Here is a 69,137-nt window from a genome sequence, read left to right as displayed (position 1 = left end):
CAGGCACATGTCAGAGCTGCTGGGAAGCCTACCCTTTCGCAAAGGGGAATATGCAGAATAGGCCAGCTCCTGGAGGACTCTCTTAGGAAGCGCAGTGACCCAACATGCGTGCCTGCAGGGCCACAAGCTTCCTCCTCACACTGCTCCAGGGCTTCCCCCTCCCTCTGGTGAGAAAGCTCCTTCTCAGCTTTCCAAGCCAAATCCTCCAGCTGGCCATTGGAGCCTGTCCGCCAGCCCCTGTCCATGCTCCTGTCCAGGCAGAAGAGACTAGGCTCCTTTCCTCCAGCTTTCCACCACCACTGGAAATTCCAGGCTGGCCCTCCACAGCCCTTGCAGGCCCTCCCACACTCAGGACAGTGCATCTGCAAAGAACAGCCTCCATCCCCGAGCCATTAAAGGAACATAGCCCTTAGCAGGGCGGGAGACAGCACAGAGCTTGGCAGAACCCCCCCCACAGAGCCCAAGCAAAGCCAGAGCAAGCCTCGGAAGCAAGCGTTGCACAAGACTTGCTCCCAAAGCACTTGCTGAGCAGCCTTCACAAGCCCTTGCAACGCACTCCTATCAAACCTGTGGTGAGCAGCTGCTCCCTTGGTGAGCCAGGGGCTAAGAAGCAAAGAAGCAAAGCACTCACGTTGGAAAGACGATGACAGAGCCAGAACGGATCTGGGAAGCAGCTGTTTTGCTGCTTGAGAGGACTGAATCCCTCATCTCTGGCATCTGCAAAGGGTAGAAACAGAGGTGAGATGCTACCAAGAAAAGGATCTCGCTGCTCTCAAGGGCAGCCAACGTTCGCACTGTTCAGAGAAGAAGCTGCCTCTCAGAAACTCGGAAACAACCCTCGCTCTTCCTCACAGCACCCCCTCAAGTCTACAGAAGAGCAGCTGCAGGGGAATACAGGCAAATGGCTCAAAGCACTGGCAAGCTTTTGGCAAGGGCAAGAGCCAAGAGGCTCAGCCAGGAGACCAGTTCTTGCTGAATGCAGAAGTCAAGCGAGGCAAGCACAGGCAAAGGCCTTTCACTGCCTGCTCCTCAGCTGAGAACAATGCCTTCAGATGTGGCCTTAACCCCAAAGTCTCTCCTGACATTCCAATGACTGCATCTGCAGCAGGCAGGACTAGAGATGTACAGCTTGTCCTGTTCCCCTGTACAGTGGGGAACCATGGAGAGTGCCAAACTTTCGGGGGGTGGGTGGGGAGGTGTTCCAAGAAGCGTTGACGCTCCTGGTCTTGCACCCACTGGAACGAAGGCTGCAGAAGAGGCCCTGGCCCCGCAAATGGGCTGAAAGGACACCAGGGACTAGCACAGAAGGGAAAGACTCCCGCACCGGAAAGCCCAGGCTGAAGGACAGGGCTGCACTAGAGACCTGGGGAAGGGCACTGGCTTGCAGTGACTGTGCCTGTGACACACAGAAACAGTCTTGCACAACTTGAGGTGCAACTGCTGAATGCACTGCCCCACAATCCCAAACACGGCCAGAGGAGGCCTGGAGTCAAAGGGGATGCTAACACAAAGATCCAAGCTAAACCCTGGCTTTCTGGAAGACTTCTGGAGGAAGCCTAGTGGGAAAACCACACAAGACCTGCCCTTTCCTTGGACTTTTTCCCTGAGCATTTGGGGACAGCATGCTGGGTTGCATGGCTCTCGGGCTGCACCCAGGACACCTATTGCCAGGGTCCGCTATGTCGCCAAGTGCTCTGAATGCTGCAGAAGAACTGTGCAGGGAGCTGGCATTGCTCGAGACTAGCACTGTCCTCGTGTCCGTTCCCTTGGACTTGGCTAGGGTTTCAAACAAGCAAGCAGGAGCGCTGCCGAAAGGGAAAACTTACGGCAAGAAGAGCTGCTAGCAGCTGTTGAGAGCCATTCAGCCTGCGCAGGAGGCCTTTGTAAAATCGCATTTTCACCTCCTTGCCTTCGATGACAAGCATGCCAATGTCCTTCAGAACAAGGGCAACATTCTTCCCATTCGCCAGGCAGCAAGAGAGAAGGTACATGGTCTCCTCTACGCAAGCCGCCACTGTTTTCCAAGGAACGGAGATGTCCACGTCTACGTGAGGATACTTCAGGGTCTCAGCTTTCTTGTACCCTAGGCAGCAACGAAAGAGCAGCACAGTCACTGACGGAGCACTTCAGCAGGCTCAAACACAGTGCTGCGAGCTTGAAGGTCTTCCAGCAGCACGGTGCTACAGAGCTGTCTTCTTCAAGGCCCTGCAAAAGCCCACAAAGGAGGCTCATGGCCTCCCTCCCTGGCAGAAAAGCAGAAATTCAAAGCCCTCTGCAACCTGCTGGGCCAAGGCTGCAGCAGTGCTTCCTTCCCTGCAGAAACACAAAGAGCGAGCCCTAGCCATCTCCTCTGAGCGTGAGGCAGGAGGGCAGGACAAGGAGAGCAGCAAGGGGGCCAGTTCCCAGCAGAAGGCAGTGCTCATGGGAATCGTGCCCGCACTCAGGGCCTGCCAGCTTTGACGAGACATAGCTGTGCCATGTCACGCTGGCTGCAAAGAAGGAGGAAAACACAGGGGCTGCACAACAGCCCTTCATCTTACAGGCTGGATCCTGACCATCTTCATTAGGAAGCCATATGAATGACTTGTCCTCTTGACCTTAGTCCTTCTGGCCACCCCCAGGTCGCACAATTGCTCAGCATACATCCCCGCTTTTGGGGCCGGAGGCCTGTGCCCGAGGATGCCACACTGCTGTTCGCAGCACCCAGAAGAGGGAGTCATTGCAAAGCAAAGGCCCACTCCAAACACATCTCCGACCTCCTGCTGCCCCACGGCCATCCCCAGCCGCACACTACAGCTGCACTGCTCCCACCACTCACCAGCAATCACAGCACAGCTGGCCTCTGACGCCTTTGCCTACACGCTAGGCTTCCCACCTCTGCTGCAAGGCTCTCTACAGATGCCTTTGCCCCACTTTGAAGCACAAGCAGCTTGCAAGAGCCAGCAGCAATGCTGCTCTTTGCCTGTACAAGGGCTGCTGTGGCATAAACAGGGCACAACAGCTGGAACTACATTAGTTCGTTAGAAGCAGCAGCAGCCCAAAACACCTGCGATGGAGCCAGCTGATCAAGCAAGTCCCAGAGAGAGAGGGAGAGTCTCATTTGATTCTGCATTATGATGTTGGGATAATCCCCAAACCCTGAAGCTGTTCTCAGGACCCGGGGGAGCAATTCGAGATTTCTAACAGCCACTGCGAAACAGCAGAGCGCCACACACCCCACCAATGTCACCAGGGGAAGCAAAGGGTTCACTCTCGCTTCTTACCACCAACAGAGGCCTTATCTTGGATGAGGCCGTGAAGATCCACCAGGTTGCTGGAGAGGCAAAATGTGGGTCTACGAACAGTCAGAAGACCATTCTTGCCAGCAACGACTTGTTTTGCAACAACACTGAAGGTGCCAAGTGGAGAAATTCTCACGTCCTGCAAGCAGAAGAGAAGAGGAGAGAAGCATTAGAAGCATGGGAGATGGAGAAACAAAGCCAGAACTTCTCAGAGCATGGCCATGGTGCTATGTGCCCTGCCCATGTCGGGCATACAAAAGGGGCAAGATAGAGCCTTCTGCAAAGCTTGGGAGAAGCCTTGGAGAAGTCCTTGGGAAGAACGTTCCGGGTAGTTTCCTCCCCCTCCTCCTCCCCCTCTCCACCTCACAAGGCAATCATGCCTCACCTCACAGCAGATCCATGAAAGGGTTTGCAGGAAGGCAGATAACCCTGGAGAAATGTGCCAGGCTCTTTCTTTGGCCTTGTCCTCTGCCAGGGGGCACCAGAGAAGGCCCAGAGAGCCTCCCACCCTTCCTGCACCTGCAAGTGCACTGGCATTTGCCATCTCCCTGTAGGGAGAAGTTGGTGAGGGGCACAGCTGTCATTTGCAGCATCCTTCTCCAGGCGGGTTCCTTTGGCTTTCAAAGGAGGGGCAGGACTATTGCACCCAAGGGCACAGAGGGGTGAGGGCTGCTGAAACCGCGAGGGCCGGAGGGGAGGAACAGGAGGGCACACGCACCTTGTTCAGCACCAGCTTCTCTATAATGTAGTCCGACACACCACCCCAGATGGGCACGGCCACTGCAAAGCAAGGCAAAGACACGTCACGCTCTGGCTGGCCCAGCTCACAGCCGTTCAGCACACGCCTAAGCAAGGAGATGAGCAGAGCAGGCGTAATCAAAGAGCACCCCCTGCCCAAACTAAGCCCCTGCCTGACAGGGGCTGCAGAGCGCAGGTGGCGGCTGCCTTCAGCCTGCACCCTGTCATCTGACGCAAGCAGAGCTCTGGACGTGAAGCAGCGGCAGGAGGCCGTGGAGCTCCCGCCGCCTGACATGCACAATGCCTCTGCCAGCTCAAGGCCTGCTCTGCCGGGCTGCAGGCACCAGGAGATCCAGTGGCCAGGACCAGAGGCAGTGGCTGGGCTCCCGCACCAAGAGCCAAGCTGAGCTGAGGAAAAGGCCGAGGAGTCATCTGGAGCACATGTGTTTCCCGCTGTCTCGCCAGCGCCCAGCAGAGCTGCAGGACAACTCAGCCTTCTTCAGACGACTCTCGGTTCCTTCCTGATGCTGATCTCAGCGGGCGACCCCCTCCCCAGGGATAGCGGCCATGGATTTCCACCCCACAGAGGCTGGTGCTGTGCCCGTGGGAGCCTGGGGGCTCAGGGTATCCCCAGGGGCTCCCCTGCGGGGCCAGTTTCCCCATATGGCATCCCCGCGTGCACAGGCTCTGCACGGCCAGTGGGCAGCTGCAGCTCCTTGCCCAGCCGGCGGCAGGGGCAGAGGCAGGGCCAGGCGCCAGCAGTGCTGGCAGCCACATGGCCCCCTGCACCACAAGGCACCATCAGTCGGGGCTCCTGGGGCACCACCAGCGCGTGCAGCCACCCCCAACAGCCCCAGGGTGTGCGCAGCCAAGCTGGGAGTTCAGGCTCTCGACAGCGACCCTGGGGAAGGAGCTCCCGAAGGCCTTACCCCGCGGGGGGATGATGGGCACCTCCTGCCCACGCTGCGTGCCATGGCCAGCATCCCCAAGCTCCATCGTTGTCCTCAGCGCTCTGGCTTCCCCCCGCAGCGGGACGGTGCCTGGCAAACACCTCCTCACCACTTTCCTCCTGCTCCTGCGCCCTCCTCTGCAGCCCCGCGCTGCCCCGGCCTCCCCTCGCTGGCTCCCGCTCGCGGCTCGGCGGCTCCTGGCAGCAGAGCAGTGCCGAGAGCAGCCCCAGCGTCTGGGCTGGCGCAGCCTCGCCGGGACGTGTGGGGAGGGTCTGGGGCCGCGCGGGAGAGGGCAGCTGTGGCTGTGACACGGGATGTCCCCTGTGACGCCAGCCCATGTCACAGAGGGGCACAGCCCCCCGCGGACACCAGGGTCCCCGCCCAGGGCTGGTCCTGCAGCGGCCAGGGGCTGCATGGGGCACTTGTGGGGCTGCCCCAGCCCCCGCGCAGGCCCTGGGGCAGGGATAACCCCACCGGGGCCCAGCCCAGCTGGGCACTGCGGCTGTGCTCAGCCCAGCCATAGCCCCCACGTGGGAAACCTGGCTGCCAGCGTGGGCAGGGGGGCACTGCGCCTCCCTTGCCCCACAGCGACACAGCACAGGCTGCTGCTGCTGCTGCTGCCACTGCTGCTGCTGCCGGCGGGGCAAGGAAGCGCTGACAACTGACCACATGAAAACCTGTAGCAATGCCTTGGCAGGGAGCAAAGCGTTGTTCCTGGGGCTCAGACAAATGCTTCCTTCCCTTGCCAGGTAGCTCATGCCAAAAACTTCCAGGGAACCCCTGGCAAGCACCGTGAACCTGGAGACGTCTTTTGCACACACTGCCTGCAGCAGCTTACGGCCTGGGATGGAGGGGAAGTGCTCTGCGAGGGGGACAAACTGCCACCCAGAAAGTCCCTGGGGGAGGACAGCCTGCGCCCCCCAGGCACACGGGGAACACTCTTAGCACGTTCCCTGTCCACAGCATTAGGCAGGAGAGCCAAGGCTGCTGGAAAGGAGAATTGCCAGGCTTGGAGAGCGTAGGCCCCTGCGTGGAAACGCAGCTGCCTTGCGCATCCCACTCCTGCAGCCCCCCCTGAATGTAGCCAGCATGGGTCTTTCCTCAGTGCAGTGGTGGCACTCAGGTGGTGGCACCAGGCACAAAATCCATGGGAGATGCCCTGGGGTGTCTCTCCAGCATCCATCTGCAGCTCCCCTGCTGTCCCTGCCAGTCATATGTGCTTCTGCTGGACACCCAGGCATCTCAGGGGGCCCTGGAGCAGTCTGCTTAGGTCATTAAAATGAGTTTCTGCCCTGAATCACCTTACCTGAGTACAATGCTGGCATGTACATGTGTCTAAGCTTCCTAAGGAAGGGCGATCTCGTAAATCCAGTGGATGGAGCCTAGAGAGACACATAGCTCTCTGTATCATTCATGTCTCTTGGGTTCAGCTGAGTAGCTCTGCAGGCTGCACTGAACTCAGTGCCTGAGGAGAAATTTCTTTCTCCCAGGCGTGGGCAGCTGGTGCGTTTCATACGGCCAGGGAATCCCCCCCAGAGCCCCCAGCTGATGCCACACAAGGGTGTGTGTCTCTCAGCATTGCACAGGGAGGGCTTGCAGTCATTTGTGCATGCTTTGCATCACCTCTGGCACCGCAGATGTCACCTGGTGTTCCCGCAGGAGCAACTGACTCCCACCCTCCATCGCCTTGGACTAGAATGGGAGTGGAGACAGGCCAGCGTAAATCAGGGGAGTTGCCTCCTTGCAGTTCATGGAGCTGTGTCAGATTTGAGCACTGAGGAGATGACCTTGATTTCTTAAGAGCTTGCAAAACAGGAGATGGCATTAAAAATGTGCATGAAGGCTAAAAGGAGAAAAAAAATCTGTGTTTCCCCTGTGCTGGGACATTCAGTGATGGCTGAATGGCAGGCTTGTTTCCCAGCTGTTCCCAGAGCGAGGAGGCCGAAGAGATCCTGTGTCGCTATTTCTTTCCTCCTTGCTGCCTGCAGACCTGAGAGCCTGTAATTCATGCTAGTTTCCTCTCATGCACTGCCGACTCATCAGCTCCAAAACTGTGGCCACAGGTCTTGAATGAAAAAGGAAATGCTGAGCGTCCAAAGCAGGAATGCTGCGGAAATCCTGTCAAAAGAGGCAAAATCTAGCACCTGTGAGGAGGCGCTGTGGCAGAGAAGGGGGAAAAGTCATTTGTCACTGTGCTGTTAATCTCAGAATGAATTTTCAAGAGCAGCCGGTGGTGGCACTGGGGATTGCGTCGGCTGAAACTGTATCTGCAGCAGTGTTGTGTCATCGTATTCCTGCACAGTGCAGAGCTACGCGGCGGTTCAGGAGATTGAAGCTTTCAGGAAAGACATGAAGTAAAGTTCCTGTTGTCTGCGCTTTGTCAAGGCTCCTCAGACGGTGCCTCAGGAAGGTGGAGAGGAACCCCACACTCCCTCTGGGGAGTCCACCTCCATGGGCTGTGGGGCATCTGCAGCCATCCCAGATGGTTCTGCCCACCTTCCTCTTGTTCCACAGCGCCACCTTCCTCCTCTCGCTCAGCCGCTCTGCCTGGCTCATGGCTGGAGCCCCCATTACGGGCAGGAGCAGGGAGCTCGATCGCGGGCCCTGTCCCACCGCTGTCCATGTTAACAGCTCTGGCACAGCGGCGCTGAGGTCACTGCTGACATGGGGAGGCCATGGTGACAGCATACCTGGCTCAGTCCCCACCTGAAGGGGCCCTGCCGGGCTCTGCCCCATGGAGGGATCCTGGGGGCTAAAGGGTGCCCCCGTGGGGAGGGAGCTGCGGCGCTGAGGGCTGCTCTCCTTGGCACACAGGGAGGCAATAGCCCAGGGGCCTCCAAAATTCACCTGCTCTCATGCAGATGCTCTTCTGCAACTCAGGACAGCTCCCAAGGCACAAAGCAAGGGACCCGCCAGCCACATCCTTGCTCACAGACACCTGAAACAAGGCAAGGCGCATGCTTGGTGTTCTTACCTAGTCAGGAGACACATGCTGTCATGGTGGGCCTGGGCATCTTCAAGGGAAGCCCACACACTCTGCTTCCCGAGCAGCCGTAGCCATCTCTTATCAGTTCACTTGCCCAGGACAACCTCTAAGGCCTCAATGCAAGGCCTGGTGAATAAAAAGGAATAGGAAAGGAAAAGGAATAAATTAAATTAAATTACATTAAATTAAATTAAATTGAAATGAAATAAATCTCAAGCAAGAAAAGTTTAGAGGAAGATGTGTCTTGAGCAGTCCTAAGAAAGTTTTTTGAGAAAAATGCAACGTGCACAGAAATGAAACGTGATAGACCTGCAGTCTGCAAAGCTGAAAGAGCGCTGGCCTCTTCATCCTTTCTGATGCCCCAAAGCAACTGATAGCATGAGAAAATCCCAAGGCCCTAACATACTCAGTGCTAAAAATCCCAGGGAAGACCTAATGGCTCTTCTAAAAGGCAATTGATAAAGCCTAACTTGCAGACAGCAAATAGCACTTTTTGTTTTTCCTCTACTCTTTATGAGCTGGAAGGTCAGCAGAGCACTACAGCGCTACAAGGAAGGCCCCTGGGGAGGGCCCCCAGATTGAGGGTAGAGATTTTAAGGGGTGTCTAATTTCAAAAGATCAAAACCATTCTCTTTTTGTTCTCAGAGTGTACTCTCAATGCTGCTGCAGCCTGACTGGTGCTTTGCTATTTCTCCGTTTGTCCCTGTGGTGTGTTTCAAGCTCATCTTTGGTGACTGTAAAGGGCCAAATTATGGTGCTTCATCATATGAAGATGTTGAATCTTACCTCCCGATTGGCATTTGTTGTCATTTGGCAAAGAAACTTCCGTGACAAGAGGAGAGGAGAGGAGAGGAGAGGAGAGGAGAGGAGAGGAGAGGAGAGGAGAGGAGAGGAGAGGAGAGGAGAAAGAAGAAACTGCTCCAGATGGCCGCAGGATGCCCAGGATTTTGTGATGCAGTTTAACTGAATGGTACTAGTTAAATGTTGATAACCTTAATGAAGTCACTAAGAATGAGCTTGGTCTGAGTCGTGCTTTAGTCTGCACTTTTTTGGCTTAAGCTGAAGTACAAGACTTCCAAACTAGAAGGGACTAAAAGCGGAACTCTCAGGCTTTTCTAACCATGCGAAGGTGTGGTTTTGCTATGTTTTCTTGAAAAAGGAACGTGACGGGCTTTGCAAGTTGCAACTTGGCTCTCCTGCTGAGCCTTCCTGTTCCTTAAAGAGTACTTTCCCGTAGGCAGATTCCCTTGCAAGTTGCTCTGTTTTTTTCCTTCCTAGTTTTCTTTTTCTACAGGATTTATAGGCTACCTTCACTGTGGAAGCAGTGTGCAAGTAGAGTCTTTTTCTAAAGAAAATTTGCCTTCTTATGCTTTTTTACACACAATTCTTACTGTAATATGTTCCTCCAGAATATTAGCAACAGGTGTTTGGGGCCCTTCATAAACCGCTATGCTTCCAATTAAATGTTCCCCTGGAAGTTTCTCCAGGTCCCTTCTGAGTTCTTCTCTGTGTGAGGAAGACAGCAGAGAGGACACTGACACTGTGATGACCGCGAGTTGCTTGCCAAATGCGTTTGCTACAGGGTTGCCTTCATGCCTGCCTGGCATCTCTCCAGGCATGTCGTGATCCTGTCCATGATCACAAGCGAGCAAGGAAGTGTGTATTTCTCCTGCTCAGCAGTGCAGTTAACAACAGAACAAAAAAAGTGGGAGATGAATGTCTCTGCTGTGCAGTGTTGAAACCAGCTCTGCTGCATGGATAAAGCTCTGCTCATTCCCCTGGAAGATGTGTCTGGGGCTGAGCAGGGGCTGGTTTGGCAGCTGCGTCAGTGCCCCATCCGTGTGTCTGAGGGCAAGTGGCTGTTTGCTGCACTTGTGCTGAGCTTGGTGCGGTGGTCTGAACTCCACGGAGTTACCTGCAGGGTGATTTTTGCAACTGTAGCTTTGAAGCGAAAGGGCTGCAGGGAGCCTAAATCCTGAAGCAGGCCCCCAGGGGCCTCTTCTGCTCGGGCAGTTGTGCTGACTCCGCAGCCTTTTGCACGCTGAGTGCCTGTGAAGGAGGGAGCTGTGCTGTTCCCCTGAGAATCACTGTGTGCAGGGCACACAAGTGCTTTTCTTGCATGTGAGTTTGTGTTTGGGGTGATGGCCTCCTGCTTGCACAGTCTTCAGCCTCCTGCAGAAAAATGTTTCAAGGAGGGCGCTGAGTCTCCCTCTCCTGCTGGGCGGCTTTGTGGCCACAGGGCCGCAGGGCTAGTGCCAGAGCTTCTCTTCAGTTCAGAGAAAGCTTGCTTGGTCCTGCCTAGGAAGGGGAGGGATGCCTACCTGGACACACGTGAGCTTACACGGCCTCTACTTGTCTCTGAGTTTTGTGGGAGCTCAATTAAAGTAGCCCTGTGGCTGGTACAGAGCCCTACTTTCACCAGCATGTGCTGGACAAATCCTCTTAAATTTCTTCCTGCATTTCTTCCCGCCCTGCTGATGTCAGCCCCTTCCTTTTGTTGGTCTGAGCGTTACTGTGATCACAGGCTCGCCATCAGTCCCAAGGCAAGGCAAGGCGGCTTTACAACTGAATGCATGCCCTAGTCCGTAGAGAATAGGGATGCCTCCAGCAGCTGCTCTTAGGCACTCGGTCTCTGCAGGAGCTGGTCCCTGGAGCCCGGGTGCTCCCAGCTGGTGCCCTCTGGACGGAGCAGCCCCCAAAGCCCGCAGCTGTCTTCTGTCTAAAGGAACGGGTGCACTTACGTGTGACGCCTGGCAGGCTGGATTCTTGAGTTTATTTGAGAAAGAGAAACCAGGAAAAAAAGAACAGAAAACAAGCAACTTGTAGCAGCCAGCTGTACTTCGCCTGGCTAGAGGCCAGCATGCAGCTGTGCGTGCCGTGTTCAGCCCCTGCGGGACTGCGCCCCGTGGGCGAGGGCACTGCCTGCGCGGGGGTCACCCTCAGCTCCCGGCTCACCTTCCCATAGGGAGCAACGAGCTGTGGGCTGCGTGTGAGCTGGGGTGCCCAGTGTGGGTGCATGTCCCTGCAGCATGAAAGCTTTACACAGCTCTCAGCCCCGGAGCAGGGAACTGGAGCTGCCTCCTGCCGAGTCTTTCAGCTTTTTCTTCCCCTCTCTGATGCGCCTGTCTGCCATGGTCCTGGTGCAGCCCTGTCCGTCTCCTTCTGGCCTCCCCCAGGAGGCCTGTGGGTGGAGGTTTGCTCTGTCGCCCACCTTCTGGAAAACACCCACTTGTTTGACGACAAGAGAACCCAGGACATGCCCGGCTGTGTGCTGCAGTTGCCAGGGAAGCGATGGCATGCAGAGGCTGTCGCTGTTAGCTGACTCTGTAGCCTGATGACAGCATAGAGGCAACGGATGACGTGCAGCTGATGTCACTGCCAGCCGATTGTGACCCGCCCCTTGGTGGCAGAGGGCCAGCCACCCCTCCCAAGGCCCAGGCTTATTGCGCAGCCCTGCGTGGTGCCGTGCTATCCTGTCCTGCTCCCTGCTGGGCACGGTCGTCTTGTCCCGAGGTACCCCGTGTACGCCAAGGGTGCTGACAATGTCTTGTGCCTGGGAGAGAAGGTCCAAGCACTGCTCAGGACTGGGGGAAGTAGCTGCTTACGTCCCCGATCTCGTTTTGTCTGAGGACTTGAGGCACGAAACCGGTTGCGTTCAGAATTTTCATGGAGTACTGCTCTTTGCAGATGTGTCAGGTGGGTCAAAGGCTTGTGAAGGGTGAGCGTTGAGAAGAAGTGAGAGACACGAGGCATTGGGACTCCTCGGGCCTTTTGGAGCCCTGGTGCCACCTCTGGTGGCGAATGGATCAGAGGAGTTCTCTTTGCTGCTGACGTCTTCCGCTTTGGCGGAAGTAGAGCTCGGAGGTAGCTGACGTCCCAAGGAGCAAGGGGCTCCAGAAGATGAGAGGACTGGAAGAGGCCAGGAGTCGGCTAGCTGAGCTCGGCGGAGGCACCCAGTGCCAGGCAGTCCTCCATGGGCTGCAAGAGAGCGTGGGCCAGGGGCACCTGCTCCAGGCTGTGCGGTGTGGGGGAACACACGCTGCCAGGAGCAGCGGCCAGTGCAAGAGTGTTGGTTTCTCTTGGGCGGTCAAGGCTTGTTGTAACCGGCCAGGTCAGGGCGAGATGTAATGTGCAGGCTCTCTGAGGTGGGAGCATGAAGCTGGCTGCCAGGTCCTCGGGCCATGTAGGCACTTCCTGACTTCTGTGTGCCTGTGTGTCCCTGTTCTAGGTTTCACTGCTCTGACAGAGAAGTTTAGCCAGAGCATCAGCATAGAGCGGGGTGCAGATGAGCTAACGCAAACCCTCAATGACTACATGGGTGACATTCTGGAGGGTAAGTGCCGTTCTGCAGGACTGTCTGCGATGGGGCCATGAGCCTGCTCTTTGGGAGAGGAGAGAGGTGTGCTGGGCAGCCTGCTGCTGCCTCCTTGTGCAGGCTGGGCGTTTCTGTGGGCCCTGAGGACCACCGAGAGCAGCTGGACTCTTGCGACGGAGGAAGCTTTTGCTGGTGTTGGGGCCCAGGGGAGTGGGGGGGCATGCAGCCAGTATCAGTGTGCAAGTGACGTGGGGACGCTGGTGCTGACAAACGAGCGTGTTACCTTCCCTAGCTCCCTTTTGCAGGGCCCGGTACTGCAGGCACCAGTGCTGTGGTCCCTGTGACCAAAGCAGAGAGGCTGCAGCTGTGCTTTCCTGAATTGTGCCCCACAATGCACTGCTGCCCTTGTGCTCCTCTGGCAGCAGAGTGCCTTCTTCTGCGGCTTCCTTGAAGAAGGCATAGAGGCAACTCTTCTCTTTCTTTTGCCTGCAGAGCTGCTGGGCTTTGGAGGAGACATCCTGAAGTTTGCAGGTATATCTTTCTAAACGAACCTTAGCTTTGTCTGCTGCCACTGAAGAGGCATGCTAGGGAAGAGGACAGAGTGAGCGGCGAGCTGGCAAAGCCCAGAGAGGTGGCTCTGTTGGCACGCAGGTGCTCAGGGGGAGCTGCCATCGTGGGCCCCAAGCTGGAAGCTGCAGCGGGATGGCGCTGATGTGCAGGTGTTTGGGGGGGGGGGGTACCCTGGGAGCTCAGGTTTGAGGCAGCATGTGAGGAACGAGGGGTCAAGAGAGCCCTTGCATCTCTGTGCTGAGCGGGAGTGGCTGTGGGGATGCCAGTGTTGCTGCAGACCCGCTGCGCGCCCTGGTCCTCTGCCAGCGTGTCTGCTGTTGTAGCTGGCCTGGAAGAGGGGAAGGCGTCCCTGTGCGCAGGGTGCTGTAGTTGAGGAGGATGCCTTCCCCCAAGTGCATGTCCCTCAGCACGCCTGCTGGTTTCTGCTGTCTGTGCACGTGGGTGCAGGTGAGGGAGTGTCAGGTCTCACCAGAGCCTTCCCCCGTTGCCTTGGTTTCCGCAGGGGATGCTGTGCTGGTGCTGTGGAGAGCGAGAGAAACGCAGCTGAGAGACACCATCAGCCTGGTGTTGCAGTGTTGCTGGCAAATCCAGGAGAAGTACAGCATCCGTGACACAGCCGTGGGTCTGAAGCTCCGAATGAAGCTAGGTACGGGGAGTACTGGGTTAGCTGCGCCGTGCGAGGCTCCATGGCCCTGTGCAGGGCTGCAGGGTGCTTTACCCCCTGAGGCAGAGTTGTGATCCCTCCTGGGGCCAGTGGAAGCCTTTTGCCTGGAAGGCTCTTGTGCGTTCTCAGGCAGCCGGTTACAAGCTGCCTGCATGCACCCTGAGCAGATGGCCAGCAAAGCTGCTGGTGTGCTGGGCCTCTGCGGTAGGCAAGCGCAAGAGGTGCCCTGGCCCGTGAAGACTTTGTCAGTGTCAGCTTCATTTGCCTCTTTCTAGACGCCCATTTCAGGCCCTCTGTCAGGAGGCCCCCGCTTAGGACCCCCTCCCTGTCGATACTCAAGCTTGACTCCATAAAGAGGGATGGGCACCTCCAGCTGAAGCAGTTGAGAGAAGGAGCCTGTCTTCAGGGCTGAGCTTCAAACTGAGCCTGTGAAGAGTTGAGTGGCGCGAGGCTGCACAGGTAAAAGTGCTCTCTGCCTCAGCTGTGCTTGTCTCTCCCCAGGGATCTCTGCAGGGCACATGTCCCTGCTGACTGTTGGAGACAGAAAGGAGCAGCGCTTCCTGATCCTTGGCAAGGCCGTGGGTGAAGTCTGGCAGGCCCAAAACCTTGCAAATGCAAGTGAAATTATCCTGTCAGCCAGCTGCTGGGAGCTCTGCAACCAGAACCAGGTCAAGAGCAAGAGAGCGAAAGGCCAAGGAGCTGTGAAGGTGGGTGAGATGGCCTCTCGAGTGGTTTTGAGGAGCTGGAGGTGGCGGTGAGGGAGGAAGGTGTGAGAAGGCTGAGGAGATGGGCGTGGAGGGAGTTGCAGCTGTAAAAGGAGGTGGGCAGCTCTAGCTGTTGCCTTTCCAGCTGAGGCTTAGCTCTGGACTGTGCTTGCTGGGTTTGAGGTGGGGTCAGGAGGGACTGGCAGGATTTGGCCCTACTGGTAATGTCCTCTGTGAGTCATGGAGTTGTTCTGGAGACGGGGGAGATGCTTGGCCGCTGGCTGCGCAGCTCGTGTGCTGCCGATGCCAGTGTTTGTCCCGGCGCAAATCCAGCAAGGTGGCCTTGACACACGAAGATCTTCTCCCCTTCTCTGGGAAGTGACAGCGGAGGGTAGGAGGGGGCCTTGGGACTCTTGGGGAGGCCGATGGCAGTGCTTTTGCTGCGTGTGCCTTCAGGTTACAGGCATGCAACGGCTGTCTGTGTCGGAACGTGAAGACCTTTTGTCCAAGTTCACGCGAGCCCGGCTGAACTGCTGTTCTCCTGAAATGCCAGGTGAGTGCCAACTTTGCCTTGTTCTGTGCCTGCCCAGAAAGATGGGCACTGACTTGCTGAGGTGCCAGTGAGGAACGGCCTCTGCCCTCTCCCCCTTGCAGTTAGGTTTTGTGCCTTGGACCCTGCTGTGCTCCAGCGGAGGCACTGGCTGCTTCCTGCTGCTGCTTCCAGGGGACTGCTGTGGCTGAGCACCTGCAGGAAGAACACACGGGCAAAGGGCGAAGAATTTTTCTCCCTGAGTTGCAGTGCCAGCCCCTGCTTTGCAAGGCCCCCGTAGCCAGGCTCGTAGCACCATCCTGCCAGTGACCGCCTGTATTTTCCTTGCGTAGGCATCCTGAGACCTGCTGTTACCTTGGCCCCTCATCGTACTCTGGGGAAAGTGCTGAGGAAGTACATCCCAGCAAGTGTTCTGCGCAAGGTATGGCCACAGGTGCTGGGAGGTGCCTTTTGGGGAGAGGGGAGAAGGAGATGTGCATTGCAGAGAGGGAGTTCTCAAGAAAGCAGACAAGGCAAAGAAAATGCCCCCTTCCTTAGGAGAGAACCTGGGGAAACGGGTCCACTGTGCTACACATGCCAGGAAGCTGCCCGCTGTGTGCTCCTGCACAGAGAGATGCGGGCGGCGGGAGGTGGATTGCCCTCTGCATTTCCTACTGATGTTGTTGTGGCCATGACCCTGTGATAAGAGAGAGATTCCTCTGGAGTCGCGACAGCATTGCTGAGGGTGGCCCCTTGTGTGCATACCTGCAGCAAGGTGTGGTGTTGTCGGCAGACGTTTCTCTGCCTAGTGCTTTCTTGTCCGGTTCTGTGTCTGTCTTGCGAAGGCTGATGCCTGCTTTGCACTGCGGGGAGGCTTTCTTCGTTCCTCTGATAGCGCCTGCTATGGCCCTCTGTGTGCTCTGCCTTGGTATCTGCTGCAGGCAGTAAGCACCCAGGGAGAGCAGGCCGCTGAAGGTGCCCTGCTCTTGTCTTCCAGATTGACGACGGAGAGCCCCTGGCGTGCTTATCCGAGCTGCGGCCGGTCACCTGCCTCTTTGTGAGGCTGCAGTTTGCTGCCAAGGTCAACCTAGCCCAAATCTGCAAGGCTATCCAGGACAGCAGCGTGCTGATTTTGGAGATCCTCCGTCCTCACAAGGGTGAAATCAACAAAATCTCCATGTTCGATAAGGTGAGCGTGGGGGAGCAGTGCCCCCGCGCCCAAGCGGGGGTGGCAGAGCGGAGGGAAGCGGCTCTGTCTCTAGAGCAGTGGGGAAAGGAGAAGCAGCTCTGCCTCGCTGCTGGGATTGGTACCTCTGGCCCGGGGTTGCCCTGAGGCTCTGCTGGTCTTGGCGGAGGCTGGAGCCTCAGGGCAGGAAGGGTTTGCTGCAGGCGTTGTGGCAAGGTGTGCTGCCTCTGTCCTGGGCAGGGCTGCACGTTGCTGTGTGTGTTTGGCCTCCCTGGAGGAAAGCTGCCCTGCGAGAGCGTTCACGCCTTGGAAAGCGCGATTCAGATCTCCACCGCCTGCTCCACAAGGCCAAGGAAAATTGAGTGAGTGGGGAGGCATGCTGCCCGGGACGGTACGGGGTGAGGTGGGCGGTGGTTTCTCGGAGAGACGTGCCCTCCAGCTTGGCCTCCACCGTCGCTGGGGGGAAGGAGGCCGTGCCCTGAGAGGTGGCAGATGGCCCTGGGGTGCGCCCCCCATAGCCAGGGGAGTTCCTGCAGCCACCACAGGCCACTCACGGCCCTGGAAGGAGCCACCACGAGGGCAGCGGCCTCCTGCGGGCCAGGGGCAGGCGCTTGCAGGTGCCCGGTGTGTGGAGCGGGACCAGGCCGCGGCGCCTGGCCCAAAGTTGCTGTCGCTGCAGGCGGGGTGCAGAGAGAGCCGCCTCCCCCCTGCTGAGGAGACGTGCTGGGGCCTGCTTGTGTCGGGAGGGGATTTGGGGCACGTGGCAGCTCTTGGGCCTTAGGGGAAGGGTGCCAAACCGCCGGGCTGCTCTCCACAGCCCCTTCAAGCTGGGGCTGTCCGGCTCCTGAGCTCTGCCAGTCCCCGAGGCCTGCGCTGCCAGGGTGGCTGGCGGTGCGCGGGGAGATGGGGAAGGGGTGGAGGTGGGCAGGCAGCACTGCGCACGAGCGCTGCTGAGTCCCTGCCGCTCTGCCTGCACGTCAGGGCGGTGTCCGTGGGGGTCACCAGCGGGACGGCGTTCTGCGGAGTCGTTGGCCACCGCGTCAGGCACGAATACACAGGTACGAGGTGTTTGTCTGTGGAGCGGGTGCCTGGGCTGGGTCTGTGGAAGGACAAGGCAGAGTGCCGGGGAAGAAGCTGTGCGCCGTGTGCGCTGGGCTGGGACGAGGGCCTGGCCTGCGGCCCGTCAGGAACGACAGAGGCTGAGCGGGTCCCACTGTGGGGCTGGGGAATGGGCTCCAAGCCTTGGCACTCCTCTCGGTCGTGCTCGGCCGGGTTTGGCTCTTGCCTGTGCTGGCGGTGATGCAGCCGTCAGCCTGGCAGGGTGGTGCGGGTTGGTCTCCTGGGTCCGTCAATGCGTGCTCTCTCTCTGCGGCAGTCATGGGCCAGAAGGTGAACCTGGCAGCGCGGCTGATGGAGCACTACCCTGGGCTGGTGTCCTGCGATGCAGCGACCTACGCGGCCTCCAGGCTGCCCCAGTCTTACTTCAAGGAGCTGCCAAAGGCCAAGATGAAGGGGGTCGGCGATCCTGGCACTGTCTATCAGTACCTGGGGATGTCGGAGAAGCTGTGAGTGTCCTCTCTGAGCAGGCTGGCTGGGGGCGTGGTGGCACACAGGGTCCAGCCTTGGTCAGCAAAGAGAAGTTGTGCGGAAAGAGACCGAGCTGCCGCCCTGCCCACACCTCCCACCCCTGTGGCTGAGAAGATGGAAAGCCATAGCGTGGCTGTGCTTTTTGCCTGTTCCCCTTGGGGCCTGTTGCTGTTGGGAGAGTGGGAGTGATGCAGTAGGGGTGGAGAAGGCTCGTAGGTGTCTCTAGGCACAGAGTGGCCTGTCAGCCCCTGTCCAGATGGCTTCCAACTGTACTTTCTGCTCTGTGCTTGTTTGGTTGCGTGCAAGACTAATGCAGTGGTATTTCTGAGCCACCGAGGGGGTTTTCTCTCAGCTGCTTCTAAGCAGGAAGCTCTTGGAAAGCTTTTGGTCAGTGCTGTTCCCCTGGGAAAGCGTGGGTGGCTGGGACTCACTTCCTGGTGGAACTTGAGCTGTTCCTCTGGGACAGGCTTTGAGGTTCTCTTTGGATGACGTTTTGAACATTAGCATTGTCCGTCTCTTTGAAACTACAGAAAAGCTTGAGCCCAAGATGCCAGGCGCTTGGTGTCTTGGCCAACTAAGTGACCCTTGTGTTCCTGTTGCACGTCCTGGCTTGAACCGAGAGCTTATTATTCCTCGTCTTTACCTGGATAGCATCTGTTGCCCTTCTATAAATTGCTTCCTGTGAGCAAACCTCAGGGAAGCAGTTTGCAGGACCAGAGGCTTGTTTTGCTTGTCACGCGTGGTAAAGCAGTCTGCTCGCCAACGGTCCTCCCTGGGTTCTTTCTCCTGTCTTTGCTTTCTTTGGTTTTGGCCTCTGGTGCTTGCATGTTGATACAGTGTGCTGTTGCAGTGTGGCCGTTGGGCTTGTTTGTGCCAAAAGTTTTGCTGGTGCTTGTTTGGTGTTTTCCCCCTCTCATGGGTGAGCATGAACTTTGGCAGTGGGAGCGTGGGCAGGATACCATGGCGCTCAAAAGAAGAGCGGTAGCTGAGAGTGCATCCTCAGCTCCACGCATGGCTCTCCATCCTCCAGCTTCTGCCTGCTTCATTGACTTTTGTTTTTCTCTTCCTCTGCTAGCATATTTGGCCTGGATCTTATGGAGGAGAGGTCTGCGTATGGCCCCTTGTTCGGTAGGTGAACGCCTTGCTCTTCTGAACACCAGTTTCTTGCCCTTGGTAGCTGTTCAAAGCAGTCTGGGAATGGAGAAGCTTTTGCAAGGAATGGTGTTGCCTGCAGTGGCCATAAGGGTTTGGTGCATCCCTTGGCTCGTAGCTGGTTCATAGGTTTGGGGTTGGGCCAGAGCTGGAGGTGGGAAGCAGGGTGAGGCGCCTAGTGCTTCCTGCTGTGCTCCACAGCTAGCATGGCGGGAGCTTTCAAGCATGCAGTTGCTCCCAGGCTCGGGGCTAAACTGATGCACATAGCTAGGATGAGGAAGGAGCTTTCCTTCTGTCTGTCTGCCTGCCAGAGCTTTTTTGGCAGTGGCTTCTCTCCCTTGTAGTCCCGAGCATTCATTTCTTGGCAGCACCTGGGCATCTTCCTGTGAGGAGTGCCTGCTGCTGTGGAAATGCCAGCGCACACAGGATGCCTGTAACTGCTGCTGCTGTTGTCAGCTGTTTGGGGGCTGAAGATGTTGCCTTAGCTGCAGGGAGGTGGGAAGTGTTCTGTAGCTCTTGGTGCACGGAGGAGATGTTCTGCATCTCTTTGGGCCCTAGGGGCCTGCAGTGACTCAGATTGTCCCTTCCGACCTTGCCCTGGGTGATTGTGGGGAGTTGTGGGAGGATGCCTGAGGAGATCCCTTGCCTGTGGGCAGGGAGGCAGGGAGGGAAAGGGGGCATGGGAGTTGTGGCATGAGTGAGGCAGGGAGGTGGGCCTGTCAGTGCTCTAAGGCAGGCCTGGCTGCAAAAGTGTAGCTGTTTGGGTGGGAAGGAGCCCTGGGTGCAGGCAGGCTCGCAGGGGCGATGGAGGGAAGGTGCTGTGGCAGCAAGAGGGAAGGACGCCCACGGCTGTTTGCTTTTGAGCTCGCTCCAGCAGCTTGCTTTCTTGTCTGCCTTCACAGGTCGGGAGAAGGAGATTGCCCTCTTTGAAAGTGCCTTGGAAGCCTACGTGGCTCGTCGAGAAAGGCACATCCTAGCATTTGAGGGCATGCTAGGCTCTGGAAAGAGCCATTTACTCATGGAGCTTGCCTCTTTAGGCCAGGCTGCTGGCCACAGGTGAGTGTTTTGGAGAGCTACCTGTGGGACACTTCCCCTGCCCATCCACTGATGTTCCCGGCATCCTCGAGCCCCTCTGCTAGTGCGCCTGGCCCTTAGCCTGCAGCATCCCAGAAAAGCCTCCGGGAGCCCCTGGTTAGGAGCAGCTGCGTGCTCTCCCACTCCCTCTTGAGGGAGCTAGAGGTGGCTTGTGCAGTCAGTGCTGTTCCTCTTGCATCCTTGGGCCGGGCCCGAAGGGAAGGAAAGAGCCCAAGCTGCGTGCTTTTCATGCAGCTTGAGAGCAAAGAGAAGAAAGCTGGGGGGCAGGGGCTGCCTGAGAAACGCTGCTTGCCCTCGGGCTTTCATCCCGAAGGCCCACTGGGGCAGCAAAGCCTTCCCTCCCGTGGTGTAGGAGGCAGATTGTGAAGCTGTGGAGTGGAAACACAAAGGCCCAACTTGCTCGGTCCTTGCTGCTTCAGCTGGCAAGTTGCTGTGCAAGGGGGGGAGTGCTGAGAGCTGTGGAGACACAGGGTCTGGTGGTGGCTCCGCCAGGGGCTTGGCAGGAATTGCCCCTCTGTGCCCTTTCCTTGTAAGAAGAGGGAAAAGCTTGGCCCTCTGTGAAGCGCTCTGAGGTGTGTGGATGAAGAGTGCGTCTGGGGCTGTATGTCCAGAGTGCCCTTGCAGTCAGCCCTGGATGATGTGTCTCTTCTCTCCTAGTTTTGACTTGGAAGTCTGCAGCTCTTTGCATGCCTTTCTGAGTCTCAGTCCCTTTTGCTTTTGCATGGCAGGGTAGTAGCCGTGGAACTGACGGAGCTAAACCTGAAGCAGGTCCACTCTGCTGTCCGTATGGTGCTGGCCATGGCCCTGGGCCTCCAGGCCTGTAAATCCTGCGGTGCCAGACAGCTTGTCCTGCAGGCAAAGCTCCGAGGGCTGATGCAAGAGAGCAGCTACTGCCTCCTCAATGAACTCTTCCTCGTTAAGGTGAGAGGCGAGACCCTCTCTGGCCCTGGCAAAGGGCTGCTTGTGAGCTTTTGTCATTCGGAGGCTCTGATGGGGAGTCGCTCCGCTCGCTGGTGGCAAGAGCAGGGGGATATAGCACAGGCTTCTGTTCCTGGGTGCAGCGGGGGGGCTCCCTGTTGGGGGTGAGCTCAGGTGCCAGGCTGGTGCACGTAGTTCCTGATGTCTTGCTCAGCACCCTGGAAGGGGCTTTGAAGAGCAGCTTGGAGGTGGGGCTGATGACCTTGTGTTGAGCTGACTGCTGCGTGAGTGGTCTGCTCCCTCCTGAGATTCCCATCGTGAGAGAACAAGCTCTTCACTCCTCCCACCCCCAGGAGCTCTGCTAGAGACCCTCAGGCCTCAGAGGGCCTCTGTTCTAGGCACCAGGTGATGTCTGCCCTGTGTCTCCTTGCAACTGTGATGGGGAGAGGGATGATGCTGAGGCCAGGAGAGGCATTTTGCTGGGTTGGTGTTATGTGCTGGGTAGGTGTGCTGAAAGCCCCTGAAAGGCTGTTTCTCTGACTGTGCTTTTCTGGGCAGTTTCCCCTCTCGAAGGCGGTTTCCCAGATGAGTGGCACTCAAAGGCAACTGGAGCTGGAGGCGGTTTTGAAGAAAGTGCTGCAGAAGGTGAACTATTCTCTCCATCGTGGGTCAGAAAAGGAAAACAGCCCTGCAGGTGGAGGGTTCTGGAGGCGAGTGGTGGGAGCTGGCGGGAGGACCATGTACTTGAGTCATTGTCCTTCAGAGCCTAAGCACCCCTGCCCATACCCCTGATAACTTTCCTCCCATAAAGTTGGTGGGCACATGCTTGGGAGAAGCAATGCTGTCTTTCTGTACCACCTTCCGTGAGAGACCTTGAAGTCTCAGAGAAATTGCAAGTCATTAAGATTCTGAATGCCTAAGTAGCTGGGGAGAGGAAAGGGACTTCACAGTGTTCTCTCTCTCTCTCGAGAGAGAGAGAGGCCAAAGTTGCTCCTGTGGAAGCTACTTGAGAACCCATCAGAATCCACCCAGAGCAAGCTGTTTGTTTCAGGCTGTTGAAGAAGAAGTCATCATATTTGTCATCGACAATGCCCACTGCATCGACTCTCTCTCCTGGAGTCTTCTGTGGAGTGTGCTCAGGGATGTCTCGATCTTTATGGTGATGGGCTTCGCTGCCGGTCACTGTAGAAGACAGAGGCTTTGCAAAGCTGCAGCAGACATCCCGAAGTTGCAGAAAACAACCTCTGTTCATCTGGGAGGGCTGAAGGCTTCCGCTGTGGTGCAGAAAGCCTGCCAGGCCCTTGGAGTTGCCAGCATACCCCAGGATCTAGAGACGTAAGTCGCAGGCAGGGCCTCTGAGCTCTTCCTGAGCGCTTGAACCTGTGCAGGGAGCAGAAGAGAATGAACCCCTAGAAAAGGCAGTGCAGGGCTTCTGGAAGGGCCAGTGCCTCTAGCCAGTGTCAGATGCTCACAGTTGTGAGCTGCGAGTGGGCAGCTGCCCAGGCACAGAGCATAGGAGGTGTCAGGCCGCCTGTGTTGCACTGGAAGGCAGGAAGGAAGTGGTCCTGCACCCTGGCATGGCTGAGGTGTGGCAAAGGCGTTTGTCTGTGTGGCGGGGCTGTGGGGGTGATTCGTTGGGGCCTAGGTTCTCCCTGGTGCCGGAGAGGATCTAGGCTGCTGGGGACAGGAAAGACGAGGCTTACTGCTCTGTGCCTTGGGCTCTGTCCACGATGGTTTTCCTGTGGATTCCAGCAAAGGCTGTAGCTTCTGGGTGGCTCAGATGCCAAAGCCAGTGGGAGTTGTGGCCCTTTCAGAAGTGAGGTGGAGCTGTGGTGAAGACGTTGCTTCCTGCGTTACGCCCGCGTGGCTCAGCGCCCATCTGGAACGTGTGCACGTGCCTTACTTTGCCTGCGTCAGTGAGTGCTGGATCTGCTCCTTTGCAGGTTCCTGATGCAAAGAAGCTATGGCATCCCCTATTACTGTGAGGAACTGCTCTGCTACCTTAACTGCCACGACTTGCTCTTGTTCCACCCACTGGGGAAGGAAGAGAAACGAGAGGACAAGTGGGAGAGCCTCTTCAGTAAGCACCTTTGTGGCTGCCTGCCTAGCGGCTGTGGTGCATTTTCCACAGCACATTCTTGCCTGGGGGTTCCCCTGCGACCTAGGAACAGTCAGCTCTAGCAGCCATACAAAGCTTGGTGTGGATGGGGTGTGGGTCTGTACATGCCTTGCTGCTGGGACAGCCAAAGGAGAAGCTGGGGAGTTTTGGTGTCTTTGAGAGGCCAAGCAATGGTGCCGTGGCAGCCAGTTTCAAAGGAGGAGAAGAGATGCTGCCTGGCACTAAGCTAAGCGCTGCTCTTGTTTTGAACCTGTATGAAGCGGGGTGCTTATTCTGGCCCAGTATTGTGAGTCCCGTGGCTGCAGTGTTCCTTGTGCACAGCCACACAGCTGGACTGATTCTATCAATGCTCCCTGGTGCCAGCTGCTGTAAGACCTGCTGGGGGATGAATGCTAAAGGGTTGAGGCTGGAGGGAGCTAAAGGATGTTGGGTGGGGAGGGATTTAGAGGAACGGAAAGAGGGCCAGAAGAGTTGAGTGGGTTAGTGAAAAAACCTGAAGGCAGGGAAAGGAAAATGGATCCCTGGAGTCAGCAATGCCTGGTCCGCCGCTGAAAGGAGAGCTCCTGCTGGGCCCATGATCTTCACGATATGGGTAGATGTCATCGGCGCACTTTACGTTCCTGCCCACACCCTAAGTGTTTGTTGGTCAGAAAAACCATCTTCATCAGCAGGTGGGCCGAGGACTCAGGCTTTTCTGAGCCCCTGCTGTGCTTCTCCTCTGCCTCGTAGGCCAAAGGGTAGTTTGAAGCATGCGTCAGGAGGCAGGGAAGAGCAATTTCTGTCCCTGAGTGCAGTTGCTTAGGAAGTGCAATGTCTGGGGTCAGGGCAGGCAAAGGCAGAGCAGCATGACCGCAAGCTGGCTTTGGGGATCCTCTGGTTAAAGAGAGTGAGAGAGTAAACACAAGAGCCCTGTTAGGCACAAGCAGGGCACATTTCTTTTGCCTGTAGCATGCCCCATGCGGGGGGATTTTCATGGGGGCCTCTAAAGTGCTGCTGTCTGACCTGTGGAAAATCCCTTCCTTCTCACTTTCAGTCCCACTCCAAATTCTTGGGCTGCACTGGAGAACTCTGCTCTCAGGCAGACACATGTGTGTTGTTTATTAGGCATTGGAATGTGCATGTATTTACCTTGGCAAAAGGCAAAAAAGGTCACTTGCAAAGAAGTCTGTCACCAAACCCACCCGGAGGCGAGGGACAGGCCTTGGAAACTTGAATGCCAAAGTGTGAATCCCCACAAAGGTGCTACTAAGTGAAGAAGGCAGTGGTAACACCACCTGGAGATGAATGCCAACCAGCTTGCCATGGCTCTGGCAGCAGCCCTGAGTGACCTGCCCTTTTGGATGAGCACTGGCAATGTGCCTGGCTCTGGGACAGTAGCAACACTGCTGCTTTCTGTCCTGAGGCGTTCCTTCCCCAGCTAGAAAGTCTGGAAGTTTTGATTTGGGAGTGTTTGGGAAGACTGCCTGGCAACAGGAAATGTTGGGGAAGGGCTCTGGAAGCAAAGGTATGCAAGGGCAGTGTTTTGCTCTTCTTAGCGACCGTGTTGGGGGCAGGCCGAGTGCATCTGCCCACCTAACGCAGGCCTTGTCCTAGCTAAGGTGGCTTTGGTAATGTTTGCAAGCAGGAAGTCATGACATGAATTGTCTCCCTTTGCTAATGGCTTTCTCCTGCTCCCTTGCTCCACTCAGCTTCTGTAATGGAGGCTTCAACCACTGCAGCAACGTGGAGCTCCAGCACGGGGAAGGACCGCAGGGTGTGCACCATCAGACCGGACGTGACCCTGCAGAACACCATGCTTCCCCCCACATTAAAAGGTGAGGGGCCGAGCCCCGCTGTGGCAGCTGGCGGCTGTGCTGGGTCCCTTTCCCGGGACATGAGCTGGAAACTCTGGGCATCCATGTGCTGCAGAGGTAGCCCTCTGCACTCTGGGACTCTGCTGGGAAGGTTGCTCTGGTCCCATTAGATTTTCCATGGAGAAACATGCCTGTGGCTGTGCGAAGTGTTTTTCCCCTCCTGGATGTGGCCCACCTGGGAGCGTGTTGTCTGCTCTCGGTGAAGAATAGGAGAAAAGAAGTTCTTGGGGCCACACTGTAATGTTTCGCTCTTCTCCGCGAGAGCAAATGCATTGCTGGGGAGTATTTGACTTGGCTCTGACTGAGCTTTGAACTAGGCTTCTCACCTTACTGTTCTGTTTGTAGTTGTCCAGCTCATGCTGCTCTCAAGACACTGAACAGCAACCACAGCCATCTTGTGAATCTCTCTTTGCCTGTTGTTTTCTGGGCTGGCCCAGAAATCCCCCTTTCTAGGGGGTGCTGGATAGGAAGCTGTGAATGAGCATGGCTGCCCTCTAGCTGAGCCCTGGCAGAATGCAGGTGGCAGAAAGCTCCTAGTTTCCAAAGTGTTCTTGTTGCAAGAGCTGCTTTGTCAAAGAAGGGGAAAGTCCTGTGTGACCAAGTGAAGGCAAGGGTTGTGGGGAGCTCTGAGTCGGCCTCAGTGGTGGGGGAAGGGCTCTCTGTCTGTGTGCCCTGCGGGCATAAATGTACCCTAGAGCTGGCAAGCCGCATCCCGGGATGTATGCATGTGTTGGATGCTGCCCTGCTCATCCGTGGTGGGGGAGCATTCGTTTGAGCATCTCTGCTTTCCGACGACCTTGTTTCCTGTGATTCGAGTAGGAGCAGAGCTGTCTTGAAGACATGTGCCCTGGGTTGTGATTGCCCAAGGGGCTGAGTCCCTAGGAAAGATGGGGAAAATCTACCATGTCGGGTGTTGCAGCTAATGCAGCCTGTGCAGCCTGAGCCTGGGGAGTGGGCAAGAGAGAGAGCTGTGGCTTGTTTTGGACAGGGATTGCGCTGGCTGAGCTGGACAGCATGAAGCCCTCGGAGCAGATGGTTCTGAAGTGTGCAGCCATCCTAGGGCCGCTGTTTAGCACTGAGCTGCTGTTCCACATGCTTCCCGGGTGGAGCAGGTCCAAGATGAACAAGGTGCTGAGTGACCTGGTGCGATGCAACATCCTGAAGTGGCTGAATGCTGAAAAGGTGGCAGAAGAGAGCAGTGTTCCCACCAAGGGGTCAGGCACCTCTCTGGAGGAGGAGAATGGTAAGTGGTGGTAGCAGGAGCCTGGGAGCCCTGTAGGTTCCTGCTGCTGCCCCCAGCTATGTCCTTGGTGGGGCTCCCCAGAGCACGCTGCACTGCCCCAGTGGAAGCGTGTAATGCTCAGGGCACCGTGGGTGTTAGGGATGGGTTGTTAAAAGCTCTGACAAGTCCATTTCAGATTAGCCTGTGCCACTAGCTTTGTGCTGGAGGGCAATATTGCAGTGAGCTGCTCTGAGTCCCTCTGCTCTCCTGCCTGCAAACGCAGCTCATAGCACATGCAGGGAAAGGGGTATGAAAGCCCTGACATGCTTGCGCAGCCTCCCGCAGTGTGCCGATGCGGGATTTTGTGCAGTGGATTTTTATTGCCCCCTAGCCCAGGGGGGAGCATAGGAGGCTGGGAGTGCCTTGCAGAGCGGGCAGAAAGAGCTGGCTGTGTCTTGCTTCTGCTGCTGGCAGCATGCCCAGCTCCCACCTGGAGCGCAGCTGCACACACTGTCTGTTGGCAGGGAGAGCAGGCTAGCAGCCTGTTGCGCTGGCCATGCTAGTCTGAGGAAGGCAAGCTGGGCCCTTTCGCTGTATGGCCGCGAGGTTCTGAATGCAGGAGCGCTGGTTTCCTGCCAAGGATGCACGCCAAGGCCTGTCTTTCATTGTGCAGCTGTGGCGTCCCTGAGCTCTGGCCCCAGCTCTGGCTGATGGGAAGCCCCGTTGCCTTTCAGATGCCCAGAAGTCATCCATGGACGAGACCAAGAAGATGGCGAGGCTGCAGTCTGGTGTGCTGGCCTTCTGCGCCCCGCTGCTGCAGGAGGCTGCCTACGAGTTGTGGCCGAAGGGACAGGGGGTGGCCATGCACCGCAAGTGTGTGGCCTTCCTGGAGAGGAACGTGCACAAGTGCCAGTGCTGTGGCGGAGGGGACTTTGTTGCCTTCCACCGCTTTGCCATCGGCAGCACCCAGGAGGCAGAGAGCTGTGAGGACCATGGCAGCGACTGCTACTGGCGCAGCTGGGAGGCCTCGCAGGCAGCAAGCGAGGAGATGAAGACGGATGAGCTCCCCACCACTACGGGTATGCCCTGTGCCATGCTCTGGAGCCTGGGCCCTGCCCACTGTTGTTGCACACGTAATTGCAGTGTTTCTCTATCTCAAGGCCTGCCTGCAGAGCCATTTCACACAAGCTTGGGGATGCTTTCAGTGCAGGGCAGCTGCATTTGTAGGACTAGTTCAGTTCTCCACTGAGCACAGGTTCGCAACAAGAGACATGATGTGGCCACAGCGTAGAGCCTCTCTGCCCTTGAGTGTCCTGCTGCGTTTCCCCAGAATTACAGGAGAGCAGCCCATCTCCTTGCAGAGACCAGAGCCTCGGGGTGCACCCACGGCTCAGCAGGCTGAGGTGTATTTGCTAGTGCGTCTAGTACCCTTGGCCGAGCTGGGCTAAGTCTGGAGAAATAGCAGCCGCACAGTGAAGGCAGATCTCAGGGGAAGGGGCCGGGAAGGGAGGTGCCGTCAGTGCCTTTGGCTCTCCTCTCCTTCTCTTAGTGCTCCAGAATGGCAAGAAGCAGCTCTTTGTGCATATGCAGGCAGGAGGTGTTTAACCCCGTGCTTTCTTTGCAGATGCTGCAAATGGTGGGCAGAAGGAGAAGAGTTTCTTGGAGGAGACTTTTCGGTGAGGAGACAGGGTTTTGAAGATTATTTTTGAAGGCAGTGGGCTGAGGGTGTGCAGAGGGGACAAGTGGAGTCGCACCAGCTTGGGCTGCTGGTTGTGACTCTGGCTTAGGAAAGAGCAGGCCCCCAGCTGTGGGAGCTGGCTTGAGATGGCCATGGAGGTGAGCATCTTTGAGGAAGCCTGTGGGATCCCAGTGATGCTAGTCACTAGAGTGGAGCAGCCCTGGCTTTCTAGCTGTTCGAGAGCAATGTTGCAAGCTGTGCAGGGGCAAAGCAGCCCTTGGGAGCAGGGTGGCTTGTAGAAGGTGACCGAAATGCCAGCTGGTCTCTCTGGCTGCCTAAAAGAGCAGTGTTCCTCCAGAGCAGGGTCAGCAAAGGCCCCAACAGGATCTGTGCTCATGCCTCCTTGTTACAGCTGTAGCCAAACAAATAGCTTGCCAGTGCTGAAAAGGGGAGCTGCTGCTCCTCATGCCAGTTCTGCCCTGCCTGAGCACACTGTCGCTGTGCTCTGGGGCCCCGGGGCTCCTCCCCCGAGTGCCCAGTATATTGGTCGACATCACTGCACTGGCAGGGAACGAATCTTGCCAAAAAGTGCCGTGTCAGTGAGTTGTCCTGGCTTTGCTTGCCGTTAGGGGAGAGCCAAAGGTCTTGAGCAAGGAGAGAAGGCAAGAGTGGAAGGGAGGAAGGAGCACAGCGGGAAGACAGGGCAAGGATGGGGGGTCCCTGCCCACTCAGGAGTCGATGGTGTCAATTGTAACCTGGAATGCCCCAGGGAAACTCTGGGTGCAGGTCACCGTTGTGTGGGGCAGAAAGAATGAGTGACCGAGCTCACTCAGCATGCCTGGGAAGGCTGTGAAACCCATGGCCCCCGCGTGATGCCTGTATGCACGTGGCCTCATGCTGTGCTAGAACGTGTCATTAGTGTAGGCTGAAAGAGCAGTGTTGGTGACGCTAGCGTGTTCTTTGGTGTCTTCTTTCTCCGTGATCTTGTCTCTGACTAGAGCGGCAGAGTGGTTTTTGGCTAAGACCAAAGGGATCTGTAAGGTGCCCAGCAAGACCCCGTGGACCCACGGTGTCGTGTGTTCCTGCAACTGCAAGGCCATCGTGGAGCTGGTGCTTGTGCCCTTGGCTCACCATCACATGGCAATGGGCAACGATGCCAGAGCCTTTTATTATCTGCTGGAGGGTGCGGCTGCCTACTTGCACGTCTGCAACAACTACCTGGTGAGTTGCCCTGCTCGCCAGAGCCCCTTTGCCCATGGCGTCCTCTCAAGTGCCTTGCCCTGAGCAAGCCCATTTCCCCACTGCAATAGGGCATGCCTGGGGGCATGCCTTTGTGGGGACTCGGGTATGAATTGCTGGGGTCAGGCGCAGAGTTTGCCTCCTGTTTGCCTCTCCTGTGGCAAGAGAGACAGGGCAGTGAAGCAGGCCCTTTGCGCAAGGTGCACCTCCAAAGAGGTGGTAGGAGGGAGTGCTTGTGCCCGTGGTGTGAGAGGCAGCGTGACTGTGCTCGGGTGGGCATCGCCGGGCCAGATGCAGGCCCTCCTCAGAGAGATGCTGGAGGCAAGCGGGAAGGATGGGGCTGGAGGCAGGCTTGGCAGCGATGCTCAGCTACTCTGTGTGTTTGTTCAAAGGCCTTCCTGACCCTGAACAAAGCAGAAGCGCTGAGGAACTCGGTGGCTAAGAAAGGAAATGTGCTTGCGTGCTTTGAAGAAGCCACCTTCCTGAGCCTCCAAGGGGAGGTAAGGTGACAGGGAGGTTTTTGTGGGCTCTGCTGGTGGGTGGAGTTGGATGCCTTCCTGGGGGGTGGGGGAGGCTATCCCTGGCATTGCTAGCCACGACTGCTCTCAGCAGCCTTTCCTGGGCCCACTTCGCCCTCCGGCCAAAAGCAGTTGAGGTTCTGGCCTTGATTCCGCCAGAGACTTGCAATTGGGTGTCTGCTGAATCGGAGCCCTTTGGGACCCTTCCCAGCATCCTTGCTCTCAGCGTTCCCAAGAGGGCGGGAGGCTCAGGATTCTCTGCTGTGCCTGGGGCTGCTTGACTGACTTGGGGTGACCTTTCATGCCAAACGGGACTGCCTTAAAAGCCCTTTTGCTGTGCAGGTCTGCTACAATATGGGACGAATGGAGCTGGCGAAGAAAAAGATCAGGAAGGCATTGAGGCTGCTGAAGAGGAAATTCCCCAAGACCTCCACTGGCGCCTTCTTGCAGTTTGTGCTGGAAAAGTCCGAGCACGCCTCTCACAAGAAGAACAAAGACTCCTCCCTTCATCAGGAGGCAGGGTGAGAAGCAGAAGGGAAAGCGAAGGGAAGGAAGAGCCATTTCATAGCTGGTCGTGGGCATCTAGGCCCCAACCTGCCGAGGCTTAAGCCCAGGCTTTGCCTGATGCATCGGTCTTAGCAAGACAGAGGCATGAAGTAGCGAGGTTTGGGTAGAATGGGGAACGACGGAGCCTGACACTCCCACGTGTACAAGCATTAGAGCGAGGCATGCATTTGCGTAAAAAGCAGGCTTGTATCGTGAGGGCTGCAGCTGCGTTTGGTGGTGCTGCTGAGAGCATTTGGTTTGCTTAAAGGCAGTGCAGATGCCTGAGCTTTGGACCAGTGCTCTGAGTGACCCATTTCTGATGAGACACTGGCAGGAAGGCCACGCGAGCAAGTTTGTCCGATTTTTGCCCTGCACTGCAAGTCTCCCAGAGCAGGGCTGTATGTCAGCACATGTTATGTGGACTGTGCTGGTGAACGTGTTTCCAAAGGCTCTTCTACGCATAAGTGTGGAGGCTGTGGGGTGTGCAGGGGGAAAGCAGCTGAGGGAGCTGGAGGCTAATGAATGGGGAGCTGGGGGTTGTGATGGGGAGCTCCTGGGGCATTGGCATGGGGGCTGGTGTGAGTGGGAGCAGAGAGGTGTTAGCAGGGAGTAGAGGCTGGAGAGGGGAAGGGAGTGCGCTGGCGGGAGCAGGAGGTGGGCCTGGCGGGGTAAGTGGAGGCGAGATGTGGGAATGAGGAAGCTCGAAGGCTGTAGCCAGGTGCAAGCCTCCCGTGCAATGACCCTTTTCCTGCCAGTGCCCAGCTTTGCTTGGCCTGCCTGGGCTGTAGTGCCAAAACACCCTCTTTAGCAGTCCTGTTTCCTCAGTGGTACTGCTTGGTTCTCCCACTTGCATCGCTGCAGCCCTCCTGCGAGGAGGCGCAGCTGCCTCCTCCATCCCCCTGCTTCTGCCATCCCGTTGGACTTTGCACTGTGCAGCTAGTGGCTGTGTCCCAGCAGTTTCCCTTGTATGGCAGGAGGGAGAGGCTCCCCTGGCTGTTCCGGCAAAGCCACTGCCTGTCCTTACTGTGGCAGCTCTTCAGCCTGGAAAGCACTTGCAGCAGCCGGAGGCTGTCCCGCCTGGCAGGGCTCATGAAGGTGAACACGGCCGAGGAGTCCGAGGATGCGAGTCACGTGAGTGCCTTCTCTCTGCAGCAGCAGCAGACCCCTTTCTGACATAGCTCCTTTCCCCTGGCCTGGCAAGAGTACCACCAGGCCTGCCCCCAGCAAGAAGAGCCCAAAGATGACAGAGATGCACGTGTGCCTGCACTTTTCTGCATGAACTTCCAGAAGACGTGGGTTGCTGTTCCTTTTGGTTGTTCCTCTCCTTGGATTTGTTTCATAATTGTAAGCGTGGAGCTGGTTCTGGTTTTAAGCCAGCACCACTTTCTGTAGTCTGTCGTTTCCTTGTGGCTCTTGAGAATGCTTGTGTGCAACGCACGGGGGCCCCTGCCTAGACACGGCTGCAGTTAGCAGTGGCAGTAGCAAGAGCCATTTGTCGGATGGGTGAGAGCCCTGGGAGTACAAGAGAAGAGAGAAGCTGGCAGTTGGGTTTATGGCCTGTCCCCTCTAGGCCAGAGAATCACCCTGGAGAGATTCAGTCCTGTGCATTGTCCTGTTTGGACCCTTCTAGGTCCTCTTCTCCTACCTGGAATACGCGCTGTGCTGCCAGAACCTGGGCTGCCGGGAAGAGTGGCTGCAATACGGGCGGACGGCCATGCAGCTTAGCGCTGACGTGCAGCTCTTTGGAGGAGGGGTATTAAACACTGCCAGCTTCGCCCAGGCCCTGTCCCATCTGACCCTCAGCCTGGGAAATCTGCCCCTGTCTATCGACGTAGGTAGGTACTGCCCCCGCTGCCTCCGAGAAGGAGTCTCTGCAGAGAGAGCCTGTGCGAGCCTGCTTGTTTTCTTCCCAGGCTATTGCGCCGAGAGGCTCTGCATGCAGCTGCAGAAGCCCGACCTGGACTATGTGGTTCTCAGGACGCTCTTCACAGCGCTCTTTCTCCAGATGAGGTAATCATGGTGCCGGAGAGACTGCTGGTTGCCCAGTGTCAGGGGGCTGACCTTTGGGTGCAGAAAAGTCTGATGGAGAAACTTGGATGGAGTTGTGAGAAAGAGCAAAGAAGGGAAAGCGAGGCAGAGAGGGATGCTGGGAAGGGGAGCAGAAGTGTCTGGAGGTGCTGACTGGGCTCCCACCCCATGGAGACGCTCCATGGAGGCTCATCGTGTTCCTCCCCAGGTACCCTGAATGTGAGGCAGTGCTGCGCAGGCTAGAGAAGCAGGTGTCTGGAGAGCACAGGATCGTTGGGCAGGCGTGCTTCTTCTCCTGCTGCTTAGACCTCTTGCTTGATGCTGGTGAGTCCTCAGTGATCAGGTCCCGGAGAGCCAGGAGGCTTGCAAAGACGCCCACCTGTTTCCTGGTCAGGCAAGACTGCCATACTGGACTTGTCGGCCAGAACTGGTGGCTTTGTCCAAGATTTAAACAGGCAGAGCCCCCCCAGGGCAGGCATAAAGGAACCGGCAATACAAGACTTGTGGAGTATCTTCTACCCTTTGGAAAGAGGGAAACAATTGTGCTGGCCAAAGTGGTTTTTCTCCTGATATAACAATGACCCCAGAGCCCCCAGCAATCCTTTTACTTCCTCGACAGAGTCCTTGGCCTTTTGGCTGTGTGCATGTGTGTTTGTCTCTTGATTTTTTTTCCCCTCCTTTTTTTTTTTCTTTTTCCATTTTCTACATGTGAGCAAAGAGTAATTTCACAAAGCTTTTAATTATCCCCTTTCCTTGCTGTGTTTTGAGATTGCCCTTTCTGAAACCTCTTCTCCGACTCACTCTGCTCTGGCTTCCCAGGAAGCAGGCCTAGCAGTGCTGGGATGTGCCTGAGCAGAAGGCACCTAAGAGCCTGTGCTCTGGGGTCCCTGTCATTGCTGATCAATGGCAGCATGCCTTTGTGCAGTGGTAGAAAGCTGCAGCTTTTGCAATGGAAAATGCTCTCAGGGGAGTTGTGAGTTCTCTTTTTTCCTTCCTGATGTTCTCTGCCCTTGCCTTCAAGGGCATTTCTGTGGAGCTTGAAGAGCTCTGAGGAGCTAGGGTAGAAGTTGAGCCCTTGCATCCTTCCTGTGCGGTTTGCTTGCCCTCTGAGTGGTTTGCCTGCCAAGAACTTCCCCGGCTGTGCTTGAGCCTTCTGCTGCTACAAATGCCTGAGGCAAGTCGAGGCCGGGGAGGGAGGTGCTGCTTCTCTGAGACCCATTTGTATTGCAGGGTGGCAGTACAAGTCATTTGAAGAGTGCAGGAGCTTCGTCGAGCAGAACGAAGCCAACTGCATTCTCAAGTCGCAGAGCAGCATCCTGCTTGGACTGTATTCGTGCCTGGCTCTTTGGTAAGTTAGAGACTTGCTTTGAGTGGGGAGAGGCCCAGGCAGTGATTGTGGCAGGGAAGGTGGGAGCTCTGGCCTTGTCACATCCCCCCATCGCATGTCCACCAAGGCGACCGTCTCTGGGGCACTGTGGTGAAAGGGGCCGGGGGAGCCGTGCACTGTGAGCAAGGTGGCAAGGAGCCCCGGGATGTGCTTCTGTGGAGCCCTGCCAGGGAAGGATGACTGGCGGCATTTGGCCACAGCCTTCCTTTTCCCCTTTTCTGCTCTGAGTGATGCTAACCAAGAGGAGCTACAACACACTGCAGTTCACCCCCCCATGCCCCCAACATGGCCCCAACATGGCCCCAGTAACTTCCTTTTCCTATAAGATGCATTGCCTCTGAAAGCCAGCTTGGGGCTGGAGGCTATAGCCTAGGAGACCTTTTGATTACTTCCTCATCTCTACAAAATGTGTGTGTGTGTGTGTGTGTTTCTCTGGACAATGTAGGTTTGCAAGGCTTGGGCAGTGGGACAACTTCCAGAAGCCCTTTGAAAAGGCCGAGAGGCTGCTGAAGAGAACTGGCGCCTCCCTTGTGGCCAGCCAAGCGTGCAGCCGGCTCCTGGAGTGCCACAGCCTGGTGCTGAAAAAGGACATTGAGCATGGATCGGCGAGGGCCCGTGAGAGCCGCACCAGGGCTCTAAGGGTGAGGGATGAGGAGGAAGGGGAGGCGCATGTTGCAAGGGGACTCTAGGGAAAGCCGTGTTGCTAGCAGCAGTGGGTTGACCTGTGCAGGTCGAAGCAGCCATGACAGCATGGAGTCAGGGTAGTGCCAGAGGGTAGTGGGTTAGAGAGCAACATGGCAAAAGACTCCTCTCACAAAGGTGTCAGCAAGAGATGGAAAAGAAGGCAGTCAGGTGAAGGCGTTCTTCCTGGGCATGTGAGAACTCCCTTGTGGGAATGGTCGGCAAGAGAGGAGAAGAGACTTGCAGAGCCATGAGCTAGTGAGCTCTGCTGAAATGCCCGCTCCATATGAGGTCTTAGGGCTCAGGAGAGATTTGTGCGGCATCTCAGCCTTGCTAGCTGTGCACTCCTTGTCTCTTTAGGGCTGGTTTTTCTCTTTGGGGAATTGGTGGCCTTCTCAGTGCCAAGCCGTCGCTGAGTTCTATGACTTCTCCCAACGTGCTTCTCTGTTGTTTTCTGGGCAGCTTGCGGAAGAGGTTTTCTCTCAGTGCTCTACAAGCCCCGTCTTCTACCCCAGAGTCTACCACCTGCAAGCCTACATTTTCCTCATGCTGGGGAATGAAGAGCAGAGCCTGTTGTGCCTCAAGCAGGGCCTCCAAGCCTGTGAAGACTGTGGCAACCTCCTGGAGAAGACTTGGCTGGAGATGAGCACTGTAAGTACTTCATCTGTGCCTTTGAGGTGCTTCCTGGGCAGAGGAGCATGCTGTAGCAGAAGGTGGGCCAGACTGTGCTCCAGCAGGTACACGTAGGGAAAGCCCCCAGAGAGCTTCAGGGGCATGTGCTGAAAGTCCCTGGTGAGCTGGTAGGGGCTAGTAGCCCTGCTCAACAGGAGGGCAGAGACAGCTGCGATGTATCTCCCCCAGGTGGGGCTGGACTGACACCTGAGGAAGCAAGATGCCTCCTTCCCAGCATCTCTGCTTGGCTGAGGAGTGGTGAAGTTGAATCTTTCCCTGTTCCTTAAGGCAGCTCTGGGAGGCCAGGATCAACGTGTGCTGAGTCTGAATTTGCCTTCCCTCTCCTTCTCCTCACTGATAGACTTTGGCAGTGCGGCAAATTGGTTGATGGATGGAACAAACTCCTGAGAGAGGCCTTGGTTGCCTTCCCAGACAGAAATTACAGCTCTGGGGATCGCCTGCTCTTCTCAGCTCTCACTGTGGCTTTTTTTCTTTTTTTCTTTTTTTCCCCTTAGGAGTCATGGTTCACTGGAAAAGGCCCCACGGGAGATTTGTGGCTGAAGACAGCTCCACATTTTCCCCAGCTGAATCAAGCAAAGCCAGAGGTCTATAGCTACAGGTACCTGCTGAAGCTGCCAGCACTGCAAAGGGAAGATCCTTTCCCAGGAATTAAATACTGTCATCATTAGTCCAAACGCTTCTTCCTTTCCTTCTTCCTTTACTATATTCTGCATCATGCCTCGTTCTCTCCTTTCCCGCAACAACATTTGCACAACAGAAGATGAACTGAACCAATATGTACGCAATTAGTAAGGTCAATACCTGAAACAAAATAGTCTTCGCTGGTGTTTTAAGCAGTTTTCCCAACCCTCCTGTCCATGGTGGGGCAAAAGCAACTCTAAGCCACATTTTGAAGAGTTAGTTACACTAACCCGTTCTTGGGCAAGATTTCCATCCAGGGTAGCATCCCAAGTCCTCCAAAGGAAAACTGGAAATGGCTGTATTGAAAACAGTCGGAGCATTTTGAAGTTCTTAGCAGTTAGGCTTCCATCAAGTGAGGAATATGATAAATAAGGCACAAAGCACTGCAGAGAAGGTAATGCTCTGGGGGATTAGTAAATTCCCATAGTTTTATAGTTGTTGCCATGGGTTAATAGTATTCCTTCTTCCTGGGGAGAGGTAAAGCATCGGGCCATTTCAGGCCAGTCTCTGTGCAAATCTTCACCAATTTGGTTCTCCCGCTGGAGTTTTACCTTTCTGCAGCCCCACGGGATTGGGGGTGATAGGCACAAGGCAACTAGAAGAAGCCTCCCAGTCACTGGCCCTGGTCCTCCTGGGTGACTTGAACCATCCCAATAGCTGCTGGAGGGACAACGCAGCAGGACACAAGCAAGGCAGGAGGTTCCTGGAGAGCATCAATGACAACTTCCTGACACAGGTGATAGAGGAGCCACTGGGGAGAGATGTTCTGCTTGACCTCGTACCTACAAACAAGGAAAGACCCCGTTGGCCAATAAGCAGGGCAATAAGTAGGATCGCAACCCTGGACTTCAGGAGAGCAAACTTTGGCCTCTTCAGGGACTTCCTTGGAGGAATGCCATGGGTTAGGGCCCTAGAAGGAAGGGGGGCCCAAGAGAGCTGGTTAATATTCAAGCATCACTTCCTCCAAGCTCAAGCTCAGTGCATCCCTAGGAGTAAGAAGTCAAGCCAAGGGGGCAGGAGACCTGCATGGATGAGCAAGGAGCTCCTGGCAAAATTCAAACAGAAGGAGGAAGTATACAGAATGCGGAAAGGGGGACAGGCCACTGAGCAAGCAGTTCTTCTGTGAAGGATGAGCTGTTTAGGGCTCTAAGGCAGGGCAGTAGTGGGGTAGAAATAGCATGCTGGGCGAAGTGTAGAGGCCTGTAGAAGTGGAGAGGCAGGCCAGGGCATAGAGGAGTCGCAGCCTGGGAGAGTAAGGGAAGAGTTGCCCAAAGGTCCGTAACCTGCAAGCAGAGGCGGCAGAAACAGGAAACCACCAGCAAGCTCTGCCAGAGACTTGCTCTGGGCTCTTCCCAGCCCACAGGGAGCCACCAGAGGCTCCCGTGCACACCAGGACACGGCAGCCTGCAGTGTCACTCTGGGTGACAATTCATCTTGCCACAGTTTTAGAGGAGCACTCAGCATCCCTGAAACTCTTGTCCCGCCCTTTATAAAATACTTGGCGGTTAGAAGTAGTTCGATCACACTGAAAGACCCATGCTTAAATACCTCTCTCTCCAACAGCAATGCACACCTCCAGCAGAAGGTTACACTCTGTCTTTTCAATTTAGGTTTGACCAAGGGCCTGGCAGAAAGCAATAAGGACACTGGTGTCAAGCAATATTGGAAACAAAATGAAAAATTGGACCCTAAAATGTAAATCGCTTGAAAAGACTAGGCATGCAAGCATGTGTTCACCTCCTTCTCCTTGCTCCAGAGAAGGCTGTGCCCATTCGTGCCCATCCTTTCCCTTCCCTCCTTAGCAACTGCAGGAAAAGAGGAAGCCATCAAAAAAGCGCTACAACTCTACCTAGACGTACAGAACTTCAGGCCCTGCTCTTTGCAAAACCCTTTTCCTCCACAGCAGCAGACAGCACAGCTTCTCAGGGGGCATCACTTTAAGCTGCCAAGTCAGGAAAAAGTCCCATTTTCATAGCTTAATCAAAACCTTTGACAACTGCCCTTCCGCCGGACACTACAACAGCAGCTATTGCCCATCGACTTTCCCCAACAGCTCCACCACCCTCACCCAGAGCCTTTCGCCTTCCCACTATGCCACAACATCCCTGCACTCTCCAGCTGCCGCCTTGGCTTTCACTCGTGACCTGCAGTTCTCCGAGCTCAAGACCTTGCTACAGCTGCCAGGCCACAGCGTTGGCTGAAAACACCCCTCGCTCTCATCGCGATGCTCACAGACAGCACCTGCCCCCCGCCACAGCTCATGCTGCTCTGCGCAGGCGCCTTCCACACACTCGCCCAGGCCACCGCAGCAGAGCTGGGCCCGCGGCAGCGGCTCCTGAGCACCAGCGGTGTCCGGCAGCTGCTCGCCCGCAGCACGGCTCCCGCAGCCCCAGCGCCAGCCCCGGCGCCGGCCCCGCTCCCTCCCCACCACCTTTCCCACCCGCAGCTACCGCAGCCTCCCGCCCGCACCAGCACGCGGCAGCCGCCAGCGCCGCTCCGCGCTCCCAACACCACAGCCGGCAGCAGCCCCAGCGGGCACCAGCAGGCCGCAGCCATGGCCGCCGCAGCCCCGCCCCCAAGCCGGAAGTGACGCCTCCCGCCCCACAGCCCCACGCTCCCCCATTGGCTGCCCGGGCTGCCCAGGCGGCAGGGGCGGGGCCACAGCAGTGCGCCGGCGCCGGCGCGGGGGGAGGGCGGGGGGTCGGGTCGGGTTGGGGGGGGGGCTGGAGCCCCCCGGCTCTTGCGGCCCTTCTGCTGGCAGCCCCGCGGCTTGGTCCCGGCTGCGGTGGCCGTTTCCCAGCGCCACCGCGGCTGTCAGGGCAGAGCAGGGCCCCGGAGCAGCAGAGCGCGGCGCAGACACGAGGGGAAGCGCTGCGGCCCTGCTGCGGAGGGAAGCGCAGGCCGCAGAGAGCCCCAGGCCCTGCGCAGAGCCTTGCCCTCCGCCAGCAGGGCCCGCCAGCTGCCCAGGAGCCCCCGCGGGGCCGGCGCTCGCAGCCCCTGTGTGGGGCAGCGGGACACGGGCTGCGGCGGGAGCCGGGCCCCTCTCCTCTGCTGCGGCGCTGGCCGCCGAGGAGCTGCCTCGTGGCCTGGCCCCCGGGGCCTCTGGGGCAGTGTCACCGAAATGGGGAGTAAAACTCCTTAACACCAATGTAGCCTTAAGAAGCAGGCATTCTCTTCATTACGGCGCCGGATGCACGGGGGATCGCTCCGCCCAACGTGCATGCCGTATGTTGCATTAGCCAAAGTTTCTATTGCTCTGTTACATACATACGCATTAAATTTCCCGGAATGATTATACGTATTCATTCTATTTCCTGGAACTAATTATCATATTTACATAGTCATTACGCATGTGGTCTGAGTCTCCAGGGGCTTCTATGGGGGTCTCTGGGGGTCCCTAGTGGTTACTGAAGAGGTGCCTTTTCCATGAACTCCGAGCTCCTTTTCCGTATATGATCTCGGCTTGGCTCATTTCTTTGCTTGAGAAAGCTGTCTTGTTCCTAACCTTGCTTTCAACTGGTTTCTGCCGGTTTCTCTGTACTCCTTTAGGATGTATCAGCTACAGTTGCGAGAATTGTATCCTTGGGTGCATTCTTGTCTGAGGCTCCTGGTAACAGTTTCCCCGTTTCCCACCCCCTTTTGAGACTTCTTCTTGTCTGAGGCCCTTGGGAACAGTTCCCCCCTTTGAGACTTCCAAAGTAAGATCTCTCTGGGAGTCTCACCTAGATTGCATAATTCTGATAATACTTTCGACTTCCAGGTACCCACAATTGGGTCCAACATACCGTAATTAAAGGTAAACACTGGATCATAATACAGCACAAGATGCATACCACAACTACGGCTATGATTATTACCAACAATTCTTTTAACCAGGTTAGGTTTGCTAGCCATGAAGTTAACCAATTCCACCCTGAGGAAAAGGACTCCTTTTGTTTTTCCCACTCCTCTACTGCTTTCTCGATTGAGTTTAGTACAATATTCTGACCATCCTAGAGGGGTGGGTTTAAAAGGAAATCCTGTCCCCCCCCCCCCAACATTACCTGAAATACCCAGACGAATGAACTAGGCAAACCAATTCTGACTGATCTTACCCACGCGTTGCCTCAGCGGCCAACCTACACTCAGTACCAGGGAAGTAACTGCGGGAGGGTGTCTCTGTCCCGAGGGGCTCCGCAAGCTGGCAGACCCTCTGTCATCGTCAAGGAGCCAAAGACAGCCTCCGGGGCCAATCTGTTTATACCCTTCAGGGGAAGGTGGAGGTGGAGCCGCTAGGCCAGTTGCAGTTCTCTTCACACAGGCGTGGTCCCTGGCTCTTGGCTGCTGCAGGGTTCAACTCTCCTCCATCGTTATGAGGATCGATCGCACCCATAGTCATGGGGTAAGGGGGGGTGGCCGAACACCCCCAATGGTAGGCTAGCTGCCTTGCGTGCTCTTCAGCACTGAAGAAAGGAGTTTGAGTGACTGTGAATGACTGCTTTACTCTTGCAGTGGGGGTCCCAAGGACAGATCCCAGAGCTGGGCTAAGAAGGAGTTAATTCCAGTCCACAATGGGGCCCCAGCAGTGAAAGCAGGTGTTACCTCTCAGGGTCCTGATGAGGAGGAGACAGTCCTGACCACAGCAATTAACACTGGCCCAGCAGTGAGAGGAGGCTTTTGTTTCTCAAGGTCCAGGTGCCCAAGCAGGCCTTATCTTCAAGTCTTGACATCCTTCCTTTTGGAGCGTAAAACACAGGAATTCAGGCTACTTGTAACTGGCACCAAATGTGTATGGGGGGTGGGGGGGAAGCTGGGAGCATCCCCCCACACCAGTGCTGAGGTTTGGCAGGTGGACTTGTTGCTCATTAGGCTCCTTGAGGACCCCCTGCAGACCCCTGCCCTGTGGCTGTACTGCAGAGCCGGGTCGTAGCCTCTTCATGCTGCCCTCCCTGTTGTGCCTCTGTCAATGCCTGAATAAAATCATGCCCCCGAGTTGCATGTCTGTGAGGAGGCAGCTAATGCCATGGATTCATTACAAAGGATATACAAATGATTGCCTGAAGACTTCTGAAGAGAAGGGAAGAGTGTCTTTTCTGTCCTTTGTCTCCATTTCCTGCTTTTCCTAGAGCAGGAGAACAGAAAATGGGTAACTCTTATCCTGGCTCCCTTTCTTCAATTCTGTTTTTGTCACCTTTGCAATTCCCCCCTTCCCTCGCTTCTCTCTGTCCTTTGCATCCTTTTCAGATGACAAAATCTTGCAAGAGGCAGCCCAGCCTGAAGCAGACCCCCACCAGGAACAAGACCAAGCAAGGGAGAAAACCTCTTTATCGCACTCAGCTTCTGATGTGCTCAGCTGTCACTTGGAATATACAGCTTTCAGGTCAAGTCATACATGGTGTGAAACACAGAAATAACACCGGAGGAGAAATTGTCACTTGTGTGCTTTCAGACATAACCACGACCCACGAACCATTGCAATGTGACAAGCAGAGAAGGAGTAAGCAAGTTAACCATAGCTGGTAAAGGAGTATCTGGGGACATGAAAGCAATATGGGTTCCAGTATCATAAATGCAGAGTTCAATCAAGAGTCCCAGATATGTATTTCTTCTTTTTGCATCAGGCTATTCTCAGAGAGTCTCCAGTGTGGGAAGCTCCCTATCAAGCGCCAGAGCCACAAGCAGCATAAATCAAGGGAGCTGCCTCTTTCCAGTTTGTGGATCTCTGTCGGATTTGACCACTGAAGAAATGACCTTGATTTCTTCAGAGCTGGTAAAACAGGACGTGGCATTTAAAATGTGCACAAAGGCTAAAGGGAGAAAAGATTTCTCGTGTTTCCCCTGTTTCTCTTTTTTTTTTTTTTTTTTGATGCATTCAGATGTGCACATCAAATTAGATTTCCCTTTTTAGACCACAGAGGTTCCTTCTATTGTTGATCCTGAAAGATCCTGAAAGGCCACATTTGTGGCCAGAATATCCACTGTCTCTCAGGGGATTCTGGCTGCATTTGAGCTGCCTGGGACACAGCATTGCAGGCAGTGACGGCTGAATGGTAGGCTTATTTCTCCGCTGCTCCCAGAGAGAGGAGGGCTAAGGGATCCTGTGTCGCTGTTTCATTCCTCCTCTCTGCCTGGAGAGCTGAGAGCCTGTAACTCATGCTCGCTTCCCCTCGTGCCCTGCTGACTCATAAACTCCAATGCTATTGCCACAGTTCTTGAACAGAAGAGGAAATGCTGAGTGCCCAATACAGAAATGATCAGGAAATGCTGTAAAAATAGGGGAACTCCAACACCTGTGAGGATGCACTCTAGCAGAGAAGGGGAAGATGATATTTGTCTCTGTGCTGTTAGCCTCTGCTACACATGAATCTGCAGCAGCCGCAGGTGGTGGCACTGGGCATTGCATCAGCTGGAATTGTCTGTCTGCAGCGATGTTGTGTCATCGTATACCTGCACGACACGGAGCTCCACAGCACTTCAGGAGATGCAAACCTTAAGGAGAGACATGAAGTACATTTCCTGTTGTTCATGCTTTTTCAAGGCTCCTCAAAAGGTTTCTTAGGAAGGCAAATGTGAATCTTGCAGTTGTGACCACAGTCACTTTGCATTGAACATTCTCCTTTACCTAAATTCTGTTGTTAGACATGTATTTGGTGACAGTCCCTCATCTCCTGTCCCTGTGAAATATATGTCTTAGTCCTGCTGCTTTTCAGTAGAAGGAAAGCGATTATGGTTTTGGGGAGCCCAGTCCTACAACCAGCTGCGCACAGACATGCTCTTGCCTCTGCTCATAGCCCATTGACTTTGTCCAGCTGACATGGGACTCCCATGCGGGCAGATCTTGGGGCCCAGCTGCCAGGTGTGGGCCAGGAGATGGCGTATGGCCCAGCACTCCTCAGCCTCCCCCGGCGTCTTCAGCCCTGCTCCCCTCAGCTGGACACCAGCGCCAGCATGGGCTTCTGGGGGGGTGGGGGGCGTGCCCTGGCTGGTGGGGAGTGGGGAGCCCCCCTGCTAGGCTAGCGCCACCTCCTCCTCCTCTTTGGCCCCTCGGCCAGGGTGATGAGCTGTGGGGTGGGCTGCCCCTCCGGCTCATCCGCCTCTGGGGGCTCCTCCTCCTCCAGGGGGTCCACGTCCATGGACTGCAGCGTGACTGCGGTGGTCCCAGATGGTTCTGCCCACCTTCCTCTTCATCTGCAGTGCTGCCTTCCTGCTCTCCCACAGCCCCTCTGCCTGGCTCATGGCTGGAGCTCCCTGTGGCAGGCAGGAGTGGAGAGCTTGATCCTGGGCCCTCTCCCACCACCAGCCCGCTCCCAGCTCTGGAACAGCAGTGCTGAGGTCACTGCTGACATAGGGAGATCATAGTGACAGCACGTCTGGCTTGGTCCCTACCCTCAGCCTGGCTCTGCCCCGTGGGGGGATCCTGGAGGCTGGAGGGTGTCCCTGTGGGGAGGGGCCCATGGGGCTGTGGGCTGATCTCCTTGGGACCTTTTCCGTGGGCTGTCTTGCTTGCTCGGGGAAACAGCTGCTCCAGAAGTCCCTCCAGCAATGGGAGGAAGGAAAACCACAGGAAGCAGAAGTCTTTGCCTTGAAGGAGCTGGTAACAGAAACAGAAAAGGCAGCTTGTTCGGAGAGATGAAAGAGCTGCCTGGCAGTGAATGGCTTTACTCAACATGAGCTGGAGGAAGAAATGCAATGAAAGCCTCCAAGCAGGGGTGGGAGGTGGTACCCAAAGTTCTCCTAAGTCAGAAAACCCTGTCTCTGGGAAGAGAGGAGAGTTTTGTAGCACACTGGGATGTTCTCATCCCATGGCAAAAGACAGGGCAGTTTGGGTTTATTCCCTCTCAGGGTGGAAACCAGTCCCAGAATACCCTCCTCTGCTCTGGGATGGAAATGCTGCTTCCTGACAACCTCTGCTTTAAATATGAATATGCTGTGAGTGTGAGATGAGGAGGGAGAGACTGTGCCACAACCTGCCCCTGCTCGGAGTGGAGATGTTGGGGAAAATGTCACCTGCAGATTCCTGCAAATCAGGGGGAAGGGACCTCACAAAGGGACCCAGTGCCCCATGGAGATACAAAAAACCTGGGGGACTGGGGTGGGGCAGGAGAGCTGCAGTGTGTAACCGCACCAGTGACGAGAGAGGCAACCCGCAATGTGCAACTGCCCCCCACACAGTGGGGGAGGTGAGGGCAGATCTTCCCTTTCCAAATGATAAAATGGCTGACTTCTGCTTCTGTAACTAACAGCGTCCTCTGTCATTCAAAGCAACTTGCCATCATTTTGCATGATTTTCTAACTCTACTTTTTAAGCTTTGGTATAAATCTGGTGTCAAAGTTCGGTAACTTGGACTGTTTAGCCAGTCCAGCTGCATTCACTAATATTCTACTTCTAGCAATGTCAGAGAGAGGCATGCTGAAGGCAGACAATATTTTGTAGGATATTCATATAAAACAGATGATCCAAATTTCTGACTTTTTCCCTTTGAGAGGCACGTTCTGGATCTGTAGTCTAAGTAAAATGATTATGTGAAAGGAACACACAATAATAGTGGGTAAATGCAGCCTGTTAATAATCTTCATTGTGTTTGACCCAAATAGCAACCAGGAGAGGAGATTTGTATAAAAACTCTTAGGGTGTCTGGTATCAATGATCTGAGCTAAGTAAAGGAGCTGTATAACTGTACACAGAATCACAGAATCACAGAATGGTTGAGGTTGGAAGGGAACTTGGCAGATCATCTAGTCCAACCCCCCTGCTCAAGCAGGGTCACTGAGAGCACATTGCACAGGATCGCATCCAGGCGGGTTTTTGAAAATCTCCGGAGAAGGAGACTCCACAACCTCTCTGGGCAACCTGTTCCACTGCTCTGTCACCCTCACAGGAAAGAAGCTTTTTCTCATGTTCAGATGGAACTTCCTGTGTTTCAGTTTGTGCCCATTGCCTCGCGTCCTGTCGCTGGTCACCACTGAAAAGAGTCTGGCTCCATCCTCTTGACACCCTCCCTTTAGATACTTGTACACATTGATAAGATCTCCTCTCAACCTTCTCTTCTCCAGGCTAAACAGGCCCAGCTCTCTCAGTCTTTCCTCATAAGAGAGATGCTCCAGTCCCCTAGTCATCTTTGTAGCCCTTCGCTGGACTTGCTCCAGTAGTGCCACATCCCTCTTGTACTGGGGAGCCCAGAACTGGACACAGTAGCGCAGATGTGGCCTCAGCAGGGCTGAATAGAGGGGGAGAATCACCTCCCTCCACCTGCTGGCAACACTCTTCCTGATGCACCCCAGGATACCATTGGCCTTCTTGGCCACAAGGGCACATTGCTGCCTCATGCTTAACTTGGTGTCCACCAGCACTCCCAGGTCCTTCTCCGCAGAGCTGCTTTCCAGCAGGTCAGCCCCCAACCTGTACTGCTGCATGGGGTTATTCCTCCCCAGGTGCAGGACCCTGCCCTTGCCTTTGTTGAACTTCATGAGGTTCCTCTCCACCCACCTCTCCAGCCTGTCCAGATCTCTCTGAATGGCAGCACAGCCCTCTGGCGTATCAGCCACTCCTCCCAGTTTTGTATCTTCAGCAAACTTGCTGAGGGTGCACTCTGTCCCTTCATCCAGGTCATTGATGAAGAAGTTGAACAAGACTGGACCCAGGACTGACCCCTGGGGGACACCGCTAGCTACAGGCCTCCAACTAGACTCTGTGCCACTGATCACAGCCCTCTGAGCTCTGCCATTCAGCCAGTTCTCAATCCACCTCACTGTCCACTCATCTAACCCACACTTCCTGAGCTTGTCTATGAGGATGCTATGGGAGACAGTGTCAAAAGCCTTGCTGAAGTCAAGGTAGACAACATCCACTGCTCTCCCCTCATCTACCCAGCCAGTCATTCCATCATAGAAGGCTATCAGATTGGTTAGGCATGATTTCCCCTTGGTGAAGCCATGCTGACTACTCCTGATCACCTTCTTTTCCTCCACATGCGTGGAGATGGCCTCCAGGATGAGCTGCTCCATCACCTTTCCAGGGATGGAGGTGAGGCTGAGTGGCCTGTAGTTTCCTGGGTCCTCCTTCTTGCCCTTTTTGAAGACTGGGGTGACACTGGCTTTCTTCCAGTCCTCAGGCACCTCTCCTGTCCTCCATGACCTTTCAAAGATAATGGAGAGTGGCTTAGCAATAATGTCCGCCAGCTCCCTCAGCACTCGTGGGCGCATCCCATCAGGGCCCATGGATCTGTGGGTGTCAAGTTTGCTTAAATGATCTCTAACCCAATCCTCCTCCACCAAGGGAAAGTCTTCCTTCCTCCAGACTTTCTCTCTTGCCTCCAGGATTGGGGGTTCCTGAGGGCTGGCCTGAGCAGTAAAGACTGAAGCAAAGGTGGCATTCAGTAACTCTGCCTTCTCTGCATCCTTCGTCACCAGGGCACCCACCCCATTCAGCAAAGGGCCCACATTTTCCCTAGTCTTCCTCTTGCTACTGATGTATTTGAAGAAGCCCTTCTTGTCATCCTTGACATCTCTAGCCAGATTTAATTCCAAACGAACCTTAGCCTTCCTCGTCACATCCCTGCATACTCTGACAACGTTCCTATATTCCTCCCAAGTGGCCTGTCCCCCTTTCCACTTTCTTTATACTTCCTTCTTCTGGTTGAGTTTTGCCAGGAGCTCCTTGCTCATCCATGTAGGTCTCCTGCCTCCTTTGCTTGACTTCGTACTCATAGGGATGCACCACTCTTGAGCCTGGAGGAAGTGATGTTTGAATATTAACCAGCTCTCTTGAACACCCCTTCCTTCTAGGGCCCTAACCCATGGCATTCCTCCAAGTAGGTCCCTGAAGAGGCCAAAGTTTGCTCTCCTGAAGTCCAGGGTTGCAATCCTACTTGGTGCCCTGCTGCCTCCTCGCAGGATCCTGAACTCCACCATCTCATGGTCACTGCAGCCAAGGCAGCCCCCGACCTTCACATCTTCCACCAGTCCTTCTTTGTTTGTTAGTACGAGGTCCAGCAGCACACCTCTCCTTGTTGGCTCCTCCACCACCTGTGTCAAGAAGTTGTCACCAATGCTCTGCAGGAGCCTCCAGGACTGTTTGTGCCTAACTGTGTTGTCTTTCCAGCAGATATCGGGGCGGTTGAAGTCCCCCATGAGAACCAGGGCCTGGGGTCGTGAGGCTACTTCCAGCTGTCTGTAGAAGGCCTCATCGAGGCAACAAGTCGTTGCTGGCAAGAATGGTCTTCTGACTGTTCGTAGACCCACATTTTGCCTCTCCAGCAACCTGGTGGATCTTCACGGCCTCATCCAAGATAAGGCCTCTGTTGGTGGTAAGAAGCGAGAGTGAACCCTTTGCTTCCCCTGGTGACATTGGTGGGGTGTGTGGCGCTCTGCTCTTTCGCAGTGGCTGTTAGAAATCTCAAATTGCTCCCCCAGGTCCTGAGAACAGCTTCAGGGTTTGGGGATTATCCCAACATCATAATGCAGAATCAAATGAGACTCTCCCTCTCTCTCTGGGACTTGCTTGATCAGCTGGCTCCATCGCAGGTGTTTTGGGCTGCTGCTGCTTCTAACGAACTAATGTAGTTCCAGCTGTTGTGCCCTGTTTATGCCACAGCAGCCCTTGTACAGGCAAAGAGCAGCATTGCTGCTGGCTCTTGCAAGCTGCTTGTGCTTCAAAGTGGGGCAAAGGCATCTCTAGAGAGCCTTGCAGCAGAGGTGGGAAGCCTAGCGTGTAGGCAAAGGCGTCAGAGGCCAGCTGTGCTGTGATTGCTGGTGAGTGGTGGGAGCAGTGCAGCTGTAGTGTGCGGCTGGGGATGGCCGTGGGGCAGCAGGAGGTCGGAGATGTGTTTGGAGTGGGCCTTTGCTTTGCAATGACTCCCTCTTCTGGGTGCTGTGAACAGCAGTGTGGCATCCTCGGGCACAGGCCTCCGGCCCCAAAAGCGGGGATGTGTGCTGAGCAATTGTGCGACCTGGGGGTGGCCAGAAGGACTAAGGTCAAGAGGACAAGTCATTCATATGGCTTCCTAATGAAGATGGTCAGGATCCAGCCTGTAAGATGAAGGGCTGTTGTGCAGCCCCTGTGTTTTCCTCCTTCTTTGCAGCCAGCGTGACATGGCACAACTATGTCTCGTCAAAGCTGGCAGGCCCTGAGTGCGGGCACGATTCCCATGAGCACTGCCTTCTGCTGGGAACTGGCCCCCTTGCTGCTCTCCTTGTCCTGCCCTCCTGCCTCACGCTCAGAGGAGATGGCTAGGGCTCGCTCTTTGTGTTTCTGCAGGGAAGGAAGCACTGCTGCAGCCTTGGCCCAGCAGGTTGCAGAGGGCTTTGAATTTCTGCTTTTCTGCCAGGGAGGGAGGCCATGAGCCTCCTTTGTGGGCTTTTGCAGGGCCTTGAAGAAGACAGCTCTGTAGCACTGTGCTGCTGGGAGACCTTCAAGCTCGCAGCACTGTGTTTGAGCCTGCTGAAGTGCTCCCTCAGTGACTGTGCTGCTCTTTCGTTGCTGCCTAGGGCACAAGAAAGCTGAGACCCTGAAGTATCCTCACGTAGACGTGGACATCTCCGTTCCTTGGAAAACAGTGGCGGCTTGCGTAGAGGAGACCATGTACCTTCTCTCTTGCTGCCTGGCGAATGGGAAGAATGTTGCCCTTGTTCTGAAGGACATTGGCATGCTCGTCATCGAAGGCAAGGAGGTGAAAATGCGATTTTACAAAGGCCTCCTGCGCAGGCTGAATGGCTCTCAACAGCTGCTAGCAGCTCTTCTTGCCGTAAGTTTTCCCTTTCGGCAGCGCTCCTGCTTGCTTGTTTGAAACCCTAGCCAAGTCCAAGGGAAGGGACACGAGGACAGTGCTAGTCTCGAGCAATGCCAGCTCCCTGCACAGTTCTTCTGCAGCATTCAGAGCACTTGGCGACATAGCGGACCCTGGCAATAGGTGTCCTGGGTGCAGCCCGAGAGCCATGCAACCCAGCATGCTGTCCCCAAATGCTCAGGGAAAAAGTCCAAGGAAAGGGCAGGTCTTGTGTGGTTTTCCCACTAGGCTTCCTCCAGAAGTCTTCCAGAAAGCCAGGGTTTCGCTTGGATCTTTGTGTTAGCATCCCCTTTGACTCCAGGCCTCCTCTGGCCGTGTTTGGGATTGTGGGGCAGTGCATTCAGCAGTTGCACCTCAAGTTGTGCAAGACTGTTTCTGTGTGTCACAGGCACAGTCACTGCAAGCCAGTGCCCTTCCCCAGGTCTCTAGTGCAGCCCTGTCCTTCAGCCTGGGCTTTCCGGTGCGGGAGTCTTTCCCTTCTGTGCTAGTCCCTGGTGTCCTTTCAGCCCATTTGCGGGGCCAGGGCCTCTTCTGCAGCCTTTGTTCCAGTGGGTGCAAGACCAGGAGTGTCAACGCTTCTTGGAACACCTCCCCACCCACCCCCGGAAGTTTGGCACTCTCCATGGTTCCCCGCTGTACAGGGGAACAGGACAAGCTGTGCATCTCTAGTCCTGCCTGCTGCAGATGCAGTCATTGGAATGTCAGGAGAGACTCTGGGGTTAAGGCCACATCTGAAGGCATTGTTCTCAGCTGAGGAGCAGGCAGTGAAAGGCCTTTGCCTGTGCTTGCCTCGCTTGACTTCTGCATTCAGCAAGAACTGGTCTCCTGGCTGAGCCTCTTGGCTCTTGCCCTTGCCAAAAGCTTGCCAGTGCTTTGAGCCATTCGCCTGTATTCCCCTGCAGCTGCTCTTCTGAGGAATTGAGGGGGTGCTGTGAGGAAGAGCGAGGGTTGTTTCCGAGTTTCTGAGAGGCAGCTTCTTCTCTGAACAGTGTGAACGTTGGCTGCCCTTGAGAGCAGCGAGATCCTTTTCTTGGTAGCATCTCACCTCTGTTTCTACCCTTTGCAGATGCCAGAGATGAGGGATTCAGTCCTCTCAAGCAGCAAAACAGCTGCTTCCCAGATCCGTTCTGGCTCTGTCATCGTCTTTCCAACGTGAGTACTTTGCTTCTTTGCTTCTTAGCCCCTGGCTCACCAAGGGAGCAGCTGCTCACCACAGGTTTGATAGGAGTGCGTTGCAAGGGCTTGTGAAGGCTGCTCAGCAAGTGCTTTGGGAGCAAGTCTTGTGCAACGCTTGCTTCCGAGGCTTGCTCTGGCTTTGCTTGGGCTCTGTGGGGGGGGGGTTCTGCCAAGCTCTGTGCTGTCTCCCGCCCTGCTAAGGGCTATGTTCCTTTAATGGCTCGGGGATGGAGGCTGTTCTTTGCAGATGCACTGTCCTGAGTGTGGGAGGGCCTGCAAGGGCTGTGGAGGGCCAGCCTGGAATTTCCAGTGGTGGTGGAAAGCTGGAGGAAAGGAGCCTAGTCTCTTCTGCCTGGACAGGAGCATGGACAGGGGCTGGCGGACAGGCTCCAATGGCCAGCTGGAGGATTTGGCTTGGAAAGCTGAGAAGGAGCTTTCTCACCAGAGGGAGGGGGAAGCCCTGGAGCAGTGTGAGGAGGAAGCTTGTGGCCCTGCAGGCACGCATGTTGGGTCACTGCGCTTCCTAAGAGAGTCCTCCAGGAGCTGGCCTATTCTGCATATTCCCCTTTGCGAAAGGGTAGGCTTCCCAGCAGCTCTGACATGTGCCTGTGTGCCCAGAATTCGCAGAAGCGGCAAAGGACATGTGGAGCTCTTCTCCTAGCAGCTCTGACATGTGTCTGTGTGCCCAGAATTCACAGAAGTGGCAAAGGACATGTGGAGGCCTTCCTTGCGAGTGTCTTTTTCCGGTTTCCAGGTACGTGCTTGAGAGTGCCCCCAGAAAACCAGCTGTGCGAGCTGTGAAGGCCAGCCGCGAAGAGGAGAAGGGACAAGGTGTCGGCAGCAGCAAGAAAGGTAATGGAGCGGCTGCTTCCTGGCAGGGCTTTGTGCCTTCTCCTTCGGTCCTCCTTGGCAGGGCATTGGAGCCAAGGCTGCAGCACCATGGCTCGGCTAGCATGAGGCACTAGAGGCAACGCTGCTCAGCCCTGATGGCAACTCTCAAGGGACTGAGGAGGCACCAAGACCTCGGGGCAGCTCAAAACACCCAACAGCCCTTCGTCCTGCCAAGTTCAACTTGGCCACTGGACTCCGTGCCCTAGTGCACCCTGCAAAGTGCTCCTCCATTTGAGGAGCTGGAGAAGAAGGGAGTCCAACTGGAGGACAGTCCTTGTGAATGATCATTCTGCCCAGAGCAGAATGTGAATGCAAGGAGGGACCTATCTCCTGGAATCCAAGGATTTTCCTCTCATGGGAAAAGCCCCTAGTGTAGATGGTCAAAAGTCTGCTCAGGTGTGCCAAGAGTTTCTTGGATTTTCAAAGCAGGCAGTTGTAGCCTTTTCTTGTGAGTTTCTCACACACATTCCCAAAGCAGAGGAAATGTAGGCCTGAGACATTTGTCAAAGGACCTGCACGCCACTCCGGTTCAAACAGTCACCGTGATGCTGCTCTGAAGTGTTTTCTTGTCTCCTGCTTCCAGAGAATGTGTCTGGCCAGCGCCTCCTCCTGCGAGAGAGGCAGCCTGCACGCAAAGTAGCGTCTGCTAGTCTGGAGGAAGGCAAGGGGGAGAAAGGCAAGGAGAAAGAGCCTCATGGCAGGTGAGACTCTCGGAGCCATGGAGGAGGGTGACCATGTAGCCTTGTGTGTCTTGGAGGGTGATATGTCCCTTGGACACAACGTCCCTAGGAGCTCTGAACGCCTTTTGTGCTGTGCCACAAGGACTAGGCATGCCTTGCTGGCTGGGCAGCCCAGAGCAAGTCCCTGGCAGAGCCTGCCTACAGCTTCCTGTTTCTGCCGCCTCTGCTTGCAGCTTACAGAGCTTTGGGCAACTCAGTGCAATTGGTCCTTCGGGAAGAGGAGGGCCTTTTCTCCTAGCCCGTAGATGAAAGTAACCAGGATGCTCTGTATTTGCCGAGAGCAGGGCTGGGGGTCTCAGGGCAGTTTCTGAGGCTGAGGCAAAGTCTGCATGCTCTTGTGAAGCCTTTGGAAGAGGGAGGTGTTTGTGTGAGCTTTGCCCCGAGGTGTGGTCTGCTTGCAGAGGCCAGTGAGTAAGCAGTGAGCAGTTGCAGATGAATTCTGGGACCTGGGAGCCCTTTGCTTCCCATGAAATCTTGTCTGGTGGCTGGCACAAGCAGGCTGTGGCTACACCCTGCTGGCAGGCGCCTCTCCGTGTCCCCAAAGGCATGCCAAACACTCGTGTGGAGTTGGTGGCTGTGAGTGCAAAGGGAAGTGTGTGTGTGAGTGTGTGTGTGCGCGCGCGTGTGTGAGTGTGTGTGTGTGTGTGTGTGTGTGTGTGTGTAGGGGCTGGGAGAGGCAGGAGGGCCCCATTCCGAGTGAGAGAGAGCCTCTGTGCCTGCTGGCAGCGGATCCTTTCCCAGCAGTGTCTCCAGGTGTGTGGAGCTGGGGTGAGCAGCCTAGTGGAAGAGGTTGAGAGGAGTGAGGTGGAAGAGAGGGCTGCAAGGAATGCTGCTGGAGGGGAGGAGTGCCTTGGGTGAATATCTCCCCAAAGGAGTGGTGTTTCCCCCTGGGCAACGCCCTTCCTTCGACACCCAGCAGCAAGGAGGAAGGAGGGTTATTCCCAGGCAGCGGTCACAGGGTGGTGAGCAGCAGATTGGAGAGGGTGTGTCCTAGGATCAGGCAACCCTGAGAGGCAAGGGCTGGTTGTACTTGCACTTTGAAGAGGATGTAACTGTGGGCCATGAGTGCCTGAAGACTGAAGGAGTCCAAGGGACAGAGCAGTTATTCCCATTTCAGTTTCCCAAGCTTCCAAGAAACCTGGCCACTGAGCAGTGGCTAATGGAGTTAGCAGGAGAGCAGGTAATGGTTTGGATGCGGTCCTTGTAGATGGCCCTGCTGCTCTCCTTGCTGCATTGATGGAAAGTCTCGCTGTGGGCACCCGGAGCTCTCCTTCGGGCATGTTATGCAGCCTGGGGTGTTTTGCTGCATCCGTTGATGCGACCCCAGTCAGTGGAACCCACATGCTCCTGCTGCAGAACTAGCTTCTGCTGCAGGAGCAGGCGCCCAGCTTGTGAGGGTGAGGTGGAGACCCTGCTCCCCCTGTGCTCATACCACCTGCCTGCCATGTGTATTTGCAGCATGCTCCCAGAAATCCAAGGGTGCTCTGCAAGGGAGGAAGCACGAAGCATGAGGAAGCAATCGTCAGAATCGAGAGTGCAAGCTGCATGGCCTGTGAATGCAGGCCTTCAGAAGGGAGGACAGGTAGGTGCTCCTCATTCAGGTCCTTCTTGTGCCAGCCTGCATTCTGCAAAAGCATCATCCTGTGGGTGCTGGCTGTACAAGAGCCCTTCCGATGGGTTCCTTTGAGCCCTGGCGGACTTTGCCCAGGGCTTGCTTTCAGAGATGCCATTTGTGCCCTAGTTTTGCAATGCATCTGTTGTTGCTCCTGCGCTCTCCATGAACACACCAGCAGAGCCTCTTGGGCCCCCTTTCTGGTGCCAATAAAACTGCTGGGCCTTTCTGTGATAGAAGATGGAGAGTTTCTTTTCAGCTGTGTGATTCCTTAGATGCTTGTTGTGAACAAGAAAGGGATGTTCAGCCTTGCTCAGCTTCCCTTCAGGGCAAAAGGGTGCTGACAGGAAGGCTGAAGACAAGGGTCAGAGGAGAGGGAGAGAAATAATCTTCCTTTCTGGAAAAACAGACCTGCTGGAGCCCCCACTGCCCCCTCCCACCCTCCCTCACAGCACTGCCCTGCAGATTGCCCTAGATTTTAGTGAGCTGCCTTCCCCTGTGCTTGCCACCCTTGACTTCTGCATTCGGCAAGAACTGGTCTCCTGGCTGAGCCTCTTGGCTCTTGCCCTTGCCAAAAGCCTGACAGTACTTTGAGCCATTCGCCTGTATTGCCCTGCAGCTGCTCTTCTGAGGAATTGAGGGGGTGCTGTGAGGAAGAGCGAGGGTTGTTTCCGAGTTTCTGAGAGGCAGCTTCTTCTCTGAACAGTGCAAACGTTGGCTGCCCGTGAGAGCAGCGAGATCCTTTTCTTGGTAGCATCTCACCTATGTTTCTCACCGTTGCAGATACCAGAAATGAGGGAGTCAGTCCTCGCAGACAGGAAAAGAGTTGTAACTGAGGCCCCTGCTCGTCGTCAATGTATGTTTCCAACGTGAGTACCTTTGCTTGCTTCTTCACCCTTGGCTGTCAAAGGGAGCAGCTTCTCAGCACAGGTTTGGTAGGGCTGCATTGCCAGGGCTTGTGAAGGCTGCTCAGGAGGTGCTTTGGGAGCAAGTCTTCTCAACGGCTGCTTCCCAGTGACCTGCAGGCATGCTCTGCCTTCATCTGGATTCTGTGCGGGGGGTGGTTCTGCAGAGCTCTGTGCTGACTCCTACCTTCCAAGGGCTTTGTGCTTTACTGCCTTGATCCTTTCCTCCTTCTTCAACACTGGGTGCCCAGCGACAGTCCATTGTCCATCCCGGAACAGAGAGTCTTTGGGGTCCCTGAGCAGTGGCTGATGGAGTTGGCAGGAGAGCGGGTAATGGTGTGTCTTGGAGCCGGTCCTTATAGATGACCCTGTGGCTCTCCTTGCTCCATGGATAAAAAGTTGTGTTGTGGGCACCTGGAGCTCTTCTTCAGGCATGTTGTGCAGGCCTGGGTGTTTTGGCGGGGGGCGATCTCTGTGTCTGTTGATGATACCCCGGTCAGCGGAACCCATGTGCTTCTGCTGCAGAACTGCCTTCTGCTGCAGAAGCAGGTGCCCAGCTTGTGAGGGTGAGGTGGAGACCCTACTGCCCCTGTGCTCATACCACCTCCCCACTGTGTGTATTTGCAGTGTGCACCCAGTCACCCCAGAGTGCCTTGCACAGAAGGCAGTGCCAGGCGGGAGGAAGCCATTTCCAGAAGTTAGCTCGCCAGCGGAATGGCTTTTGAATGAAGTCGATCCGAACGCAAGACATGTAAGTGTTCCTCCTTGAGGTCCCTCTTGTGCCAGTCTGCATTCTGCAAAAGCATTGTCCTATGGGCTCTGGCTGTACAAGAGCCCTTCCAATGGGTTCCCTTGAGCCCTGGCGGACTTTGCGGGGGGCTTCCCTTCAAAGGCGCCGGTTGTGCCCTAGTTTTGCAATGCATCTGTTGTTGCTCCTGCGCTCTCCCTGAACACACCAGCAGAGCCTCTTGGGCCCCCTTTCTGGTGCCAATAAAACTGCTGGGCCTTTCTGTGATAGAAGATGGAGAGTTTCTTTTCAGCTGTGTGATTCCTTAGATGCTTCTTGTGAACAAGAAAGGGATGTTCAGCCTTGCTCAGCTTCCCTTCAGGGCAAAAGGGTGCTGACAGGAAGGCTGAAGACAAGGGTCAGAGGAGAGGGAGAGAAATAACCTTCCCTTTAGGGAAAACAGACCTGCTGGAGCCCCCACTGCTCCCTCCCAGCCTCCCTCACAGCACTGCCCTGCAGATTGCCCTAGATTTTAGTGAGCTGCCTTCCCCTGTGCTTGCCACCCTTGACTTCTGCATTCGGCAAGAACTGGTCTCCTGGCTGAGCCTCTTGGCTCTTGCCCTTGCCAAAAGCCTGACAGTGCTTTGAGCCATTCGCCTGTATTGCCCTGCAGCTGCTCTTCTGTAGACTTGAGGGGGTGCTGTGAGGAAGAGCGAGGGTTGTTTCCGAGTTTCTGAGAGGCAGCTTCTTCTCTGAACAGTGCAAACATTGGCTGCCCTTGAGAGCCGCGAGATCCTTTTCTTGGTAGCATCTCACCTATGTTTCTCACCGTTGCAGATACCAGAAATGAGGGAGTCAGTCCTCGCAGACAGGAAAAGAGTTGTAACTGAGGCCCCTGCTCGTCGTCAATGTATGTTTCCAACGTGAGTACCTTTGCTTGCTTCTTCACCCTTGGCTGTCAAAGGGAGCAGCTTCTCAGCACAGGTTTGGTAGGGCTGCATTGCCAGGGCTTGTGAAGGCTGCTCAGGAGGTGCTTTGGGAGCAAGTCTTCTCAACGGCTGCTTCCCAGTGACCTGCAGGCATGCTCTGCCTTCATCTGGATTCTGTGCGGGGGGTGGTTCTGCAGAGCTCTGTGCTGACTCCTACCTTCCAAGGGCTTTGTGCTTTACTGCCTTGATGCTTTCCTCCTTCTTCAACACTGGGTGCCCAGCGACAGTCCATTGTCCATCCCAGAACAGAGAGTCTTTGGGGCCCCTGAGCAGTGGCTACTGGAGTTGGCAGGAGAGCGGGTAATGGTGTGTCTTGGAGCCGGTCCTTATAGATGACCCTGTGGCTCTCCTTGCTCCATGGATAAAAAGTTGTGTTGTGGGCACCTGGAGCTCTTCTTCAGGCATGTTGTGCAGGCCTGGGTGTTTTGGCGGGGGGCGATCTCTGTGTCCGTTGATATTACCCCGGTCAGCGGAACCCATGTGCTTCTGCTGCAGAACTGCCTTCTGCTGCAGAAGCAGGTGCCCAGCTTGTGAGGGTGAGGTGGAGACCCTACTGCCCCTGTGCTCATACCACCTCCCCACTGTGTGTATTTGCAGTGTGCACCCAGTCACCCCAGAGTGCCTTGCACAGAAGGCAGTGCCAGGCGGGAGGAAGCCATTTCCAGAAGTTAGCTCGCCAATGGACTGGCTTTTGAATGAAGTCGATCCGAACGCAAGACATGTAAGTGTTCCTCCTTGAGGTCCCTCTTGTGCCAGTCTGCATTCTGCAAAAGCATTGTCCTATGGGCTCTGGCCGTACAAGAGCCCTTCCAATGGGTTCCCTTGAGCCCTGGTGGACTTTGCGGGGGGCTTCCCTTCAAAGGCGCCGGTTGTGCCCTAGTTTTGCAATGCATCTGTTGTTGCTCCTGCGCTCTCCATGAACACACCAGCAGAGCCTCTTGGGCCCCCTTTCTGGTGCCAATAAAACTGCTGGGCCTTCCTGTGATAGAAGATGGAGAGTTTCTTTTCAGCTGTGTGATTCCTTAGATGCTTGTTGTGAACAAGAAAGGGATGTTCAGCCTTGCTCAGCTTCCCTTCAGGGCAAAAGGGTGCTGACAGGAAGGCTGAGGAGAAGGGTCAGAGGAAAGGCAGAGAAATAATCTTCCTTTCTGGAAAACCAGACCTGCTGTAGCCCCCACTGCTCCCTCCCAGCCTCCCTCACAGCACTGCCCTGCAGATTGCCCTAGATTTTAGTGAACTGCCTTCCCCTGTGCTTGCCACCCTTGACTTCTGCATTCGGCAAGAACTGGTCTCCTGGCTGAGCCTCTTGGCTCTTGCCCTTGCCAAAAGCCTGACAGTACTTTGAGCCATTCGCCTGTATTCCCCTGCAGCTGCTCTTCTGTAGACTTGAGGGGGTGCTGTGAGGAAGAGTGAGGGTTGTTTCTGAGTTTCTGAGAGGCAACCTCTTCTCTGAACAGTGCAAACATTTGCTGCCCGTGAGAGCCACGAGATCCTTTTCTTGGTAGCATCTCACCTATGTTTCTCACCGTTGCAGATACCAGAAATGAGGGAGTCAGTCCTCGCAGACAGGAAAAGAGTTGTAATTGAGGCCCCTGCTCGTCATCAATGTATGTTTCCAACGTGAGTACCTTTGCTTGCTTCTTCACCCTTGGCTGTCAAAGGGAGCAGCTTCTCAGCACAGGTTTGGTAGGGCTGCATTGCCAGGGCTTGTGAAGGCTGCTCAGGAGGTGCTTTGGGAGCAAGTCTTCTCAACAGCTGCTTCCCAGTGACCTGCAGGCATGCTCTGCCTTCATCTGGATTCTGTGCGGGGGGTGGTTCTGCAGAGCTCTGTGCTGACTCCTACCTTCCAAGGGCTTTGTGCTTTACTGCCTTGATCCTTTCCTCCTTCTTCAACACTGGGTGCCCAGCGACAGTCCATTGTCCATCCCGGAACAGAGAGTCTTTGGGGTCCCTGAGCAGTGGCTGATGGAGTTGGCAGGAGAGCGGGTAATGGTGTGTCTTGGAGCCGGTCCTTATAGATGACCCTGCGGCTCTCCTTGCTCCATGGATAAAAAGTTGTGTTGTGGGCACCTGGAGCTCTTCTTCAGGCATGTTGTTCAGCCCTGGGTGTTTTGGCGGGGGGCGATCTCTGTGTCCGTTGATGTTATCCCGGTCAGTGGAACCCATGTGCTTCTGCTGCAGAACTGCCTTCTGCTGCAGAAGCTGGTGCCCAGCTTGTGAGGGTGAGGTGGAGACCCTACTGCCCCTGTTCTCATACCACCTCCCCACCGTGTGTATTTGCAGTGTGCACCCAGTCACCCCAGAGTGCCTTGCACAGAAGGCAGTGCCAGGCGGGAGGAAGCCATTTCCAGAAGTTAGCTCGCCAATGGACTGGCTTTTGAATGAAGTCGATCCGAACGCAAGACATGTAAGTGTTCCTCCTTGAGGTCCCTCTTGTGCCAGTCTGCATTCGGCAAAAGCATTGTCCTATGGGCGCTGGCTGTACAAGAGCCCTGCCACTGGGTTCCTTTCAGCCCTGGTGGACTTTGCGGGGGGCTTCCCTTCAAAGGTGCTGGTTGTGCCCTAGTTTTGCAATGCATCTGTTGTTGCTCCTGCGCTCTCCATGAACACACCAGCAGAGCCTCTTGGGCCCTCTTTCTGGTGCCAATAAAACTGCTGGGCCTTCCTGTGATAGAAGATGGAGAGTTTCTGTTCAGCTGTGTGATTCTTTAGATGCTTGTTGTGAACAAGAAAGGGATGTTCAGCCTTGCTCAGCTTCCCTTCAGGACAAAAGGGTGCTGACAGGAAGGCTGAAGACAAAGGTCAGAGGAGAGGGAGAGAAATAACCTTCCCTTCTGGGAAAACAGACCTGCTGGAGCCCCCACTGCCCCCTCCCACCCTCCCTCACAGCACTGCCCTGCAGATTGCCCTAGATTTTAGTGAGCTGCCTTCTCCTGTGGTTGCCTCCCTCGACTTCTCCATTCAGCAAGAACTGGTCTCCTGGCTGAGCCTCTTGGCTCTTGCCCTTGCCAAAAGCCTGACAGTGCTTTGAGCCATTCGCCTGTGTTCTCCTGCAGCTGCTCTTCTGTAGACTTGAGGGGGTGCTGTGAGGAAGAGCGAGGGTTGTTTCCGAGTTTCTGAGAGGCAGCTTCTTCTCTGAACAGTGCAAACGTTGGCTGCCCGTGAGAGCAGCGAGATCCTTTTCTTGGTAGCATCTCACGTGTGTTTCTCACCGTTGCAGATACCAGAAATGAGGGAGTCAGTCCTCGCAGACAGGAAAAGAGTTGTAATTGAGGCCCCTGCTCGTCGTCAATGTATGTTTCCAACGTGAGTACCTTTGCTTGCTTCTTCACCCTTGGCTGACAAAGGGAGCAGCTTCTCAGCACAGGTTTGGTAGGGCTGCATTGCCAGGGCTTGTGAAGGCTGCTCAGGAGGTGCTTTGGGAGCAAGTCTTCTCAACAGCTGCTTCCCAGTGACCTGCAGGCATGCTTTGCCTTCATCTGGGCTGTGTGGGGGTGGTTCTGCAGAACTCTATGCTGGCTCCCACCTTCCTAGGGCTTTATGCTTTACTGCCTTGATGCTTTCCTCCTTCTTCAACACTGGGTGCCCAGCAACAATCCATTGGTCATCCCAGAACAGAGAGTCTTTGGGGTCCCTGAGCAGTGGCTGATGGAGTTGGCAGGAGAGCGGGTAATGGTGTGTCTTGGAGCCGGTCCTCGTAGATGTCCCTGCTGCTCTCCTTGCTGCATCGATAAAAAGTCGCATTGTAGGCACCTGGAGCTCTTCTTCACACATGTTGTTCAGCCCTGGGTGTTTTGGTGGGGGGTGATCTCTTGTGTCCGTTGATGTGACCCAAGTCAGTGGAACCCACATGCTTCTGCTGCAGAACTGCCTTCTGCTGCAGAAGCAGGTGCCAAGCTACTGAGCGTGGAGTGGAGATCCTGCCCTCCCTGTTCTCATACCATCTCCCCACCGTGTGTATTTGCAGCACATTCCCAGTTACCCCAGAGCGCTCTGCACAGAAGGCAGTGCCAGGCGGGAGGAAGCCATTTCCAGAAGTTAGCTCACCAGCGGGCCGGCTTTTGAATGAAGTCGATCCGAACGCAAGACATGTAAGTGTTCCTCCTTGAGTTCCTCCTTGTGCCAGTCTGCATTCGGCAAAAGCATTGTCCTATGGGCTCTGGCTACACAAGAGCCCTTCCGATGGGTTCCTTTGAGCCCTGGCGGACTTTGCGGGAGGCTTCCCTTCAAAGGTGCCGGTTGTGCCCTAGTTTTGCAATGCATCTGTTGTTGCTCCTGCGCTCTCCAAGAACACACCAGCAGAGCCTCTTGGGCCCTCTTTCTGGTGCCAATAAAACTGCTGGGCCTTTCTGTGATAGAAGACGGAGAGTTTCTGTTCAGCTGTGTGATTCCTTAGATGCTTGTTGTGAACAAGAAAGGGATGTTCAGCCTTGCTCAGCTTCCCCTCAGGGCAAAAGGGTGCTGACAAGAAGGCTGAGGACAAGGCTCAGAGGAGAGGGAGAGAAATAACCTTCCCTTCTGGGAAAAAAAGAAACAGCTGTAGCCACCAGATTTCGAGCTCTGCACGTGGCAATACCCTCCACTCTTTTTTGACAGCATGGCACATCTGAGAGTGAGCACGTGGGAAAGACGGGCAAGCCTGCTCAGGCTGTCACATAGGCTGGGGCATGTTGCGGTGTCCCTTGCTGTTCTCCAGCTGGGGCTGCAGCATCCCTGCCTGGGGCAGCAGTTGTCATGTGGGGTGCCTGAGGCCAGGCCAGAATCAGGGGGCTGGTGACTGCCCAGGTCCTGCAGTGCCTGTCTGCTTGAGAGGTGCATGTTGAGAGCAGGTGAGTGGCCTTGGAAGTGGGGCACAAAGGTGTGTGCAATTGTCTTGCAGGTGCAGCAGAGTGGGAAGAAGGTGGCTGAAAAAAAGCCAAGTATTCAGGAGGTCGTGAAGTACCAGGTGGGAGAAGATAAGGAAGTGATCCTGAAGATTTACTTCTCCCGCATAGAGGAAGAGGCCAAAAGGCTGGCTGATCAACAGGGGCGTTGTGAGACAGGGCAGGTATGTGGCAGCTCCAGGAGAAGCCTGGCAGAGCTGAGGGGCAGTGAGCCAGTGAGGGGTCCCACTCCCAATCCCAGAGCCACTGTGTTGCCTAGAGCGTGCTGTGACTTTTCCTGACATGGGCTTGGCATGGGTTGAAGCCTGACACTAAGCACCTCTCTGCAACCACAAGCAAATGCCCAACACTGCTGTGGAGCTGAAGGGCTGTGGCTGCAACTGGGAGCAGGGTGGAGGGGCTGGGGGAGAAGAGAGGCAGGAGGGGTGAGAGGCAGAGTGAGAGAGAGAAGGTGTCAGTGCTGCTGCAGCCACATTGCCCCATGAGCAAGCCACAGGGCTGGCCTTGCCTCAGCCTTGCCTTCCATGCAAGGGCTAGCTCTTGGGTGCTCACAATTGCCTTCCACTGTGGCACCGACAAGTTGTGAGCAGCTGAGCGCAAAGGGATCCTTCCGGTGGTTGTCTGTCCCTTTGCAAAGCTCTCACTGACTGCTGAAGCCAAGACATGGGTTCCCCCCTGAGTCCCGAGTCTTGGTGCCAGCAGACTCAGCCCCAGGCTGAGGAGCTGCCCACGGGACCTTGTTTGGACACAGGGGCCTGTGTCCCATGACGGTGAGCATGGCAAGACCATCAGAAGACCCTGCTGCAAACATCGCTGGCCTGAACTAGTCTGCAGTAGTTCTCTGCCTTTCTGCCTGGCCAGAACACAGCCTCTTCCTTTCTCCCTCCTTCTCCAGGGGCAAGAATAGCCATGTGCGGACACAGACGAAGCAGCAGCAGTGACTGTGAGCCATGCGGGCACACAGGAAGATTTGTTCCGCTGAATTAAACCAACCGCCCCAAGTGGTGTGGCTCTTTGCTGGGTGTGCTGTGAGCTCTGCCGTTTGCAGCATGGGAGCATTGGAGTGGCCTGGAGAGGCCAGCTGAGGAGTCAGGGCTTGGGTGTGAGTGGCTGCTGCCAGGGCAGCTCTGTGCCAAGGTCCTGCTGCAGCTCTTGGGCTGCAGCTGTGGTGGCTGTGGCTTAGGGGTGTGCTGCATCTTGTTGGTGCCTGAGAGAGGCATGGAGAGGGCCCTGCCATGGCCAGCACATGCCCTGGGCCAAGGGGCCGGTGGGGAGAGGAGGGAAGAGCTGGTTTAGGCCTCTGAGGCAGAGAAGGGCTTGAGCCTGCACCTCCCTTGCTGGTGCCCAGTGGTGGCTGCACGGTGGGAAGGAACTGCCAACTCGTGTGTGTGTGTGTTGGGTGCACTTGAGTGTGGGGCTTTTGCGGGTGTGAGGGGAATGAGGAGGGTGCCAAGGGCCAGAAGGGGAAGCTGCCACCCAGGAGGCTTGGTTCCAGGAGAGTCCATGGCCACCTTGGCTGTAGTGCCCATGAACTAATGGAGTGGCAGAGCCTGAGGGGAGCGAGGAAGGAGAACAGCAGAACACAGAGCCCAGACTTGAGGCGAGCAGACTTCCCCTTGTGCAGGGACCTGCTAGGGGGGTGCCATGGGAGGCAGCTCTGAAAGGAGCTGCAGGGAGCTCCCTGAGCTGAAGGGAGCTCAGGAAAGCTGGCAGGTCTTGAAGGTCTTGAAGGACAGCCTCCTCCAAGTGCCACAGTGCTCCACCTGGAAACTCCAGCAAGCAAGCAGCTGTGTCTGTTCTGCCCGTTCTGTCCATCTCCAGGTCTGCATTTCTTGCAGCGACCATTGGTGAGGTGCTTCTCGCCATGGGGTCTCCGGTGCCAAGCCTGCGCCCCATCTCTTACCCTCGTAGACCGCGACTCCTCTCCGCCATGGCCTGCCTCTCCACTTCGCCCAGCCCTCTCTTTCTCCACACTACAGCCTTGCCTTAGAGCCCTAAACAGCTCATCCTGCACACAAGAACTGCTTGCTACTGCGAGCAAGATCAAACTAGGGTCGTAGCACACAAAGAGAAACAAAGCCCATGAGCCATAGGAACATGGTCCAAGAGAGAACTTGCTCTCCCAGCTCAACCAAGCAAAAGCAAGCTGCAGACAGCTCTCCAAAAGCTCAACGAGAGCAAGCCTGACAAGCCTCAGTCCTGAGGCCTTGCTGTGTCAGCGCCACCATCAGTCTAGGGCAGGGCCTAATGCGGTTCCTTGCTTGGTTTTTCTGTTCCTTTTCAGAGAACATTTCCTTGGCTTCTTTTCACCTCTGCACAGCAAGGAGCTTCTGCTTTCACGGACATCCCTGTTGCGCTGCTTGGCTCTCCTTCCTGACCAAGAGCCACTAGCTCACAGCCTGCCACTGTATACGCAAAGTGAAGATTTGGGCTTTTTCCTCCCCGAGATGCCTTACTCCACCTGCAGTGAATAGCCTCTGGCACTTTCTTGCCCAGCCATTGCGTGTGCTTGGAGCCTTCTGCAGCTCTTCTTCTGAGGGCCTATAACACAGAGAGGAATGAGGGGGTTGGGTTTTGGTTTTGTTGTCAACAGCCATTCCCTCCCAGCATCAGGCCCATTGCCGCTTTTTGTGCTTGTGAGGTCACTTTTGATAGGCCAGTAGCAGGCACATTGCTGCTGCTTGTGCTCGGGAGGTCACTTCTGCCTTATGACTTCAGGGGCAAGCTGCAGGCACATTGCTGCTGCTCAGACACGTGAGGTCACTTCTGCCTCTGCACCCGAGAGGCCAGAGGCAGGCACCTGCCATCAACACTGATTGTGAGGTCATTTCTGCCTCACGAGCTGATAGGCCAGAGGCAGGAACATTACTGCTGCTTCTGCTAGTGAGGTCACGTCTGCCTCCGGACCTCATAGGCCAGAGGCAGACACAAGGCGTTGATGCCGATTAGGAGGTCACTTCTGCCTCAGGACCTGCTGGGTCCTCAGCATGGGTCCCTACTAACAAGGCTGGAAGTGTTGTGGCTGTTTGCTACAGGCCACCTGATGAGCAACAAGAAGTAGAGGAAGCCTTCCACACATACCTGGAAGCAGCCTCACATTTGCAGGCCCTGCTCCTCATGGGCCACTTTATCCACCCTGCTATCTGCTGCAGCGACAACACAGCAGGGCCACTGAGTAGAGGGGCTCTGCTGGACCTCGTACTTACAAACAAGGAAAGGCTGCTGGCCGATGTGAAGACTGGCAGCAACCTTGGCTGCAGTGGCCGTGAGAGGGTGGAGTTCAGGATCCTGAGAGGAGGGAGCAGGGCAAAAAGCAGGATCAGCACCCTGCACTGCAGGAGAGCAGACTTTGGCCTCTACAGGCACCTGCTTGCAAGAATCCCAGGCCATAGGCTCCGAGAAGGAAGAGGGTAGGGCATCCAAGAAAGCTTCTTCATAGTCAAGGAGCTCCTCCTCCAGGCTCAGGAATGCTCCATCCTCATGAGCAAGAAGTCAAGCAGAGAGGGCAGCAGACCTGCCGGGAGGAACAAGCAGCTCCTGGCCAAACTCAAACAGAAGAAGCAAGCACACAGAAGGTGGAAGCAGGGACAGCTCCCCTAGGAGCAATAGAGGCAGTTTGTCCGAGTGTGCAGGGATGCAACTAGGAAGGCCAAGGCGCATCTGGAGTTGAATGTGGCACGGGATGTGAAGGACAAGAAGAAGGGCTTCCATAAATACATCACTAGCAAAAGGAAGACTAGGGGAAGTGTAGACCTGCTGCTGAATGGGGCAGGGGCCCTGCAGACAAAGGAAACAGAAAAGGCAGAGATGCTGAATGCCGTCTTTGCCTCAGTCTTTCTTGCTAGGACTGGCCCTCAGGAATCCCTGGAGACCATAGGGAAAGTCTGCAGAAAGGAAGTCTGTCCCTTGCTGGAGGAGGATTGGGTTAGGGATCACTTCAGCAAACAAGTCCATGGGCCTTGATGGGATGCACCCACGTGGGCTGAGGGAGCTGGCCAATGTCATTGCAAGGCCACTCTCAATCACCTCTGAAATGTCATGGCAATCCGGAGAGGTGCCTGAGGCCTGAAAGAAAGCAAATGTCCCTCCAGTCTTCAAAAAGGGCAAGAAGGAGCACCCAGGGCACTACAGGCCAGTCAGCCTCACCTCAACCCCTGCAAGGCTGAAGGTGCAGCTCATCCTGCATACCATTTCCAAGGTGATCAGGAGTAGTCAGCATGGAGTCAGCAAGGGGAAATCATGCTTCAGCAACCTGAGAGCCTTCTTTGATGGAATGACAGGCTGGAGAGATGAGGGGAGAGCAGTGGATGTTGTCTACCTTGACTTCAGCAAGGCTTTCAACACTGTCTCCCATAACATCCTTAGGAAGCCCAGGCTAGATAGGCAGACAGTGAGGTGCATTGGGCACTGACTGAATGGCAGAGCTCAGAGGGTTGTGATGAGTGGCACAGAGTCTAGCTGGAGGCCTGTAGATAGCCGTGTCCCCCAGCAGTCAGTACTGGGTCCAGTCTTGTTCAACTTCTTCATCAATGACCTGGGTGAAGGGACGGAGCGCACCCTCAGCAAGTTTGCTGATGATACAAAACTGGGAGGAGTGGCCAATACGCCAGAGGGCTGTGCTGCCATTCAGAGAGACCTGGACAGGCTGGAGAGGTGGGCAGAGAGGAACCTCATGAAGTTCAACAAAGGCAAGTGCAGGGTCCTGCACCTGGGGAGGAATAACTCCAGGCACCAGTACAGGCTGGGGGTTGACCTGCTGGAAAGCAGCTCTGCTGAGAAGGACCTGGGAGTGCTGGTGGACACCAAGTTAAGCGTGAGGCAGCAATGTGCCCTTGTGACCAAGAAGGCCAATGGTATCCTGGTGTGCATGAGGAAGAGTGTTGCCAGCAGGTCGAGGGAGGTGATTCTCCCCCTCTACTCAGCCCTGCTGAGGCCACATCTGCAGTACTGTGTCCAGGTCTGGGCTCCCCAGTACAAGAGGGTTGTGGCACTACTGGAGCAAGTGCAGCGAAGGGCTATGAAGATGATTAGGGGACTGGAGCATCTCTCTTATGAGGAAAGGCTGAGAGAGCTGGGCCTGTTTAGCCTGGAGAAGAGAAGGCTGAGGGGGGGATCTTATCAATGTGTACAAATATCTAAAGGGAGGGTGTCAAGAGGATGGAGCCAGACTCTTTTCAGTGGTGCCCAGCGACAGGACGTGAGGCAATGGGCACAAACTGAAACACAGGAAGTTCCATCTGAACATGAGAAAAAACTTCTTCCCTCTGAGGGTGACAGAGCACTGGAACAGGTTGCCCAGAGAGGTTGTGGAGTCTCCTTCTCCAGAGATTTTCAAAAACCCGCCTGGATGCGATCCTGTGCAATGTGCTCTAGGTGACCCTGCTTGAGCAGGGGGCTTGGACTAGATGACCTCCAGAGGTCCCTTCCAACCTCAACCATTCTGTGATTCTGTGTGATTCTGTGATAAAACACATGAAGAGTTTACATGGCATCAGAGCCACCTGCACATTGCCTTTGCCTACCTGTAATCAGCGATTACAGTTTTCTGCTCTGATTAGCCCGCTGGTGAGTCGTTGTTGCTAGTGTCCCTCAGTGGAGCCCATAAATGCGCTATGAAACTTTGGGGTTTGCTTCTGACCTTGACTGCTTGAATGTTTCATTCAATCTCCTCTCAGTAGCTGTGATTCATGGACTCAGCACTAAATACACCATGGGGCTCATTAAAATGCAAAAAGCCCTGATGAACCATGCCTCTCCCTATAATTGTCTTCAAGTCTTGCATGGCTAATTGGAGAGGTTTCTGGAGTGTAGCTGAAAGATAGAGACTGCAATAATACAAGTATTTCTAAATTTTTTTTTTTTTTGTATGAGTATTATTTTCCAGCTTTCAGAATAAGTGACGGCAACATTCTCCAATTGATACCAATCCAGAGTATCTTCTAATGAAGTCAGGACATGTAGGAAAAGCAGTGTCCCAGAGGTCAGACGCTGTGTGGACAGTCTTCCTCCCCATCTCCCCAACCCTGCCATTTCTCTCATTGGTCACCTGGCACTTACATTACTCCTGTTAGAAGCTACACTTTTTCCACCCAAGTCTGCAACTGAATATTACAGCTCATATGCCCCAATTCCCACTTGCTTTCCTTAGAGAACTAGCTGAAAATAGAGAAGGATTTTTAAAATTGCAAGCAATAAAATAAAATTAAATTAAATTTAAAAAGCACATGATATCATTTCATAGAAAATAATTACACTCCTCAACCGTATGCTAAGTGCAAGCTGCCTCCCGTGAGGTCCACTTCCTCAATGGACAGCCTTACTAGAAATCTTTTGGAGAGATGGGAAATGCTAGATAGAAACAGAATTTAAGACTTGGCTAAAGGGACACACTGCTGAAAGAGGGAGCAAGCTTTAAACTCCCTGAAGTGCAAATCAGCAGCTGCCCATGGGAATGAGTTAGGAGAGGAGTTACAATGTTACAAAGTCCAGATAGTGTGCTGTAAAGGTGATGTTAGAAACTGTCAATCTAATCAGGGAATGTGGGAACAGAAGAGAAAGCCACACAGCTCCTGGGGGTCCTGGGCAATGCTGGGGGCCGTGCTGCTCTTGGGGATCTTGGACCAGGCTGTGTTTCTGTACAAAAGTCTGGAAAAGTCTTGATGCAAGGCACTAGAGAAGAGGGGTTTTCCTGGGCGCTTAGAGAAACCCATGCACGACCCAGGGATGTTGAGGGAAACCCATCCCACCCACCCCCAAACCCACTGCTCTCCCTGGAGACCTTCCTGGATCCTCGGGCTGGCAGCAGGAGGGGGTATGGGAGCACAGCCACATCCCAGACTAGCCTCCTTCAGGTCTTCAGCTTCACAACATGTCACAGCTTCAAATGAGCTCTCTAGAGCAGCACTTCCCATGCCTTTGGTGTGTAGAGAAGACTTTGGGTAGACAAGCAGGAGACAGGGGAGAGAAAGGGCAGAGACACCAGGCTGCAGAGCTGGGGCTCCCAGCATCACAGAGGGGGTGCCACAGGCTCAAGAAGCAACCCAAACAAGTAAAGGAGTCCTTCCTTTTGCAGTGACTTGGAAAGCCACATCTCTCACAGTATTCAAGGGGGATGGAGTCTCCCTTCTGCAAGATTTGCCCCAAAACTGTGCAGAGATTAGGAAGAACAGGAAGGCTGGTTGTAGGGATGCTCTCAAACTTCAGCAGCTGCAGAGCTGGGAGCTGGTCGTCTCACAAACTTGGGAGTGAGTCAAAATGCAGGTCCTGAGGCATTGCACTGCCTCATAGGCTCTGCACCGGAGCCTAGACAGCAGCACTGCAGTGTGTGGGCATGTCCTGAGAAGCCCAGAGTCATAAAATGTGGGAGATCCAGGATGTCAGTGCTGTACAGACCCCAGGAGAGCAAGGGTGCCTGCGGGGAGGAGGAGGGCAGGGGGCTGAGGAGCGTACCCAGGGGAGAAGCACAGCCCCAAGGTGACACTGAAAAGCACAAGGACCAAATGAGGCCCAGGGATGAGAAATGGCTTTCCTCAGGCTCAGCCAGAAGGAAAGACAGGCAAATTTCATGGGAAATGGGAAAACTTCCCCACATTTGCTACCTGGCCTCGCCCATGGCTTTGGAGCCTGGCAGGCTCCAGGGTCCTGGATAAGGGCCTCTGGATGATGTGTGTTAAGGGTATGTTTGCTCTTCTCTGGCATAGCATCTCCATCTCAAGCACTGCCGACTGAGAAACCTTGCTGAGCACTTTTAAAAGCAGAGAGCCTGCCTTGGTGCCTAAAGGAGGAAGGCTACGTCCTGTCCCACATTGTCCTATAACCTGCTTCCACAAAAAGAGTGGCCCACAGCAGAAACCAGTTTTGAGGCTCACCAAAGCATTTCTCAGCCTGTGGCCATGCTTTGTGCTGGTTCATCCCACATGCCTTGGATCCTGTAAAAACGCCAACCCCCAAACCCCAGATTCCTGCACAGGTCTGTCCAGTGCAGTGACCTGTCAGTGCAGGGGCGCAGAAGTGACGTCTCCAGTGCCCCATTTGAGATATTTCACAGTCTTTGGCACTGTCTGGAGACATTCCTGAAGGATTTATCAGAAAATTATGGAAAATAACTGCAGTGAAGGCAGGTGGCTGCTTTCCGAGATGTGAGGGGAAATCTCTCTGCTCTCTCCCTGGCTGTGCCATCTCCATGGCAGTGACCTAATGAGCCCCCAGATGACACGAGCTGAGGTCCCAATGGGACGTGCCACATCACAGGGAGGTCTCCCCGGTGTCGTTGTGGGGACCCTCACTTCCCTGTGAGGCCCAGGCACTCCCGGGCACTGCTCACACCCTCCCCACAGCTGCCCTTCATAGTGGCTTCATGGCAAGGAGAGGGGACAGGAGGCAGTGGGACCATGTTGGGGCCCCTCACCAACAGGCGGAGGAGCAGGGGCATGTTGGAAAGGAGTTTTGGGTAATGAGATGGGAAGAGCGTCCTGTTTCTCTGGCTGGAGAGGTGAAACGAGAGCAAGAGGACAAGCGAGATGGAGGACTGCTGGATGGACACCATCAGCCAGGACCACAGCTCCTTGTTCCCAGCACTCCTGACGCTCTCCACCAAGGGTAAGGGCTTTGGGAGATCCTTCCCGAGGTTTTGCACAGAGACTGTTAACTGCCAAAACTGCTGTGGATCCCGGGCTGTGGGGGTGGCTGCACAGGGCTGGGGGCTGCTGCGAGAGCCCTGCCTGAGGGTCCCCTCTGGCTCAGGGGACAATGTGGCAGCCAGGACTCCTGGATCCTGGGGCTGGGGCTGTCCTGAGCCCCAACGCTTCTGTGCGGCCAGCTCCATCACCTCTTAGGGTGGGGAGGGCATAGGAATCCATGACAGGTTTCCCTGGGAGTGGGTCCCCCTTTGGGGTCTGGCTCTGAGAAGAAAGGGGTCCTGCATCCCAGACGCGGAGGTGGCCTGCAGCTCCATGGGGCTCTCAAGACCCTGCTGGAACTGTCCATATACCATAATGAAACCTTCACCTTGTAATAACCCCAAGTCCTCTGCGTGTTTGGGAAAATCTCTGTTCCTTCCCCCTTGATCCTTCCAACTTGGCGTAGCATGTTGCGCTCAGAGATGCCATCTTCAGATGGCCACAGACCCTGT

At 55.4% G+C, this 69,137-nt stretch overlaps 1 pseudogene; it reads left to right on the top strand.

The window, feature by feature from the left end:
- Nucleotides 1-11,324: 11,324 nt before the first annotated feature.
- On the top strand, nucleotides 11,325-60,914 carry LOC136996275 (adenylate cyclase type 10-like; annotated as a pseudogene).
- Nucleotides 60,915-69,137: the final 8,223 nt, after the last annotated feature.

The sequence above is a fragment of the Apteryx mantelli genome, unplaced genomic scaffold (assembly GCF_036417845.1).
Source record: "Apteryx mantelli isolate bAptMan1 unplaced genomic scaffold, bAptMan1.hap1 HAP1_SCAFFOLD_33, whole genome shotgun sequence".
In the NCBI taxonomy this organism is placed as follows: domain Eukaryota; kingdom Metazoa; phylum Chordata; class Aves; order Apterygiformes; family Apterygidae; genus Apteryx; species Apteryx mantelli.
Note: the sequence above shows the minus strand (reverse complement) of the source record. Positions and strands in the feature narration are given on the sequence as shown.